The sequence below is a fragment of the Tachypleus tridentatus genome, chromosome 13 (genome assembly GCF_004210375.1).
Source record: "Tachypleus tridentatus isolate NWPU-2018 chromosome 13, ASM421037v1, whole genome shotgun sequence".
Lineage (NCBI taxonomy): Eukaryota > Metazoa > Arthropoda > Merostomata > Xiphosura > Limulidae > Tachypleus > Tachypleus tridentatus.
The window spans coordinates 51,016,212-51,088,300 of record NC_134837.1 but is presented as its reverse complement, the minus strand read 5'-3'; the positions used below and the strand labels follow the sequence as shown (position 1 = coordinate 51,088,300).

At 34.4% G+C, this 72,089-nt stretch overlaps 4 protein-coding genes across 6 annotated transcripts in view; 3 read left to right on the top strand and 1 right to left on the bottom strand.

The window, feature by feature from the left end:
• The window catches only part of LOC143237142 (ganglioside-induced differentiation-associated protein 1-like), an 11,746-nt gene extending 5,794 nt beyond the window's left edge, over positions 1-5,952 (bottom strand). Inside the window, exons 1-5 of one of the 3 annotated variants that reach the window (XM_076476062.1) lie at positions 5,797-5,952; positions 4,772-4,964; positions 3,336-3,509; positions 2,053-2,253; positions 1-1,774 (exon numbers count right to left, since the gene is read on the bottom strand). The exon at positions 1-1,774 is cut by the window's left edge and continues 5,794 nt beyond it. In XM_076476062.1, coding sequence (XP_076332177.1) covers positions 1,470-1,774; positions 2,053-2,253; positions 3,336-3,509; positions 4,772-4,964; positions 5,797-5,898 — 975 coding nt within the window. In that variant the 5' untranslated portion in view covers positions 5,899-5,952 and the 3' untranslated portion in view covers positions 1-1,469. Of the gene's footprint in view, positions 1,775-2,052; positions 2,254-3,335; positions 3,510-4,771; positions 4,965-5,458; positions 5,718-5,796 lie in introns of those variants that run through there. The other 2 variants (XM_076476063.1, XM_076476065.1) reach the window with 2 other exon arrangements.
• A 20,500-nt stretch (positions 5,953-26,452) lies between these two features.
• On the top strand, positions 26,453-69,784 carry LOC143236137 (uncharacterized). Its single transcript, XM_076474424.1, has 10 exons — positions 26,453-26,609; positions 27,181-27,279; positions 27,426-27,992; positions 40,842-40,886; positions 41,455-41,553; positions 41,700-42,177; positions 42,453-42,577; positions 67,663-67,698; positions 68,293-68,385; positions 68,761-69,784. Exons 1-10 carry the CDS (start codon positions 26,598-26,600, stop codon positions 69,310-69,312), a joined length of 2,106 nt encoding a protein of 701 aa, XP_076330539.1. The 5' UTR covers positions 26,453-26,597; the 3' UTR covers positions 69,313-69,784.
• Positions 33,607-35,495, top strand: LOC143236838 (uncharacterized). The gene is made up of 3 exons (XM_076475454.1): positions 33,607-33,750; positions 34,322-34,420; positions 34,566-35,495. Exons 1-3 carry the CDS (start codon positions 33,739-33,741, stop codon positions 35,136-35,138), a joined length of 684 nt encoding a protein of 227 aa, XP_076331569.1. The 5' UTR covers positions 33,607-33,738; the 3' UTR covers positions 35,139-35,495.
• Positions 50,912-53,055, top strand: LOC143236839 (pupal cuticle protein Edg-84A-like). The gene is made up of 3 exons (XM_076475456.1): positions 50,912-51,033; positions 51,877-51,975; positions 52,118-53,055. Exons 1-3 carry the CDS (start codon positions 51,022-51,024, stop codon positions 52,595-52,597), a joined length of 591 nt encoding a protein of 196 aa, XP_076331571.1. The 5' UTR covers positions 50,912-51,021; the 3' UTR covers positions 52,598-53,055.
• Positions 69,785-72,089: the final 2,305 nt, after the last annotated feature.

The following is a 72,089-nucleotide window of genomic DNA, read 5'->3' as shown; positions in this document are numbered from 1 at the left end:
TACTCTTATCAACAAAGTGGGATTGACTGAAACATTACAACACCCCCATGGCTGAAATGATGAGCATATTTGGTGTGATGGGATTCGAACCTAAGACCCTCAGATTACAAGTCAAACGCCTTAACCCACCTGGCCATGCTGGGCCTTGACAGGATTGATTTATTATCAAAACTAGAAATGCTGATTTAGAAATATCAACCACCACAATCAATGAATAAATGAAATGTGTTTTTTAATATGCAGTCATTTGGGTAATGCTCACAATTTAAAACTGCCAACCATAAAATGGTTTTTAATGAAATTACTATTTGTACACCTGGATGCTGGTTGAGTTGGTTATATCAAATTCAACAGCATGCCTTTTTACCATCTGTTTCAATAATACAGGTGCACTTTATTTAGCTAGAAAATTTTAATGTAAACTTCAGATTTTCTTCACATAACAAGTATGACTTTTAAAGTCACAATTTGAATTCATCTGTAGGCATTGTATTTTATATGCATTGACAAAAATTGCATAGTTTAATAAGCATTAATGTTGCGACACTGGGCAACAAGAAAAAGATTTTATACACTAAGTATAACAATGTTTCTTAATATACTTTTATTTATTTGCAACACTTGAAATGTTTAAAACCACATATACTCACAAATGTAAACCTAACATTTGCATTAAGTTCCAAAATATACTGAGCAATTATCAGAACAACAGATTTATTAATCAAAATGACATTAGATTTCAAACAAAGAACTATATTCTATAACTTGGTACTAAAATATTATTTTAGGTTGCAACAACACATTAAACAAAGCAAAATTTTATACATCTACAAATTCTTATTTCTAAAGCAAAATAGTGAATAAAATATTAAAAAAATAGCTCTTTACACATTGATTTACTTATGGTGATATTTACTCTTTCACCTGTGATGGCAGCTTTTTAAACAATTTGGTCAGGGTGTCTATTATAATGGATATTATCTTATAAAATTGGTATATATAACTTACATCTATTTGGTACCTTTGTTTGTCTTTCAAAAAATGTTTATATGTCATAACTATCTCGCCTTTTCTCTTTTATGATGATCAACCCTTAATACTGCATCATAAACAAAGTATACAACTTCAACATTGATAAAATAATTCAAGACTCGATGGGTTAAAATAGCTGCATTGTACATTATGACTGATTTAACATCAGTTTTCTCTTTTTAACCAGAGGCTGTTCAAAAATAGTATATTTCCAATATCATTTTAAAGCAGTTTAAGTAGTTTGTATTATAAATAAATGCCATATCACAGCAAGAATGATTAACATTGTTTCTAAAAATCATGTTCAAAACTCAATTTGAAAATCCCTAGAAGTTACATTTAAAAGGAAGCTGTACATTCTTTGAACATGCTATTTAAGCAGATGTTTACTTTAATTGGAACACTTACCAATAATCTCCATTCAATACTTTAAACATCTACTTCATTCGTCTATATGCTAAAGCTCCAAAAACTACGACACCAACTACAACCATTACTACTCCAATTGCAATGACACCTCTTTTCTTGTTGTAGTGGACTTTACACCTGAACCCTTCCTGAAATGTCTTCTTGTATGCATCTCTATCTTGAACCTTTTTGAAATACTGATACAGGTGGAGTCGTTTACCTTCAAGTAAATAACGATTATACAGTCCAAGTTCATTTAAACGCTGAAGAATCAATGCCAAGATAATATCAGGGATGGCAAAGTTCTTCCAACACAACCACCACGAGCTTTTATCTGGATAGATAAAAAAGAAGTTGAATATTAACAACACTAAGCTTCTTATCCTTTACAAAATTAATAAGCAACTGTATCACTCTAAATTAGTATGATATTCAATGGATAGAAATGTATTAAAAAGGAACTAAACTGAAACATTTCTTACAAATCTTGTGGAAAATCTTTAAGATAACATATATTTCTTTCTTTAGACACTTACAGTATTAGAAATAAAAAAATCAAAAATCTAATTTTATAAAATGTTCTTAAAAACAAATCAAAATGGCAGTTCTTACCCCCTGTATGGGAAGCTAGTTCTTGTTCTATGATGTCTAATGTCAAATCCAAGTTATCTAGAGCTGTCCTTACTTTATTTTCATTCTGGTACTCAGATAAAAAGGTCTGAAAACATTGTTTTTTCTCTTCATATACCTTTTTGAACTCTGGATATTTCTTCATCAACTGGTCCAAATTATTTGATATATTTGACATAAAGCCTTACAGGAATATTTAAAGAAATGTAATTAATTACAATTTTCAATGAAGTAATTTAAAATTGAAGATGCACAAAACTAACAAATGTAAGCTTTCAATATTCATTATAACTGCCCACGTCACCATTAAAAATATTCGAGATAAAATATTTACAAAGTTTTTTTCTTATGCATCTCAAGACAGTTGGTATGAGCATTAAAATAATGAAGAGAATAACATCTTGACCTTTTTAGGTCATCATCAAGTTAACAAAAGGGAGTCTGCAACTGACTGTACAGAGTTAAAAAAAATAATCAGCAGTTTCATACAGCAGTTGAAACTTAAATTACTATTGTAGTCATTTTCTTACCACAAACTGGAACAGAAAAGAAAATTAAGTCTTCCAGTTATGTAATAACAGATCAGTCATCAACCTTACATCATTGTAAAAACTTTTTTTAATGATTTATATGTACAGATTCTTGTGTTAAAAAGTGCATTTCTGGCAAGCTGCAGCTGCTAAAGATTATCCCTTTTGCTTCATTGGTTGAGCATGAATTTTCTACTTGAAAGGTCTCAGTCCAAACCCATTTACAGGTGATGCAAAAATGGGATTACAACACAAACCATTACATAGTACTAGAATCCAAAAGACAGAATCAACTAACATAATTACTCAAAGTGTAGTGGGTTAGTTAACTCATTAGCTGGAAATGGTTCTAGTTTAATATGCATATTGTTGTCATGATTAAAATCACTACAGATTTACATTGCCATACTAAATTAAGAATAGAGTCTTTGGTATCAAAAAAAGGCAAGAGAAGTGAGGCTGAGGTGGTTTGGTCATGTGAAGAATAGAAGAACATATAATAAGAACATCAAGGCTCCCAGCAGATGGCAAGAGAAGACAGGGAAAGACAGCAGATGTTGCAAAGATGGAACTGAAGAAGATACACGTGAAAAGAATTGCAAGCCTAGCAGTGAACAGAAATGATTGGAGAAGGGAAACATGTGCAAGGGACAGCAACCCTGCTAAAGGGAAAACTTGAAGAAGGTACTGAACTAAGAACAACAACGTGCAATTTGGACACAAGTAACAACTTACTTAAACGTTTTTTTCTTTCACAGTAAGAAATCTTCATATCAGTAGTCAAGTTTGGATAATAAAGACATCCAAACGTTATTAAAGGTATAGGAACCATAACCAGAAGATCTCTCATCTTTTTCACACATTGCATTTCTTTTGTTTCTTTTGCAGGCATCAGTGGTGGAGTATTTTCTTAAAATAATCATAGTTGAGAAAGTAAAATAAAATTACACATAATAAAATAACCTTTCATAATAATAATAAAAAAATTAACTTTTAATATATAACAAACATCATATTCATGACTATAATAATAAGATGCTATTCAGAAATATCACAGACAACTTGATATTCATGGCTAAAGTATTTTAACATGTTGCTATTTTCCATGATATACGTTTTTCATGCATAATATAGTGCTATTATACAACACAAAGGTTTTGATTGTCTAAAAGATAATATTATAGCAGCCAAAGTATATGAAGGATAAGAGCTAAGATTTGTTTTATTAAAATAAAAGTTTTAGTTTAGTTTAGAGGACTGAACAGCTGAGATGAACAAATGGGTCTCATGTTGTCCCAAAACATTGTTAAATGAGAAACATGCAAGTATATATTGGAATAGTGCAAGTGCACGTGTGAATGTTATATCTTGCTACTACATGAGAAACTTGCAGGCGCAAGTTTTGTTGCCATGTGTTCCTTTATGCAGCCTCAATATTTTGCTACTAGATCATAATTTTACAGGTATAAATAGGATTACTGTGTTTCCAACAAAGTTATATTTAGCTAGTTGGTGAAAATTGATAATTCAACCTGAATGACAACATATGCCAATGCAATACACGAGCTACATGGACACAGAGAGCTCGAGGTTAAGTCATCTCTAATTTGAAACTGTTGACCAGAAGTGACCTTTTGCATGTTCAGCTGTAGTTAACCAAGTAACAGAAATGACTACCACAGTTACACATATAATTCCAACAGCTGAAAGTGTGAACCATGATACAAGATTTATGGCATTTTGCCAATCATACCTATAATTTTCTGATTCTTACCATAGACCCTTAACCCCTAGATCATGTTTAGCCTTATAATCAAATAGGGAAGTGAATGTATAAATCAGATCATCATATTTGCAGGCGACTTAAATTCCTGAAGTCAAAAATTACTGTAAAGAAATCTAAATTGCATATAACTGTCAATACCTTCTTCTCAGAGTTAACTTCAAAGCACTTTATAATTGAATCTTTTGATTTAATGACTTGAAGTTACCAAGCTCCATATAACAATATTCTGTACACAAGTTTTAGGTATTTATCAATTATATCTGTTTAATATGAAATACAAATAAAATATTTTTCCCTCTTAATACATTATAAACTGAAAGGTATACAAGTTTATCTTAAAATATATATATTTTTTAATTTTATTTATGACATTAGCCAACCATACCATCACTGAAATTATCTTCTAGGTAGTCAAGAATTTGCCCTGAATGAGGGATGATTTTCACTCCATCTCTTAAAGTGGGTACTTCTCCTCGAGAGTTTAACCTCAGATACCATGGCTGATATTGATCACTTTTACTTAAATCAACAATACTTGACTTGAAGTTTAAACATTTCTCATGAAGTGCAAACAAAACCTAAAATACATTTGTTAACAAACAAGTCAGTAAAACTATGAAGTAGAACATCTAGACTATATATGACACCAGGAGTCTTAAATTATCAAACAAAAATTAAACTGATGAACTTATATTGCTATTAGTTACGTTTTATGTCACTGTTAGACCTGTTAGACATACAACATCTACAAAACAAATAGTAAACAGTAAATAAGAACCTTTCTTGCAGTAACTAATAAAAATCAAAATCTGGATTATAAAATATGAAAAACAGTATAGCATATATTCAATAAGAGCAATATTACTACCCATATAATATTTATATGAATCCAATCAAGAATTAAACTTCCTTATACATTTATATATACCATCGAGTTTCCATTTACTTAGCATTTAAGCTTTTTTTTCCTGGATAAAGAATGACCAATAAGGGGGCCAAAAGTTATCAGATGTTTACCCTATTGCATATAACTTTTTATAATCACATGTTCCAGTTTACAGAATTTCCTTACTATGAACTGTAGCACTAACATTAGCAGGTGATTTTCAATCTTACTCTTGGCATTCAGGAGGATTTATCCTTCCAACAGCTTACACTATACATTTAAGTTTATTTCAAATAAGAAGGTGCTGACATTACTGCTTGATTAGGGGGACATAAATCCGTGCACATTATATCAGATTAAATTTAATGATATATAAATGAAGACAAAAAATGTGCATGCCACAATCCAGTCACTCGACTTTAGATGTCTGGACAGATACTTATATACTCATAAATGTTACTAATACGAAATAACTAGTACAATTTATGAAAAAATTAAAACTATTACAAGCTTCAAAATAATACCTTTCGACTATAAAACGAGGAATACCAATAATATAATTCTAATGATCCTTTATCGTTATTACTTGATAATTCTTTATCAATATCAATTCCTGGAGATACCATGCTTGAAGTAGAAGACAATACTGTTTAGAACTTTGCCACTAGATGGCAATATAATAAACTTAGTGTTTTAGAATTGTTTAATCTCGAAGACTAAGTTCAAGGGAGGTCCAGTTCAATCTACATTTTAATGAACGTGTTATTGGGCTATATTAGGTGTCAATATATATATATATATATATATATATATCTTTACAGATCCAACACGGTAAAGAAAAATTATTGATAGTGATAACTTTAAAATTTTTATAGTGAGATTAATTGTTTTTCTTTATAGCACTATAACTGTTCATTATATCACAAACACACCTCAATGAGTAAATGCGTGACATAATGTTGTTCATTTCATGTAAGGTTATTTTTGATGTGTAAAAATCTAAAAAAACTAGAGTATAGAGACAATCCAATAAAAAATAAATCATAAAACTTTTTGTATACAGTTTTCATTTTGAAATAGTTTTGAAATGGTATAGGTTCCTTGAATAATCATAGCAAGAAGTTCAGTGTTGACGAGAAAACCCACTTGTAGAGAAAAATACATATGTAAAAACGGCTGGTTTGGGTTGAGAAAATATTTTTATCTAGAGGAGCGAACAACGTTTCGACCTTCTTCGGTCATCGTCAGGTTAACAAAGAAAGAAAGAGGTAACTGATCGATAGCTGACCACATATTTGAAAGGGGTTGTGTATCTGAGTGTACGAATGTAGAGGGCGTGCTTAGAAACCATAGAAAACACCCAAATACTAAATAAAGAAACGAACATAAACAAACGCAAAATTAAAGAAGCATTACTTATACAACAACTCAAGCCCAAAATAAACCAATACAAAGGAACACCTTTATACCAATATTAATAAATATAATCCAACATCTAAGCACGCCCTCTACATTCCTACACTCAGTTACACAACCCCCTTCAAACATATGGTCAGCTATCGGTCAGTTATCTCTTTCTTTCTTTGTAAACCTGACGATAATCGAAGAAGGTCGAAACGTTGTTCGCTCTTCTACGTAAAAAAAAAAAATGTTCTCAACCCAAACCAGCTGTTTTTACACATACATAGCAAGAAGTTATTTTTTATGCAGAATAATTCCTATGTTCGTGATATTTTACTGACAACTGCTTGTTTCAGCAAAATACAACTATAGTATCACAACTATTTTAAAGTAAAAAAGTAAATCATAAGAAAGGAAAATTATTAAAGAAATGAAATATCAGAGCAAAATATTAATCAATACTTAATTAACTTTTGCAGTTACATAAACTACTTTGAAAGATGAATTTTAAATATTAAAAAATAATGTGCCAGGGAGAGAAAAGATGTATAACATTCAAACGAAATATTTCAGTCTGTTTTTCGTTCTATTAATTTGTGACGACACGGATTTTCAACCCCAAAGTCAAATATACTATCCATATAACACACCAAAATAACAAATGAAATGATCTTGCAAAATATGTATATTAAAGAAACAAATAAACTGTGTATGAGTTGACTGTGAAATTGGTGTCAACTACCTATTAAAGAAACTTGAGGAAATATTTTGGTGACTATATTAGTATATGCATATACTAATATACTAGTATATAACAGTATATGCAACTCAAGTGTTGAGACAGACGTTATGAAAGTATTCCGCCTTTGGTCTTCAGGTGTTTTTGTTTATTTTATCAATTTCTGCTGCAATAATGTTATACGTTTTTAATTATACTGATACGTACTTTTGTTTTAGAAGTTGTAAAATGTTTCGTTTTGAACCTGTAGCACTAATTATACAAAATTAGTTTGACTAATAAGCCAAAACGTTTGAAATAATCTGACTTGTGGTTTTTACTTTATTTGTCATTATAAGCAGAATATGGGCTCCTGAACTACATGAATCGGCTCATAAGATTCAGACCCATTTCTTGGTTAATTATGATAGTACTGGCGTTCCAAGTACAGATAATAGTGCACTCTTCTGTAAAGTTGAAATTTTACTATAAATAAAGGAGATTGAGCAGATGTGAACCCACGAGAAGAATACATTCACTTTATATGTATGAAGACTTATAACGCTAAAAACCGTCTTTCGATACAATGCGGACACAGCACAGATTTCCCCCAGTGGCACAGTGGCATGTTTGCAGAATGACAACGCTAGAAACTGGGTTTCGACGCCTGTGGTGGACACAGCCCAAATAACTAATTATGTAGCTTTGTACCTAAAATAAAATAATTAATAACTTAAAATTTAGTAGCGTGAAGCTGTTATTTATTTACTTGATGCCCGTTGAAACATTTCAATGGTAGCTTTCCTAAAAATAATATTTAATGAATACAAAATGTGCAGTAAACCCAAGCCCTTAAATCATAGCACATGTAAAATATGATTGTCTACTGGAGCGTTTACAACTGTCTTTTGGCATTCCATGTGTTATTTCAACGACGAAAATTTCGCTGCGTTTCTTTTTAAGCGAAAGATATTGACTACAACTCAATGTTGACAAAAGAAATGTTTGAATTTTAAGGCAATAGGTGCATCCATCAGATTGGAGCGCTCAGTTTCTCTAAGTAACCGCAGGGATATTTTTAGTTAGGCCCCTCAGTTCCTTGTCACTTTACATTTACTGAGTGCAAGGAAAGACCGCTACCGAAAGTGAGCACTTTTTGGCAATTGTCATTTCCAAGGTCCGGCATGGCCGAGCGCGTAAGGCGTGCGACTCGTAATCCGAGGGTCGCGGGTTCGCGCCCACGTCGCGCTAAACATGCTCGCCCTCCCAACCGTGGGGGTGTATAATGTGACGGTCAATCCCACTATTCGTTGGTAAAAGAGTAGCCCAAGAGTTGGCGGTGGGTGGTGATGACTAGCTGCCTTCCCTCTAGTCTTACATTGCTAAATTAGGGACGGCTAGCACAGATAGCCCTCGAGTAGCTTTGTGCGAAATTCCAAAACAAACAAACAAACAAGTCATTTCCATAAGTAGTGTGAAAAGAAAGATAATCAATTGAATTCAGATCAGTTTATTCAACGTGGTACAATAAAATCATACATGTATATAATATCAACTTGGTACAGTTAAATAGTGCACGTATATAATACCGACATAAAAAAATGACAAAAGGAGCAACAACAAATATATGCTTATATGCATTCCTTTTTTATCTATTTTTTTCATTCAAGCGCTTATATTCTAAATATTTATTTCAATCAGTCGACGAAGGAGGCAACTTTTTCTTTTCCTTTTTTTTGTAAAATTCATTCATAAAAAGAAACATTTTATTTATAATTAGTTTTATCTCTCTCTCAAACTAACCGTTCAGCACATACGAATATTGATATTGATATAAAATTTTAAGCATCGCCATAAAAAAATTCGTGTAATGTATTTTTCAAAATAAGTAGTTTGATATACTTATATGTATATATCTATTTCTTTATTTCTGCGATTGACTATGCGGAAGATACAGAGCGTGACAGACGTTTAGCTATTTTATACATATTTTTTTTCATTAACTTGTAATATAGAAATAACTTGTCCCTAATTTCCTTAATTTTCAGTGCAAAATATTTTCGTGATTACTGGCTAAAATATTATAAACACTATTTTGTTGTTTTTCACTCTTTGTATTGTAAAACCAGATGCAAAAAAAGTTGAAGTCAAACAACTTTGGCGCAAGATACAAATATTTGTGTCATTCCTTTCTCCACAACCATCCGGGTCACGAGATAGTAATAACCGATAGCCGCGCCACATGGTGTTACGTGATAGAAATGTATGAGTGTTACAGTTTCCAACCCGCAATATAAAATAAGAACACGTTTTAACTATTGCTTTGGTCAAGGTTGTTGTGTGCGTGTAAAATTAATTTAGCACTATAAAACGTTCCGGTCAGTATAAATCCACGAGAAATTTGTTTTTCTTACTGATTTGTTTACAAAGAATATATAGCTGTGGTTAAAAGACAGACTCTCAAGGTTTTGTTTGTGTGATACAATCTGAAACTTATATTTTTCTTTATATCACGACAAAATAATATTTATAAAACCACCACCAGAGTGAGTGTTTGTTTGTTATTAGGCATAAAAAGGTACACCCTGCTATCTCTGTTTTGCTCACCGTAAGTATCAAAACCTAATTTTTAGCTTTGTGAATCCGCAGACATACCGCTGTGCCACTGAGAAGGATTAGAAAGCATTTAAATTTATCACTTTTCCTTTTTGTGAGTTTTTACCTGTAGTAAAAAAGTTACAAAAAGAGCCAGTGTGTTGTTTGTATGAAATTTTAGTAAAAAAAAAATGAAAGAAATTGTTTTGATAAATAATCTCTGAATTCTGGGAAATTTTTAAAAACTTTCAAAATATCAGTCTTAATTTATGGAAATTCACTGAAATTCTGGAAGACTTGGCATATTTGCAAACTGATACAGTAGAGGGATAATATTTAGTTAACAGTAGTTAACACCAACTGTGAGCCACTCTTGTTTGATCTAATAGTGGTATTAGGCCTGTCTTAAACCGGAATCAAATTACCGAAGTTTCGTAGCGGGTTGCGACCCATGAATTCACGGTCTGGACACGCTGGCGATTTACCATGTCTGACTCAATATGTGATTTTCATATACGTAATCAAAACGTCGGATGAGACCAGTCGATCGCAATGTAAGAAGGAATAGGGCTAATAATATCGCTACTTTGTAAAAAATACAAGGGCTTTACTTTTTCTAAGATAATGTTGTGTTTTTAACTCTTACCTTAAAATGTGATTTTTAACTGGCTTATTTAACAGCAATTGAAATTCATTTCTTTAACTTGATTCACACTTTAACAATCCTTGTTCTTAAAAACTGATTACATACATATATGTGTTGCTCCCCGCAAGCTAGCAGGCCTAATTATCTCTTGTATCGAGTAGAAAGCCTCATCAACGTGAATATGGCAGGAGTAACGTCGTTGACATATTACGATCTGTACTTCTTCGTTTTCAATCGTGGGTTCTAAAATTTGGGAAATGTTTCTTTAATTGCGAGCATTTGATCCTTCTAGCCGATAACTGTATCTTGTATAATAACAAATATATTGTGAACTAGAAAGAACCCAAAAATTCCCAATATTTTCTAAAAACATCGCCGTTGTAAGGTACCTCACAGTATTTTTTTGCTTTGTTTACCCAAGTTGTGCTGATGAGGCCTCTACGTCACAAATGATATTTTCTGCTTTATTTTTGGGTAACGCCCGGCATGGTCAGGTGGGTTAAGGCGTTCGATTCGTCATCTGATGGTCACGACTTTGAATACCTGTCGCACCAAACACGCTCGTCCTTTCAGCCGTGGGGGCGTTATAAGTTACGCTCAATCCCATTATTTGTTGTTAAAAGAGTAGCCCAAGAGTTGGCGGTGGATGGTGATGACTAGCTGCCTTCTCTCTAGTCTTACACGGTTAAATTAGGGACGGCTAGCGCAGGTAGCCCTCGAGTAGCTTTGTGCGAATTTAAAAAAAAACAAAAACTTTTGGTTAAAAATAAAATAAATCTGTAACATATACATAAATTATTAAACAGTTTGTCCGTTGTATAACATAATATAATAAATTCGGCGCAATGTCATAATATTATTCACATACCTAAATTATTTAAGTTACTAAGTGGTGAATTAAAAAAAAAAGTGTCAAAAACTCCATAAATATAAATTAATTCTCCAGAGAAACTTTCCAAATTATGAGATACCGATATTGTTGTTGCCTCAAAGTAGCTTGTATACCTTGTTCTTACAAAGCCCTAAGTTATTTTGTCTGTTGGTTATTAAGTGCAAGGTTACCAATGAGCTGTTTGTGACCTGCCCACCACGGGTAACGAAACCTGTTTTCTAGCTTTATAAGTCCGCATATATGCCACTGTGCCATTAGGGACATTTACAAACTGAAGTTGGATCAGAAATAATATCGTTATTTGCACCTGAATTGAAATGGCATTAGGCTAATTGAGATAAATTTGATAACATAAATAATAAGATGTTTTGTAACATCATATATAGTTTTCTTCTGTGATATTAAGATTAGCACTAGCGCAAATAAATGATGCTTAATTTTGATTTTTCAGCACATTCAAAATGATCTTTCCTGTGGGAAATCAACCCTGGTTGGTTGGTTTGGCGTTTTATGGCGCAAAGCAACTAGGCTATCTGCGCCAAACAAAGTAGTTTATGCCTAACTTTCGTCTTTCATACCAATCAGCCTCCCCCCTCCTTCCAGTGGCACAGCGATCTATCTGCGGACTTATACTGCTAGAAACCGGTTTTCGATATCTTTGGTGGGTAGAACACAGATAGCTTTTTGTGTATCTTTGCGCTTAGTAACAAAGAACAACATTATACCAATCAAAATAATCTTGTATGTGAGAAATGTCTTGACAGTTCGTTGAAAAATTCCTTTAGACGGTACATATTTTTAAAGTTATCTATTACACATTAGATCGGTGCAAGAATACATTTCTCTCTCGCCCTCCCAGCCGTGGGGTTGTATAATGTGACGGTCAATCCCACTATTCGTTGGTAAAGAGTACAAGACGGTGGGTGGTGATGACTAGCTGCCTTCCCTCTAGTCTTACACTGCTAAATTAGGGACGGCTAGCACAGATAGCCCTCGAGTAGCTTTGTGCGAAATTTCCAAACAAACAAACAAACAAACTCTTTTCTTCGTCACCAAAAACCTTTCATTCAATTCGATAATTCTTCAGCTGAGCTGAATGATAGCAAAAAATGTATCTAAAAGCTATTTACACGTTTGATTACAAACATTTTAAAGATGAACGTGAACACTATTTTTACGTAACTTTGATTTAAGATCCGTTATGCACAGCTGTGCGAAAAAATATTCACAGTCTGGTGGAGGTGTTGTCACTAACATTAAACTTGCTGAATATGTTTAGTTCATTCAAAATAATAACTTTAAGGGCCTGGCATGGGCAAGTGGTTATCTGAAGATCGCAGGTTCCAATCTCCATCACACCAAACACGCTCACCCTTTCAGCCGTGGGGGCTGTTATAATGTGCGGTAAGTTCCACTAATCGCTGGTAAAAGAGTAGCTCAAGAGTTGGCGGTGGGTAGTGATGACTAGCTGCCTTCCTTCTAGTCTTTCACTGCTAAATCAGGGACTGATAGCGCAGATAGCCCTCGTGTAGTTTTGCCCGAAATTCTAAAAATACCTGTACTCGGTGTTAAATTATTTTTCCATGATGTTTTTTTTCAATGTATTCTGTTGTATCTTGAAACAGGCTTTCTGTCGAAAACTTATGATTTCGTGAAAGGCGTTGCACGTTGACGTACTACTTTTCCCGTGTTGCATGCTTTTTGTTCAAGGATGTTTTCTGTCTGACCTCGTAGTATCGTTATGTGTAACAATGTATTGGTAAACAATATCTAAGCAAGCATGAATATAACATAACGTTCATGATCAGTACACATAGACACTCAATGGATCAGTTCGCCATTTTGTTTATAATTTAAAAGCTTTCAACAATAATTTTGGTGTGCCACCGTTGATTTGTTTAAACACGAATAACATATATTCAGATATTTTTAGGCGGTAAAGATAAAATATTAACAATATTCTTTATGTTTTTCGTACAGATCATCCCATCAGGACTTCAGTTAACTAATGGTATGACTTAATGCTTAAGGTGGTATGTGAGATCTCACAGATATCACAAGAACCAGAAAAAAATATATATAGCTTCTGTTTCTGCTACAATTAATAAGATCTCAAATTTACAGAACATTTTGTTCGAAAGAATTGTGACTGATTGGGTTGTTATAGAAGGCTATGGTAATAGATACATTGAATGAGTGGTTAGGAGATACTAAAATAATAACAACTGAATACTAAGTATGACAAAAACAACTACTTTAGTAGAGATTACATCCGAGAAATGCAAGCGTTATATTTTTATAACATTTTTATTGTTCGCAACAAAACTATTCTATATTGTACTGAAATCGTTAGTAAAATAAAAAAATCGCAAGAATTCCATACGTAAATCTTGAATATAACCTGAAGAATTTATCAATAATATCGAAATCTTTCTTAAGATATTTTATAGATTCTGATCAGTTTGTTTCATTTCTTCGTTTGTTCTGAGTTGCATACTTTTGCTCTCTCTCTTACTTGTTTTACATAGGTGCTATTCTTGGCTGGAGATATACGTGCAGACAGTTTGCTTCCCCAATAACAGGAGGGATGGTAGGATTTCACTGATTGAGCATGTAAGCTGGTTAAGAGATAAAAGTAAAGATCGTCCACGTTACTAGAGAGCCAAGTGAAAGGCTTATATAAAAATGAGAAACATTTTTTGTTATAAGGTTTACAATGTATAAAGTACATTGTGTTAAAGAACTTACATTTTATTGATGCTCTAGAGATACAAAGAAACAATGGGATCACATAGCAACAAGTTCTAACCATCATTCTAGTCCCTCACTTGGCTGAACAAAGACCTTAGACTAAACTTTAGTAAGTTAAAGCTCAGTTAAGTTATCTTGTTTAAATACACACAAAGACAAAATCATTTTCTTAATTTACATCAGTTAGACAAAGTCCTCAGCTTCGACCAAGCAGAAAGAAGTTGAAATGAACGCTCCAGTCTCGACTGAGCATGTCAAGCCAACAACTTAAAATGTCAAACGTCAACGTCCGATTTGCTATGACTTGAAGTAACCAATGAGAACACGGAGGTATAGTAACTAGCAAAAACTAGGGAACCAGAAAATGAAACATTACTACAATATCAATTTAAAACGTCTCAAATATACGTTTACAGACAGCCAAAGATAAAAAAGATAACTGGATGTTGAATATTATAGAATTAAAGCTATAAAAATGTATATAATATCAAGAACATCAAACACACGTATATATCTATGTGTGTGTGTATAACGAATGAGCGTTTTATGTGTAAATAATGTGATTAAATAAAAGCGATTATGAACGAGATTTTTCAATTTCATTTAAGATGAACTTAAGGTGAACATTTTGTTCTAATGTTCTCTCCAAACATTATAATTCATTGCTAGAAGCCAGATGACAAGAATGGAGATGTTTTTAGAACGAAAATGTAGCCACATTGGAGGAACAAAACTTCATTTAAAACCAGAAATCGACCATATTTGCTGAATGGAATTGTGTTCAGAGCGAGAAAGTGGCTGTGTGGCCATAATGGAAACTTGTTTGGAGTCAAAAGGTAGCCATAGTGACAGAACAGTAATGTGCTTCGAGTGAGAAGGTGTCATCTTAATTTGTAATACATTGTAAGAGACCACGTAAGCAAAATGAAAATCTATTTAAATGTAAGATTTGAAAGTTTATTTCATTATAAAATGGTTATGTCTACAATACTTTGTCTCTCTTCCTACATCTTAAGATCACTTAAAGTGATAGAAGTATTAAAGATGGCCTTGTTGGTGTTCTCATGCTATTGCATTAAGTGAACAACAGAGTTGAAGAAACTTAATAACTAGAGGGTTTTTTGTATGGTATGGTGTACCTTGTTGGAAAAGTTTTCATTTAAGCTTGTTTGTTTTATGAATTTTACGCAAAACTACATGAAGGCTATCTGCGCTAGTCGTCCTTAATTTAGGAGTGCAAGACTAGAGGGAAGGCAGCTAGTCATCACCAATCACCGACAATTCTCGGGCTACTCTTTTATAAACTAACAGGGACGAGCATGCTTGGTTTGATGGGGATTGAAACCCACGACGCTCAAATTACGAGTCAAGCGTACCCTAACTATCTGGCCACATCTGGGGACATCTTTGAATTTTAGTGTCTTTTCTGGTGGGATGTGTTACTTTAGTCTCTTCTCCTTGTTCATGTTTTTGTTTGATAGTTTCTCCTGATGATGTTTCAATTTTAGTGCATTCTCCTGATTGCGAGTTTAAGTTTTAATGCTTTTTACTGCTAACGTATTTCTCTTGGTGGTATGTGTCAGTTTTAAAGCCCACTTCTGGAGATGTGTTCAACTTTTAGTTCCTTCTTTTGGTGGCGTATTTCAATTTTAATATCTTGTTGTAGCATGTGTCAATTTTAATATCTACTTATGTGGCTTATTGCAGTTTTAGTTCCTTCTGCTAGTCTGCAGTAAAGATTGTGTTGTTACATGTCGACACAGTAAACACGTAAGCCATTATCAGAAGTCTTGTGTGATTCCCAGCATGATTAAGCAACATTGTGCAAAGCCAGAAAACATTTGTTAAATTTTCAAATGGATTTTATTAAAAAAAAAACAATTTGTAAATTGTTTCACAAGCAGCAAGTCCTCAACGTCTACAAGATCAATCACTATTTGTCAGACACTTACATGTCTCATAGTGATCCGAAAATGTTTTTACCTTAGTAAGTTTATCTGACTCACCAAATATTGTAAGTAGTTTAAACTTATAAAATGAAAATGTAGACATTTTCTATTTAAAACCAATGCACTAACTCGACTGTTAAATAATTCATGTAGATTATGGAAATGAAAACCTCGAAACGTTTTACAGAGTGGGTGTGCTTATAATACCCACCCAAACTCAACTTTTCCTTTTCTCACCTCAAGAGTCTCAGACGGCGAGCGCCCTTCAAATAATCACGTGGCTAAAATATCCTTGTCGCTTTTCGGCAGCGTTAACCAATTAGCAAAACCTGCAGAATGTTGTTTGGAACGACCTAAATAACTCACTGAACTTTACTGGGTACGTGTGTGCAGAAAACGCCGATAAATGCTATATTTTTTAATTTTTTTAAACATTAATGCCAGTCCTTTAATACAAAAGTATAACTTTCACACATCAAGTATCATACAAGAGCAGAAGCTAAAACTCCAATTTGTTCGGCAAGAATAAGTTTTAAAATAATTAAACTCATTCAAAAATTAATTCTGAACAAAAGCAGTAAATTTTCATGGTGTTAAAATAGTGTAAATGGTTAAATATATCTAGAAATATTATTACATATTATAATTTATCTTGGAAGAATCTCCAATGTATTATATTACGTATTATGATCTAAAAGGGCCTAAAACTAAGTTAAATTGTAATTTGGATTTAGAAGTTAATTGAATAGCGATATTTATCAAATTTATGATATTTGTCAACAAGATTGATACACACACTTTTCTTTCTTCACACAAATATAATATACAAAGAATACAATTTATAATAAGGACCATTAAAAATAATGATTTATATACAAAAGGTTCACAAACTTACAAACAATACTAAGTTTTCTATTTGGTCTGGAAATGGATTCGACGGTTCACGATGAGAGAATTAATTTCAAATTGATATCGGTACAATTCACTTAACGAGGAAGCTAGCTAGCTCTATATTCTCTGTTGGTCTTACGCCGTTATGAAGCTGATTTTTCCCTGCTGAAATAATATGATTTTTCTTTCCAAAAGGTGGTAATCGGCTGAAGTTAAACGGTTTGTAACGTTCGAAATCTATAAGCGCTCCTACTCAAATATCTGTAGTTTCCACATTAATAAGCGTTAATCACAGTTATAGCTTCCGGAGTTTACAGAATACCAACTGTAGCAAACCAACAATATATACTGTCTCTTGGAGTGCCGCAAAGTCAATATGTAACATAGATACAATATTTATAAGTAGCATAGCTATAATGTTTCTACATAACGTAGACGTAATTTCGGTACAAAACACAGCTGCAATTATAGTACGTAACATAGCTGTAGTGTCAGAATGTAATATCTGTAAGTAACATAGCTGCAAGATCGGTAGGTAACATAGCTACAATATCAGTATGGAACACCGATACAATGTTGGTATGCGGTTACCGATAGAACATAGGTATGTAACACAGATACAAAGTTTGTATGTAAAACAGATACAAATGTTGGTATGTAATCTAATTACAAAGTAACCATCAATAGAATAGCTGACCCTCTCACTCAGACAATTTTGTTTTCTGTTCCTTTCGGGTTTGATAAGTTTCAAAATGCGGTGTGTTTTATATATTTGTATGTCGTGGTTATGTTTCTATATGCACAAAAACCGAATTTAATTTCTTTGAAACGTTACCTTGACCTTTAAATTTCTTATTAAAATATAAACAGGGTTCGCCACTAAACCAGAAGATGACCTGTGAATTTCATTACACGAATACATATCGTGCAGAAAGAAAATGACAAGACTGAGAGAAAATAATGGCTCGTGAGAAATTTATATTTGGTGTCTTCCTCTTGTATCATTGCCAAAATCTGCTGAAAGCAATGTTTATATTGTTGCCTCGTGGAATGGGTACCCTGTATGGAGGCACTCAAACCAGCGGTTAGTTCTGAATCTTGAATGAATACCTCTAATATCTAATAAGCACCTGTAATTATTAGAAATGATCCAAATATCTTGACAAATGTTACTTTTCCCGAAATACTTATAGTAAACCGTAATATCAAAATTAGGAATAAACAAGTTTCTCTGAGCATATATGACACAAAAATATATATGCATATATATATATGTATAATTTTCCATACAACACTTATTCTGATTTTTGAAGTTATTGAAAGGCTAACTTGCACGTAATATAAGTCATTCACTTTGTCTACATCTTGGAATTTTTGGTTCTCTTGTTGACCTAATGTCTTTTTAGGCAAACCACCAGTACTGTATGAGTTGACTTCGCATGATGTAAGGACACCATATTAAATCTATAACAACAAAGGTGACAAACTGACCTCAGAGATGAAATATTAAAGTGGTGTAGGAACGAAAGGTTAGCAGCTGATCTGATGTTATCTTCACATCGGACAATAAAGCAGCACCATAATCCTCAAGGTGAGTTTAGAAACTTTGTTCCTTTTCAGTTTCTGTTTCTTGACTTAAACGTTAAAACCATTATAAAAATGTGATTACATCTAAGTTAAAAAATACACGTTATTAGTATCGGTAATGACAGATGAAGTTATCAGTTTATACACTGAACAGAATAACACGTATCACGAAATATGTGTAATAAACTTACTCCGTGAAACCTATTAGCCTGAAAATACAAAATAAGAAATTTGATTGGGATAATCTCAGAGGGTGTGTTTGAGTGTGTGTTTGCTTATAGCAAAGCCACATCGGGATATCTGCTCAGCCCACCGAGGGGAATCGAACCTCTGATTTTAGCGTTGTAAGTTTTTAAACTTACCACTCTACTAACGGGGGGCTAATCTCAGAGGAATTTCCTTTTTTCACGTATTTAAAGAGGTAAAATGTTTTCACAAGAGTATTAAAACGTCAGCTAGACAAATATGTTTCAGTCTTTGTAGTGAAATTAATTTATTAACTGTACTTTGAATTTCATTGACCTTTGTTGTTTTTTACAGGTAATTCTCATCTTCACTTTCATAACTTTAGCTCATTGTGGACTGACTCTCCACGGTCTGACAGGTAGTCGAAGTTTCAGTTCTTTCCGCCAGGACTTAGAAATGTGAACATTTTGATTTGAAATATAATTTTCTAAATATTATGTATCAAAGTTGACACAACTAGTATTTGACTCTAAGTTCGGTATTATTGAATAATTTATTATTGTGAACAAAATTCATTTATTTTGTTCCTTCTGCAAATGTTTGAAACATTCTGAAACCGATTATTGGTGCTTTGCTTCAGTAGGTTTATCAGAATTTAAAATATTCTATTTATTTAGAAGTTATATAACTGTTTAATTCCAACTGTTAAATTGCAGGACTTTGGTAACTACGACTTCAACTACAACATTATTGATTCAGCTGGGACCACCAATGGCCGTTGGGAGGTTGGAGATGGATACGGAAACAAACGTGGAGCCTACAGTCTGACTGACATCGACGGTCGTGACCGCAGAATTGAGTACGTTGCTACTGGTGCCGGTTTCCGTGCTGTGGTAATGATTATCGGACCAGGTACCGCTGCCAGTGCTCCTGCAAGTGCTATGTAGTAGCTTCTAGCCAACCTGGTATCGTTGCTCATGGTCCATATGTCTTCAGAACAGCTCCTGCTGATGCAGCTGTTCTTGCCCCATATTATGCATTTGATAACGGATTCTTTAAGGTCCACTAAAGTAATTGAAATATGCTCCTCTGTATAAACTGTGCTTTCCATGTAAATGAGCCAATCTCTCTTTCATGACAACTGTATTTACTGCACTCATCGTCCCTATCTCTTTTTCATGACAACTGCATTTACTCTATTTATCGTCCCTATTTCTCTTTCATGATAATTGCATTTACTGTGCTCATCGTCCCGATCTCTCTTCATGACATCTGTATTTACTGCACTCATCGTCCCTATTTCTCTTTCATGACAACTGTATTTACTGTATTCATTGTCCCTGTCTCTCTTTCATGACAACTCTATTTACTGTATTCATATCTCTTTCATAAAAATGAATCAAGGTGCCTCACTCTTCCGAAATGGTGCTTACTGTTTCATGAAAACTGTTTATTTAAATTTGTTTGTTGTATCACGCTGTTCAAAAGAAGAAACTGTTCTCAATTACACTATCTGGCTTACGTTGTTATTTAGCTTGTATTAAATAATAAAGACGTGAACTTTTTTATATCTTATTTTGTTTCATATGTAGAGCTTTGTACTTTAAGAGATTTTCTTACTGTTTGTTTGAATTTGTTCAATGTAAGTCTTTAAGTGTTGTGAAAACGAATAAAAATTTTACAAGGTGTCCTTGACTATTGGTGAATCCATATATTCAAAATATTTGTATATGTATATTTTCTGTGTGCCATAACACTCCGTATAAAGAAAATATCAAACGTTCGGATTTCACAATATTTCAATGGTATGTCTATGAACTCACGTCACTAAGACGTGGATTTTAAATAATGTGGTGAACACAGTATATATAGCAAATTGTGTGCCTCTGGGCTATATTTAATACTTTATCAGAAAAAGTGTTATTTGATTTTCTGGAAAAGGTGACCCCTCTTAACGTTTTAAGGTATGTTGTAACAAACTTTAATAGTAGTTTTTTTATGTGAACCTTTTAAACGTACAGACTTCATTGAAGACGGACAAATCACAACTGACACCTATTATATCATGTAAGATAGCCCTCCCTAATTTAGCAATGTAAGACTAGATGGAAGGCAACTAGTCATCACTACCCACCGCCAGCTCTTGGGCTACTCTTTTACCAATAAATAGTGGGATTGACCGTCAAATTATAACGCTCCCAAGGCTGAAAGGGCGAGTATGTTTGTTGTGATGGGTATTCGAACCCGCGACCTTCAGATTATGAGCCGAGTGTCTTAACTACCTGGCCATGCTGGGCCTACATGTAATAAGGGTCAGTTAATCCCAAATATTACTTTGTTCACAGCTAGTTTGTAGTATACCAAGTTGTCAGTTATGTTGAAGCAATCTTTAGTGTAGTGTTAATTTAAATTTTGATTATGCTAGTCCAAATGGTCAAAGTAAACATTGTGTCAGGAATGGAGTTGCTTACATCTATATTTGGTTGATTTTACTTAGGAGTATGACCCACTGGTGTAAAATGATAGTATATAAAATTTGTTGATTCTCGGTATGAAAAGTTAGTTTAAACATTTTATACTATAAAAACTATTTCGATGTCTATTACATAATTATTGTAAATCTCACAATATTTCTGTATCTACAGAAGTCTCCTGTTTCTGAGAAAACGTTTTGAGATTAACGTTGATTTTGCTTATAATGTTTTTATTTACAACTTCTGACTATTTAACAGAATACTTCCAGATTGGTTCCAGACTAGGGAGCGAAGCACTACATACAAGGCTTTATGTTACCATCTATCTAAATACCCGTGAACTTACCACCCCATTTACGATCATTCTTCCAGAAAAGAATAGAGAATAAACCCTCATGGTCCAACTGTTTCAAGAACAGTTTTAGTTGTTGTTGCAGCTGTGTTCGTGACTCATGTAGCACCTCGTGTTGTTGCCGCAGCACCTGCCGTTGATCCCGTTGTCTCAGCACCTACCTTCATTGTTCTTGTTGTCCCAACACCGATTTTTACTGCTCTTGCTGTTGGACCTCCTGTTGTTCCAACACCTATCTTTACCGCTCCTGCTGTTGCACCTATTTTTGCTACAAATTCTGCTTTCTACACTGGTTATTTTTTAAAGAGAATCCTTAAGGCACTATAGTGTTTTTCTGTATAAAATTTCACTGTATTCAAGATGTTTCACTTTATTTCTTACTGTTGTTTATTCATTGTGAAATCTTGTTTCGAAATACAAAGTTAGTCTTTATTTCTTTAACACGTTTGACTTTACTATTAGTTTACGTTATAGTCTAATACTGAAATAAAGTCTGCAAGAAAACCTGTGCATGTATTTCGTATGAACATTATTATATGCAGTTAATCTTATAGAGATACTGATCGAACCGAGCGGGAATATTATTGTTTAATCTAAAATTAGTTTTATGAACATCAGAGTCGACGCTAGGGGGGATATGGTAAGAAAAGTCAACAAACTCCCTCCCTCTTCGGAGGAGAAGCAGTGAAGTAAGGTCTGAAAGGCAATGGTCAAATCAGTTGTTAATCTTATAGTGCACGAACTTAATGTTCGATTTTTGTACTTTGTTTGACATAACAACGTAAAGAAATGTGAACACATTTGTATGAAACCACTTATTTTCTGTGTATTTTAAACAGAATGATCCAGCAGTAATAAGTGGGATAAATTGCAATACTAAAAATGTTTTGTTTAATCTTTTTGTAATTTTTATATAGGTAGTTTACTCTGATCATAATTTAATATTAATTCATCCTATACAAGATACAATTATTTTGCACCTAAACTATGAGAGGCTTTCTCCAGTTTTTCTGTGATAACGTAATGAAATAACAAAACCTGAACGTGAAGTAGATATTCATAAAACAGGGGGTAGTTTTTATTTAATCTGTTGATTAATAAAACATTAATAAAAATAAAGGTACTTTAAGAAATATTGTGTCACGAAATATTTATAAAACAAGTGGTTATTTTACCTCAATGAAGGTAAGGCTAATGATAAAAGACCTAAACCCATATTTTGGTTTAGAAAAGATAAACTATTGTGTAGCTTTGCACTTAAACAGAGAAAAAGCCCTCAAACATTGTACCAATAACATATTTTTGAAAGAGGTTGTTATTTCACTTTTAAAACACGCGGGTATATCTGTAATTCATACTAACTCAGTCTCCTGGAGAACTAAAAACTAGCGCCACCATATATCATAAGAAACGGTTAACACTTGCAAGAACAGATCACGTTTAATATGGGGTCAATATTTCCCCAAATGTGTTGTTCAGTTTACTTACCTTTATATTACATCTTTACAAGCTTTGCCCTGGATATACCTGAACCCCTTGATAGCTGACTCGTTCATTCTAAATCGAATCATTTTTGATCATGTGAGATTTTTTAACCATTATCACTAATTTCTCTTCATTAATTACAAATTTTGATAACATAAATTAAATTTAATGAAAATGTATATATAGGTAAATTTCTCCGTTTGCCTCCGAAGAAGAAAGGGCCATCTTCTAAAAGCGCTTGGTTATAGGTTTCATCAATTTGTACCAAGAATTTACGAACTTAAAAGTAAGATAGAAAGTAGATCTTTTTTAAGACGATACATTTCTTGAGTTTGAGTGTTGTTTTGCCGATAAGGCTGAATACATTGTATTCAAAAGACGAGGTAAAATAGTTCATATCTGATTTAAAACACTTTCAATTTAATCTAACTTCTGCATAATAATCTGCATTTAAATCTCTCAAATGGTAACTTTCATGCTTCCAGCAAATTTTGCAACGTTTATAAAAACAATGAAAAAAAGACAACCTGGCTTCTACTTTTAATCTCAGCCACTCATTGTAAAGCAAATGCTCATTAGAAAACAAACTAGTGTAGTTGAAATTTCTCTCTTTCACAACAAATTCAGCTATCAATTAGAGCGATCGGTTCGATTCTGCGGGTCTCCGGATCGAATCTCAATTTCAAGTATGTCGTTTTGTCATTTGATAGTCAATGACACTAGTCGTTGGTGAAAAGATTAGCATAAGAATTATCGACGAGAGTTCATCCAGGTGGATGAATGGTAAGAATATGAACTTACAACACTAAAATCTGGAATTCTTTTCCTCGTGGTGGAAAAAATGCAGATAATTCAATGTGTAGATTTGCACTAAGAAGAAAACAATAATTTGACAATGGGTACTGCCGACCGATTGTCTTCGCCCTAGTTTGTTAAATAAATGAAATATTGTTTCGTATTCGTTTTCTTTGTTTACCAGATATATGTACGGAATTTTAGTTAACTTTTACTTACCATATTGAAGTAAATTCAAGTATTTAGAATATGGAGTTATTCTATGAAATCATTCAACATACAAACTATTTAAATTATTAAAAAAAAAAACGAGGTCTACTATATCATTCACTCGCCACATATGACTTAATTATACCGATAAGAGAAGGTTAATCGTGATGATTCGATTTATCCTAGTCCAAGATTATTCTAAGGGATAGAATCCCCCAAAACCAGTATGATTTAGTGAAAGTATTTAATCGAATGATAGTTAGTTTTTCGTGTTTTTTGTAGTTTGTTTACACAGTGTGGTGCAAATTTATTTTCCCTATTTTATAATTTAATGCTTAAAGAAATTCACCGATGTAGTTTTCAGTATCTTGTAGCCTCACTATAGAGTATTACTGTTTGAGGTAAAGCACAGATCTACACAGAGCATTATAAGTTCACGGACAAACTGCTACGTCACATGAAAGTCAGTTTTATTGGCACGTCAATAAATTTGCACGTATGTGCAATTAGTGGCTCTTAGCCTGTCTAAATGATATTCGATTTTAGTCCAAATTCGCTGTAACATGTCCACAAATACAGTGGCAATGTGATCCCTTATCTTAGTCCTTTAACTCAATGATGTTTACTAGAGGTGTGCGATACACGATGTCCTTAACATACCCCCATAGAAAGAATTCTAACTAGTTATTTATCTAGTAAATTTTAAAATAGGAAAGATAAATTTGGAAAAACCGATAAATTTTGTCTCGTTTACAAGGGAAAGAAAAAATAATAACGTTATCATTTATTAATCTTAAAATCCCCTCCGCTAGTACAGTGGTAAGTCTACGGATCTAAATGGCTAAAACAAGGGATTCGATTACCCTCGAGGGACTCAGCAGATAGCCCGATGTGGTTTTGCTATAAGAAAACACAAACACGTTAATCTTAAAATAAAATAGATATAAAACTACTGCTTTTTATGCAGAGTTTTATATCTTCTCTGAAATATAGAAATAGTAACATTCCGGCATTTGGAACAGAATCGTCAGTGTTTCAGACTTGAACAAAAGATCGATCCTGCATAACATCCTCTAATATTTATCATTAATGGATAGATTACGGATATTATCACATAAATTGTGTCACGTGGAAAGTTCAAGTAAAAAAAAATTACTTCATTTTAACATGCATGAAGTACTTTAAAATAACAAGAAATAACATCCTTATCAGCTATGTGGTAAAGTTTCATTCAAATTCCAGTCTCATAACTAAACAATCACACCTTATCCTGTAGTATGAACTATACATCGGTGCTTTTTGTGACATTATTTCAGTATCTTGCATTAAGAGCATCAGTCTGTAGTTAGACTTCATTTAATTCTATGTTGTTCGTTTGGTTTTATTTTCTTTATAACTAAAACACACGATTAAGCTCAACTACAACCGTTAAATGATTTTCTCAGAATGTCTTTGAATATAGGGACCTCAAACCTGGTACTCTCTTTATTCGAACATCACACTCTAAAGGTGTGGGTGTGGCTATTGCATTAACAAAACAATAAGACAGAATATGTTTCGGTTTCATTGCTGCAGTTTAACAGTATGAAAAACCCAAACGATCGATAAGATTTTTAACATCAATGTCACTGCTTAACTAAACAAATGGAGAACAGCACGCATTTTTCAAACAGTCTTTATTAACTAAATTTCCCGTATGATTAAGTTAAAACCATGTATATGTGTATGTTTCCTCATCGGGCTATATGCTGAGGCCACCGAGGAATATCGAGCCCCTAATTTTAGCGTTGTAAATCCGGAGACATACCGCTGTACTAGCGAAGAGCTAGATTAAAACTATAAACCCACATAAGTTTTCATTGTTACCGTTATCGATTTTCTTACGCTCAGGGTGAGTTTCAATATTTGAATCTTAACAGTGTGGAATATTACCTGTTTGTTTGTACTAACATCACTCGGTCAGACATAACTTTAGTATCACCAAAACAACTAGGACTGAGAGGCTGAAAAATTACATGTGACTACATCCACCTAGTGAGCATTCTACGAGAGCTTTTTTAATTGCGAAAACGTGCACACTCAACGACCGACAGCCAAATAGACAGAGTTCTGTTGTTAAGTCAGGTAAAGTTAACGTTAACTTACAAACTATTATTCTGGTACACAGAATTCTGGGAAATTCAGGCAATGTTGTCATCCTTGAAGGTTTATATGCGCCTTATCGATAGAAGTTCGGGAATAAAACATAGTTTTGCCTTGTACGTTCTTTTGTCCAGTATGTGGAGTTATGTTTACTGGGTCATGGTGACGTTTTTAGTCACTATAAAAGTGGATGGAATTGGAGTGAAAATCAGTGTTAACTCAAGTTGTCCAGAGACACAAACAGCAAGAAAATGATCGCTAAGGTGAGTTAATAAGATTTAACGTAGTCGAAGGGATACATATAGAGTTAGCTATAGTGTTTCCATGAACGCAGTAATTATAGAGAACATTAATACTTGATACGTATAAATAGTCTAGTCATGTAACACATAATTAGAATGGTTTAATATAAACGCGGTTATCTCTTCAGTTTTTGTCTACCTCCACACAGAACGTATTCACTGTATTATTTAACATTGACTTAGGTGTTTTGTCAGTCACCATATAGAGAAAGGAAAATACACATTACGTTCGTCTTTCATTATGGATAGGTTTAGTTCATTAGTTGCACGTGCGTGAATTCAGTTAAGAATGTTACAGGAACATGCGTAGGAAAACATTCAGTTCTTGTTATGTTTTTTTCTTTATGAGGTGTTAAAGTAAAGATTAGTTGCATTTCATATACAAGATTTTAATTTCTAAACACTCTCGTGAAATGTCCTATTTAATGTTTAGTTAAATAAGTAGCAATTTGTGATTTTCTAAATTTAAATGTTGTATAAAAGTATTTTTCTCTAAACAAAAACAAATAACTAAAAAAATGTTCGTTTATAGATTGCCATCCTCTGTGCCCTGGTAGCCGTCGCCCATGGCGGATTGATTGCTGGACACGGTCTGGCAGGTGGCTCTAGTATCAGTTCTCGTCGTCAGGACGTAAGTATCGCCAAAAGACGTTCGTTTGTTTAAATCGTATGTAAACGTAACACAATAAAAACACTTCATGATAATTAATAAATAACACAAAATAAAAGCTGTAAATTACTTTTAGCGAAGTATTTATAAAGGAATATTTTTCATAGGACTTTGGTAACTACGCCTTCAACTACGACATTGTTGACCCACTCGGGGCCACCAATGGCCGTTGGGAGGCTGGAGACGGATACGGAAACAAACGTGGAGCCTACAGTCTGACTGACATCGACGGTCGTGCCCGCAGAGTTGAGTACGTTGCTGATGGTGCTGGTTTCCGTGCTGTGGTCAAGACCAACGAACCAGGAACCGCCGCTAGTGCTCCTGCTGCAGCTGTTGTTGCCTCCAGCCAACCTGGAGTTGTTGCTCACGGACCTGCTGTAGTGAAAACTGCCGTTGCTGCTCCTGCCATTGCCGCCCCTATTGCTGCTCCCGCCTTTGCTGCCACTCCCGCCATTGCCGCCCCTGTTGCTGCTCCTGCCTTTGCTGCTGCTCCCGCCATTGCCGCCCCTGTTGCTGCTCCTGCCTTTGCTGCTGCCCCTGCTGCTGTCGCCGCTGGTATTTACGGAGCTCCTGTTTTGGCGGCTGGAGCCTATAAAGCCCCTGCCTTTGCTGCTGGTGCCTACGGATTCCCTGCCTATGCCGGTGGTCTATACGGAGCTGGACTTTTGAAATACCACTAAATGATTATTTTTTACGTCTGATGTAAATCTGATATGCACTTATTGTCTTTCGATTATTTCCAAACTGATTTAGCTTTCGTGCTTTTTGATTCTAGCCTTAAAGCTCTTGTTATGGTTTCTATTGTCTTCTTTCTTTCTTTTTTGTATATTTTAAATATTTCGTTAAATATGCTCCATAGTAAGAAATCACACTGACAGTATTCCTTTCAGATCTGCTATGTTCAGAAAGTTTGCCTCAGGATTGCCTCTTCAATCTTCTCTAAAACCTGGACTTTTCCCAAAAAGGCATGATGTTAAATGTTACGTGTGATGTTGTATATTTGTACAGGTTATATTATAGTAATAAACTTATATAGAGAAACACAAATTTGGAGTTGTTTCTTTCTTGATGTTCAAAATTACTGTTTTTAACGCAAGTAAATTAATTATTTTTTGTACACAACAAGACAGCGAAAAGTTCAAACACCACAAAGGAAGGAAAAGTACAAAATAAGCACTAATACAAGTACCATTTTTTAGTTGCGATAGTAGAAGTTATAACTATCCATAAACCTTTGAAGTTGTTTATGGATAGGTCGAATGTGAAATTTAACCTTCAAAGATCTTGTAAATTCTGTGAGAAAATATTCATTGGTTTAACATATTATGTCATTGTGGTCTCATCTCATCAGTATACCCGTATATACAACTTTTTGTTGAAAAATTACTTCAAAATAAATCGTCAATTTAACTACTAACTTAAACTTTATCTTTGCTTTAACAATAACAATATTATAAACAATCTAAACTTTGTAACATAACACTTCGAGTTACAAATATTATGAGTGAAGGTTTTATTATTATTGATTAAGTAAAATTGTCAGATCCTCGTAACTTCAGAAGTAAAGAGAGAAAGTATAACATTTCTATGATGAATATTCCTCTAAAACAACCAAGACATTTTCTAAATATAATGTTATAATTGTCTGGTAATCTATATACATATTTAGGAAAGTGATTTTACAGTTTTTATTTATTGGAAATAATGTCGCACAGGCTTATTTTGTTGTTGTTGTTTTCATATTAGCACAAGTTTTGAAGACGATTTGGCAAGATGGCTTCAGGGCGAGTATGTAATGTCCAGCAGTATAGATGCTTATTCTTGTTCGCGGAAAGCTACTCAAAAGCTACTTGTACTAGTTATCCGTAGTTTTATAATTAAAAGGCAGAGGGAAAGCAGCTAGTCAATATTTCGCATAAGAAGCTCGGGGGATATACAAACTGGATTATAGAATTTGACCAGAAAGAAAGTGACAACGCGCACGGATCATAAAAAAACAACATAGAGTAATATTTATAACATCTTAGATTAAAAACTCCCGTGTGATAAGAAAACAGATACACGATGCTTTAAAAAGGTTTGTGTATTTGCTTTTAAACATAAAGGCCTACAATGTGTTATCTGTACTGTGTCTTCGCTGAGCCACTGGTTGTATTTAAGAAAGTAAATTAAAGTGAAAATAAAAATTCACATTTAAATAGCATGTAATAATACTTGAAAACGTATACACGACGAACTCACAAAATATACAAAAGACAGTTACTTCATGAGCTCACTTGTTTCTTTGATCTCTAAATGAGAACTCCTGGAAACTACCAACAATTACTAAAACCATTCTGAAAGTGGCTTCTCCTATGCAGTTGAAGCAACACACGCAGATAAACTTTGTTTGTGATATCCCTATCTTACCACTAAAAGTTAATTATAATGTTTATTTAACACTCATGTTGACCAACACACGAATGAGAATGCTAAGACAATCTTAACGAGAAAATAAGTGCACTACTCCTACATTTTCAACTGTGATAATGTCAGGAAATAACAGAACCAGAAAGCGAAGTATATATTCACAAAAGAGGGCGTAGTTTTTACTTAATCTGTTGATTAATAAAACATTAATAAAAATAAAGTTACTTTAGGCAACATTGTGTCACGAAATATTTATAAAACAAGTGGTTATTTTACCTCAATGAAGGTAAGGCTAATGATAAAAGACCTAAACCCATATTTTGGTTTAGAAAAGATAAACTATTGTGTAGCTTTGCACTTAAACAGAGAAAAAGCCCTCAAACATTGTACCAATAACATATTTTTGAAAGAGGTTGTTATTTCACTTTTAAACACGCGGGTATATCTGTCATTCATGGTAACTCAGTCTCCTAGAGAACTAAAAACTAGCGCCACCATATATCATAAGAAACGATTAACACTTGCAAGAACAGATCACGTTTAATATGGGGTCAATATTTCCCCAAATGTGTTGTTCAGTTTACTTACCTTTATATTACATCTTTACAAGCTTTGCCCTGGATATACCTGAACCCCTTGATAGCTGACTCGTTCATTCTAAATCGAATCATTTTTGATCATGTGAGATTTTTAACCATTATCACTAATTTCTCTTCATTAATTACAAATTTTGATAACATAAATTAAATTTAATGAAAATGTATATATAGGTAAATTTCTCCGTTTGCCTCCGAAGAAGAAAGGCCCATCTTCTAAAAGCGCTTGGTTATAGGTTTCATCAATTTGTACCAAGAATTTACGAACTTAAAAGTAAGATAGAAAGTAGATCTTTTTTAGACGATACATTTCTTGAGTTTGAGTGTTGTTTTGCCGATAAGGCTGAATACATTGTATTCAAAAGACGAGGTAAAATAGTTCATATCTAATTTAAAACACTTTCAATTTAATCTAACTTCTGCATAATAATCTGCATTTAAATCTCTCAAATGGTAACTTTCATGCTTCCAGCAAATTTTGCAACGTTTATAAAACAATGAAAAAAAGACAACCTGGCTTCTACTTTTAATCTCAGCCACTCATTGTAAAGCAAATGCTCATTAGAAAACAAACCAGTGTAGTTGAAATTTCTCTCTTTCACAACAAATTCAGCTCTCAATTAGAGCGATCGGTTCGATTCTGCGGGTCTCCGGATCGAATCTCAATTTCAAGTATGCTCGTTTTGTCAACCTTGGGATCGTTGTAATTTGATAGTCAGTGACACTAGTCGTTGGTGAAAAGATTAGCATAAGAATTGTCGACGAGAGTTCATCCAGGTGGATGAATGGTAAGAATATGAACTTACAACACTAAAATCTGGAATTCTTTTCCTCGTGGTGGAAAAAATGCAGATAATTCAATGTGTAGATTTGCACTAAGAAGAAAACAATAATTTGACAATGGGTACTGCCGACCGATTGTCTTCGCCCTAGTGTGTTAAATAAATGAAATATTGTTTCGTATTCGTTTTCTTTGTTTACCAGATATATGTACGGAATTTTAGTTAACTTTTACTTACCATATTGAAGTAAATTCAAGTATTCAGAATATGGAGTTTTTCTATGAAATCATTCAACATACAAACTATTTAAATTATTAAAAAAAAATACGAGGACTACTATATCATTCACTCGCCACATATCACTGAATTATACCGATAAGAGAAGGTTAATCGTGATGATTCGATTTATCCTAGTCCAAGATTATTCTGAGGGATAGAATCCCCCAAAACCAGTATGATTTAGTGAAAGTATTTAATCGAATGATAGTTAGATTTTCGTGTTTTTTGTAGTTTGTTTAAACAGTGTGGTGCAAATTTATTTTCCCTATTTTATAATTTAATACTTAAAGAAATTCACCGATGTAGTTTTCAGTATCTTGTAGCCCCACTCTAGAGTATTACTGTTTGAGGTAAAGCACAGATCTACACAGAGCATTATAAGTTCACGGACAAACTGCTATGTCACATGAAAGTCAGTTTTATTGGCATGTCAATAAATTTGCACGTATGTGCAATTAGTGGCTCTTAGCCTGTCTAAATGATATTCGATTTTAGTCCAAATTCGCTGTAACATGTCCACAAATACAGTGGCAATGTGATCCCTTATCCTAGTCCTTTAACTCAATGATGTATACTAGAGGTGTACGATACACGATGTCCTTAACATACCCCCAGAGAAAGAATTCTAACTAGTTATTTAACTAGTAAATTTTAGAATAGGAAAGATAATTTTGGAACAACCGGTAAATTTTGTTTCCTTAACAAGGGAAAGAAAAAATAATAACGTTATCATTTATTATATCTTAAAATCCCCTCCGCTAGTACAGTGGTAAGTCTACGGATCTAAATGGCTAAAACAAGGGGTTCGATTACCCTCGAGGGGCTCAGCAGATAGTCCGATGTGGCTTTGCTATAAGAAAACACACACACGTTAATCTTAAAATAAAATAGATATAAAACTACTGCTTTTTATGCAGATATTTATATCTTCTCTGAAATATAGAAATAGTGACATTCCGGCATTTGGAACAGAATCGTCAGTGTTTCAGACTTGAACAAAAGATCGATCCTGCATAACATCCTCTAATATTTATCATTAATGGATAGATTACGGATATTATCACATAAATTGTGTCACGTGGAAAGTTCAAGTAAAAAAAATTACTTCATTTTAACATGCATGAAGTACTTTAAAATAACAAGAAATAACATCCTTATCAGCTATGTGGTAAAGTTTCATTCAAATTCCAGTCTCATAACTAAACAATCACACCTTATCCTGTAGTATGAACTATACATCGGTGCTTTTTGTGACATTATTTCAGTATCTTGCATTAAGAGCATCAGTCTGTAGTTAGACTTCATTTAATTCTATGTTGTTCGTTTGGTTTTATTTTCTTTATAACTAAAACACACGATTAAGCTCAACTACAACCGTTAAATGATTTTCTCAGAATGTCTTTGAATATAGGGACCTCAAACCTGGTACTCTCTTTATTCGAACATCACACTCTAAAGGTGTAGGTGTGGCTATTGCATTAACAAAACAATAAGACAGAATATGTTTCGGTTTCATTGCTGCAGTTTAACAGTATGAAAAACCCAAACGATCGATAAGATTTTTAACATCAATGTCACTGCTTAACTAAACAAATGGAGAACAGCACGCATTTTTCAAACAGTCTTTATTAACTAAATTTCCCGTATGATTAAGTTAAAACCATGTATATGTGTATGTTTCCTCATTACAAAGCCACATCGGGCTATATGCTAAGCCCACCGAGGAATATCGAGCCCCTAATTTTAGCGTTGTAAATCCGGAGACATACCGCTGTACTAGCGAGGAGCTAGATTAAAACTATAAACCCACATAAGTTTTCATTGTTACCGTTATCGATTTTCTTACGCTCAGGGTGAGTTTCAATATTTGAATCTTAACAGTGTGGAAAGTTACCTGTTTGTTTGTACTAACATCACTCGGTCAGACATAACTTTAGTATCACCAAAACAACTAGGACTGAGAGGCTGAAAAATTACATGTCACTACATCCACCTAGTGAGCATTCTACGAGAGCTTTTTTAATTGCGAAAACGTGCACACGCAACGACCGACAGCCAAATAGACAGAGTTCTGTTGTTAAGTCAGGTAAAGTTAACGTTAACTTACAAACTATTATTCTGGTACACAGAATTCTGGGAAATTCAGGCAATGTTGTCATCCTTGAAGGTTTATATGCGCCTTATCGATAGAAGTTCGGGAATAAAACATAGTTTTGCCTTGTACGTTCTTTTGTCCAGTATGTGGAGTTATGTTTACTGGGTCATGGTGACGTTTTAGTCACTATAAAAGTGGATGGAATTGGAGTGAAAATCAGTGTTAACTCAAGTTGTCCAGAGACACAAACAGCAAGAAAATGATCGCTAAGGTGAGTTAATAAGATTTAACGTAGTCGAAGGGATACATATAGAGTTAGCTATAGTGTTTCCATGAACGCAGTAATTATAGAGAACATTAATACTTGATACGTATAAATAGTCTAGTCATGTAACACATAATTAGAATGGTTTAATATAAACGTGGTTCTCTCTTCAGTTTTTGTCTACCTCCACACAGAACGTATGCACTGTATTATTTAACATTGACTTTGGTGTTTTGTCAGTCACCATGTAGAGAAAGGAAAATACACATTACGTTCGTCTTTCATTATGGATAGGTTTAGTTCATTAGTTGCACGTGCGTGAATTCAGTTAAGAATGTTACAGGAACATGCGTAGGAAAACATTCAGTTCTTGTTATGTTTTTTTCTTTATGAGGTGTTAAAGTAAAGATTAGTTGCATTTCATATACAAGATTTTAATTTCTAAACACTCTCGTGAAATGTCCTATTTAATGTTTAGTTAAAGAAGTAGCAATCTGTGATTTTCTAAATTTAAATGTTGTATAAAAGGAATTTTCTCTAAACAAAAACAAATAACTAAAAAAATGTTCGTTTATAGATTGCCATCCTCTGTGCCCTGGTAGCCGTCGCCCATGGCGGATTGATTGCTGGACACGGTCTGGCAGGTGGCTCTAGTATCAGTTCTCGTCGTCAGGACGTAAGTATCACCAAAAGACGTTCGTTTGTTTAAATCGTATGTAAACGTAACACAATAAAAACACTTCATGATAATTAATAAATAACACAAAATAAAAGCTGTAAATTACTTTCATCGAAGTATTTATAAAGGAATATTTTCATAGGACTTTGGTAACTACGCCTTCAACTACGACATTGTTGACCCACTCGGGGCCACCAATGGCCGTTGGGAGGCTGGAGACGGATACGGAAACAAACGTGGAGCCTACAGTCTGACTGACATCGACGGTCGTGCCCGCAGAGTTGAGTACGTTGCTGATGGTGCCGGTTTCCGTGCTGTGGTCAAGACCAACGAACCAGGAACCGCCGCTAGTGCTCCTGCTGCAGCTGTTGTTGCCTCCAGCCAACCTGGAGTTGTTGCTCACGGACCTGCTGTAGTGAAAACTGCCGTTGCTGCTCCTGCCATTGCCGCCCCTATTGCTGCTCCCGCCTTTGCTGCCACTCCCGCCATTGCCGCCCCTGTTGCTGCTCCTGCCTTTGCTGCTGCTCCCGCCATTGCCGCCCCTGTTGCTGCTCCTGCCTTTGCTGCTGCCCCTGCTGCTGTCGCCGCTGGTATTTACGGAGCTCCTGTTTTGGCGGCTGGAGCCTATAAAGCCCCTGCCTTTGCTGCTGGTGCCTACGGATTCCCCGCCTATGCCGGTGGTCTATACGGAGCTGGACTTTTGAAATACCACTAAATGATTATTTTTTACGTCTGATGTAAATCTGATATGCACTTATTATATTTCGATTATTTCCAAACTGATTTAGCTTTCGTGCTTTTGATTCTAGCCTTAAAGCTCTTGTTATGGTTTCTATTGTCTTCTTTCTTTCTTTTTTGTATATTTTAAATATTTCGTTAAATATGCTCCATAGTAAGAAATCACACTAACAGTATTCCTTTCAGATCTGCTATGTTCAGAAAGTTTGCCTCAGGATTGCCTCTTCAATCTTCTCTAAAGCCTGGACTTTTCCCAAAAAGGCATGGTGTTGAATGTTACGTGTGATGATGTATATTTGTACAGGTTATATTATTGTAATAAACGTATATCGAGAAACACAAATTTGGAGTTGTTTCTTTCTTCATGTTCAAAATTACTGTTTTTAACGCAAGTAAATTAATTATTTTTTGTACACAACAAGACAGCGAAAAGTTCAAACACCACAAAGGAAGGAAAAGTACAAAATAAGCACTAATACAAGTACCATTTTTTAGTTGCGATAGTAGAAGTTATAACTATCCATAAACCTTTGAAGTTGTTTATGGATAGGTCGAATGTGAAATTTAACCTTCAAAGATCTTGTAAATTCTGTGAGAAAATATTCATTGGTTTAACATATTATGTCATTGTGGTCTCATCTCATCAGTATACCCGTATATACAACTTTTTTGTTGAAAAATTACTTCAAAATAAATCGTCAATTTAACTACTAACTTAAACTTTATCTTTGCTTTAACAATAACAATATTATAAACAATCTAAACTTTGTAACATAACACTTCGAGTTACAAATATTATGAGTGAAGGTTTTATTATTATTGATTAAGTAAAATTGTCAGATCCTCGTAACTTCAGAAGTAAAGAGAGAAAGTATAACATTTCTATGATGAATATTCCTCTAAAACAACCAAGACATTTTCTAAATATAATGTTATAATTGTCTGGTAATCTATATACATATTTAGGAAAGTGATTTTACAGTTTTTATTTATTGGAAATAATGTCGCACAGGCTTATTTTGTTGTTGTTGTTTTCATATTAGCACAAGTTTTGAAGACGATTTGGCAAGATGGCTTCAGGGCGAGTATGTAATGTCCAGCAGTATAGATGCTTATTCTTGTTCGCGGAAAGCTACTCAAAAGCTACTTGTACTAGTTATCCGTAGTTTTATAATTAAAGGCAGAGGGAAAGCAGCTAGTCAATATTTCGCATAAGAAGCTCGGGGATATACAAACTGGATTATAGAATTTGACCAGAAAGAAAGTGACAACGCGCACGGATCATAAAAAACAACATAGAGTAATATTTATAACATCTTAGATTAAAACTCCGTGTGATAAGAAAACAGATACACGATGCTTTAAAAAGGTTTGTGTATTTGCTTTTAAACATAAAGGCCTACAATGTGTTATCTGTACTGTGTCTTCGCTGAGCCACTGGTTGTATTTAAGAAAGTAAATTAAAGTGAAAATAAAAATTCACATTTAAATAGCATGTAATAATACTTGAAAACGTATACACGACGAACTCACAAAATATACAAAAGACAGTTACTTCATGAGCTCACTTGTTTCTTTGATCTCTAAATGAGAACTCCTGGAAACTACCAACAATTACTAAAACCATTCTGAAAGTGGCTTCTCCTATGCAGTTGAAGCAACACACGCAGATAAACTTTGTTTGTGATATCCCTATCTTACCACTAAAAGTTAATTATAATGTTTATTTAACACTCATGTTGACCAACACACGAATGAGAATGCTAAGACAATCTTAACGAGAAAATAAGTGCACTACTCCTACATTTTAAACTGTGATAATGTCAGGAAATAACAGAACCTGAAAGCGATGTATATATTCACAAAAGAGGGCGTAGTTTTTACTTAATCTGTTGATTAATAAAACATTAATAAAAATAAAGTTACTTTAGGCAACATTGTGTCACGAAATATTTATAAAACAAGTGGTTATTTTACCTCAATGAAGGTAAGGCTAATGATAAAAGACCTAAACCCATATTTTGGTTTAGAAAAGATAAACTATTGTGTAGCTTTGCACTTAAACAGAGAAAAAGCCCTCAAACATTGTACCAATAACATATTTTTGAAAGAGGTTGTTATTTCACTTTTAAACACGCGGGTATATCTGTCATTCATGGTAACTCAGTCTCCTAGAGAACTAAAAACTAGCGCCACCATATATCATAAGAAACGATTAACACTTGCAAGAACAGATCACGTTTAATATGGGGTCAATATTTCCCCAAATGTGTTGTTCAGTTTACTTACCTTTATATTACATCTTTACAAGCTTTGCCCTGGATATACCTGAACCCCTTGATAGCTGACTCGTTCATTCTAAATCGAATCATTTTTGATCATGTGAGATTTTTTAACCATTATCACTAATTTCTCTTCATTAATTACAAATTTTGATAACATAAATTAAATTTAATGAAAATGTATATATAGGTAAATTTCTCCGTTTGCCTCCGAAGAAGAAAGGGCCATCTTCTAAAAGCGCTTGGTTATAGGTTTCATCAATTTGTACCAAGAATTTACGAACTTAAAAGTAAGATAGAAAGTAGATCTTTTTTAGACGATACATTTCTTGAGTTTGAGTGTTGTTTTGCCGATAAGGCTGAATACATTGTATTCAAAAGACGAGGTAAAATAGTTCATATCTAATTTAAAACACTTTCAATTTAATCTAACTTCTGCATAATAATCTGCATTTAAATCTCTCAAATGGTAACTTTCATGCTTCCAGCAAATTTTGCAACGTTTATAAAAACAATGAAAAAAAGACAACCTGGCTTCTACTTTTAATCTCAGCCACTCATTGTAAAGCAAATGCTCATTAGAAAACAAACCAGTGTAGTTGAAATTTCTCTCTTTCACAACAAATTCAGCTCTCAATTAGAGCGATCGGTTCGATTCTGCGGGTCTCCGGATCGAATCTCAATTTCAAGTATGCTCGTTTTGTCAACCTTGGGATCGTTGTAATTTGATAGTCAGTGACACTAGTCGTTGGTGAAAAGATTAGCATAAGAATTGTCGACGAGAGTTCATCCAGGTGGATGAATGGTAAGAATATGAACTTACAACACTAAAATCTGGAATTCTTTTCCTCGTGGTGGAAAAAATGCAGATAATTCAATGTGTAGATTTGCACTAAGAAGAAAACAATAATTTGACAATGGGTACTGCCGACTGATTGTCTTCGCCCTAGTGTGTTAAATAAATGAAATATTGTTTCGTATTCGTTTTCTTTGTTTACCAGATATATGTACGGAATTTTAGTTAACTTTTACTTACCATATTGAAGTAAATTCAAGTATTTAGAATATGGAGTTATTCTATGAAATCATTCAACATACAAACTATTTAAATTATTAAAAAAAAATACGAGGTCTACTATATCATTCACTCGCCACATATGACTTAATTATACCGATAAGAGAAGGTTAATCGTGATGATTCGATTTATCCTAGTCCAAGATTATTCTGAGGGATAGAATCCCCCAAAACCAGTATGAGTTAGTGAAAGTATTTAATCGAATGATAGTTAGTTTTTCGTGTTTTTTGTAGTTTGTTTAAACAGTGTGGTGCAAATTTATTTTCCCTATTTTATAATTTAATCCTTAAAGAAATTCACCGATGTTGTTTTCAGTATCTTGTAGCCCCACTCTAGAGTATTACTGTTTGAGGTAAAGCACAGATCTACACAGAGCATTATAAGTTCACGGACAAACTGCTATGTCACATGAAAGTCAGTTTTATTGGCACGTCAATAAATTTGCACGTATGTGCAATTAGTGGCTTTTAGCCTGTCTAAATGATATTCGATTTTAGTCCAAATTCGCTGTAACATGTCCACAAATACAGTGGCAATGTGATCCCTTATCCTAGTCCTTTAACTCAATGATGTTTACTAGAGGTGTGCGATACACGATGTCCTTAACATACCCCCAGAGAAAGAATTCTAACTAGTTATTTAACTAGTAAATTTTAGAATAAGAAAGATAATTTTGGAACAACCGGTAAATTTTGTCTCGTTAACAAGGGAAAGAAAAAATAATAACGTTATCATTTATTAATCTTAAAATCCCCTCCGCTAGTACAGTGGTAACTCTACGGATCTAAATGGCTAAAACAAGGGGTTCGATTACCCTCGAGGGGCTCAGCAGATAGTCCGATGTGGTTTTGCTATAAGAAAACACACACACGTTAATCTTAAAATAAAATAGATATAAAACTACTGCTTTTTATGCAGATATTTATAACTTCTCTGAAATATACAAATAGTGACATTCCGGCATTTGGAACAGAATCGTCAGAGTTTCAGACTTGACCAAAAGATCGATCCTACATAACATTCTCTAATATTTATCATTAATGAATAGATTACGGATATTATCACATAAATTGTGTCACGTGGAAAGTTCAAGTGAAAAAAATTTTTTCATTTTAACATGCATGAAGTACTTTAAAATAACAAGAAATAACATCCTTATCAGCTATGTGGTAAAGTTTCATTCAAATTCCAGTCTCATAACTAAACAATCACACCTTATCCTGTAGTATGAACTATACATCGGTGCTTTTTGTGACATTATTTCAGTATCTTGCATTAAGAGCATCAGTCTGTAGTTAGACTTCATTTAATTCTATGTTGTTCGTTTGGTTTTATTTTCTTTATAACTAAAACACACGATTAAGCTCAACTACAACCGTTAAATGATTTTCTCAGAATGTCTTTGAATATAGGGACCTCAAACCTGGTACTCTCTTTATTCGAACATCACACTCTAAAGGTGTAGGTGTGGCTATTGCATTAACAAAACAATAAGACAGAATATGTTTCGGTTTCATTGCTGCAGTTTAACAGTATGAAAAACCCAAACGATCGATAAGATTTTTAACATCAATGTCACTGCTTAACTAAACAAATGGAGAACAGCACGCATTTTTCAAACAGTCTTTATTAACTAAATTTCCCGTATGATTAAGTTAAAACCATGTATATGTGTATGTTTCCTCATAACAAAGCCACATCGGGCTATATGCTAAGCCCACCGAGGAATATCGAGCCCTAATTTTAGCGTTGTAAATCCGGAGACATACCGCTGTACTAGCGAGGAGCTAGATTAAAACTATAAACCCACATAAGTTTTCATTGTTACCGTTATCGATTTTCTTACGCTCAGGGTGAGTTTCAATATTTGAATCTTAACAGTGTGGAAAGTTACCTGTTTGTTTGTACTAACATCACTCGGTCAGACATAACTTTAGTATCACCAAAACAACTAGGACTGAGAGGCTGAAAAATTACATGTCACTACATCCACCTAGTGAGCATTCTACGAGAGCTTTTTTAATTGCGAAAACGTGCACACGCAACGACCGACAGCCAAATAGACAGAGTTCTGTTGTTAAGTCAGGTAAAGTTAACGTTAACTTACAAACTATTATTCTGGTACACAGAATTCTGGGAAATTCAGGCAATGTTGTCATCCTTGAAGGTTTATATGCGCCTTATCGATAGAAGTTCGGGAATAAAACATAGTTTTGCCTTGTACGTTCTTTTGTCCAGTATGTGGAGTTATGTTTACTGGGTCATGGTGACGTTTTTAGTCACTATAAAAGTGGATGGAATTGGAGTGAAAATCAGTGTTAACTCAAGTTGTCCAGAGACACAAACAGCAAGAAAATGATCGCTAAGGTGAGTTAATAAGATTTAACGTAGTCGAAGGGATACATATAGAGTTAGCTATAGTGTTTCCATGAACGCAGTAATTATAGAGAACATTAATACTTGATACGTATAAATAGTCTAGTCATGTAACACATAATTAGAATGGTTTAATATAAACGTGGTTCTCTCTTCAGTTTTTGTCTACCTCCACACAGAACGTATGCACTGTATTATTTAACATTGACTTTGGTGTTTTGTCAGTCACCATGTAGAGAAAGGAAAATACACATTACGTTCGTCTTTCATTATGGATAGGTTTAGTTCATTAGTTGCACGTGCGTGAATTCAGTTAAGAATGTTACAGGAACATGCGTAGGAAAACATTCAGTTCTTGTTATGTTTTTTTCTTTATGAGGTGTTAAAGTAAAGATTAGTTGCATTTCATATACAAGATTTTAATTTCTAAACACTCTCGTGAAATGTCCTATTTAATGTTTAGTTAAAGAAGTAGCAATCTGTGATTTTCTAAATTTAAATGTTGTATAAAGGAATTTTCTCTAAACAAAACAAATAACTAAAAAATGTTCGTTTATAGATTGCCATCCTCTGTGCCCTGGTAGCCGTCGCCCATGGCGGATTGATTGCTGGACACGGTCTGGCAGGTGGCTCTAGTATCAGTTCTCGTCGTCAGGACGTAAGTATCACCAAAAGACGTTCGTTTGTTTAAATCGTATGTAAACGTAACACAATAAAAACACTTCTTGATAATTAATAAATAACACAAAATAAAAGCTGTAAATTACTTTCATCGAAGTATTTATAAAGGAATATTTTTCATAGGACTTTGGTAACTACGCCTTCAACTACGACATTGTTGACCCACTCGGGGCCACCAATGGCCGTTGGGAGGCTGGAGACGGATACGGAAACAAACGTGGAGCCTACAGTCTGACTGACATCGACGGTCGTGCCCGCAGAGTTGAGTACGTTGCTGATGGTGCCGGTTTCCGTGCTGTGGTCAAGACCAACGAACCAGGAACCGCCGCTAGTGCTCCTGCTGCAGCTGTTGTTGCCTCCAGCCAACCTGGAGTTGTTGCTCACGGACCTGCTGTAGTGAAAACTGCCGTTGCTGCTCCTGCCATTGCCGCCCCTATTGCTGCTCCCGCCTTTGCTGCCACTCCCGCCATTGCCGCCCCTGTTGCTGCTCCTGCATTTGCTGCTGCTCCGCCATTGCCGCCCCTGTTGCTGCTCCTGCTTTGCTGCTGCCCCTGCTGCTGTCGCCGCTGGTATTTACAGAGCTCCTGTTTTGGCGGCTGGAGCCTATAAAGCCCCTGCCTTTGCTGCTGGTGCCTACGGATTCCCCGCCTATGCCGGTGGTCTATACGGAGCTGGACTTTTGAAATACCACTAAATGATTATTTTTTACGTCTGATGTAAATCTGATATGCACTTATTATATTTCGATTATTTCCAAACTGATTTAGCTTTCGTGCTTTTTGATTCTAGCCTTAAAGCTCTTGTTATGGTTTCTATTGTCTTCTTTCTTTCTTTCTTTTTGTATATTTTAAATATTTCGTTAAATATGCTCCATAGTAAGAAATCACACTAACAGTATTCCTTTCAGATCTGCTATGTTCAGAAAGTTTGCCTCAGGATTGCCTCTTCAATCTTCTCTAAAGCCTGGACTTTTCCCAAAAAGGCATGGTGTTGAATGTTACGTGTGATGATGTATATTTGTACAGGTTATATTATAGTAATAAACGTATATCGAGAAACACAAATTTGGAGTTGTTTCTTTCTTCATGTTCAAAATTACTGTTTTTAACGCAAGTAAATTAATTATTTTTTGTACACAACAAGACAGCGAAAAGTTCAAACACCACAAAGGAAGGAAAAGTACAAAATAAGCACTAATACAAGTACCATTTTTTAGTTGCGATAGTAGAAGTTATAACTATCCATAAACCTTTGAAGTTGTTTATGGATAGGTCGAATGTGAAATTTAACCTTCAAAGATCTTGTAAATTCTGTGAGAAAATATTCATTGGTTTAACATATTATGTCATTGTGGTCTCATCTCATCAGTATACCCGTATATACAACTTTTTGTTGAAAAATTACTTCAAAATAAATCGTCAATTTAACTACTAACTTAAACTTTATCTTTGCTTTAACAATAACAATATTATAAACAATCTAAACTTTGTAACATAACACTTCGAGTTACAAATATTATGAGTGAAGGTTTTATTATTATTGATTAAGTAAAATTGTCAGATCCTCGTAACTTCAGAAGTAAAGAGAAAGTATAACATGTCTATGATGAATATTCCTCTAAAACAACCAAGACATTTTCTAAATATAATGTTATAATTGTCTGGTAATCTATATACATATTTAGGAAAGTGATTTTACAGTTTTTATTTATTGGAAATAATGTCGCACAGGCTTATTTTGTTGTTGTTGTTTTCATATTAGCACAAGTTTTGAAGACGATTTGGCAAGATGGCTTCAGGGCGAGTATGTAATGTCCAGCAGTATAGATGCTTATTCTTGTTCGCGGAAAGCTACTCAAAAGCTACTTGTACTAGTTATCCGTAGTTTTATAATTAAAAGGCAGAGGGAAAGCAGCTAGTCAATATTTCGCATAAGAAGCTCGGGGGATATACAAACTGGATTATAGAATTTGACCAGAAAGAAAGTGACAACGCGCACGGATCATAAAAAAACAACATAGAGTAATATTTATAACATCTTAGATTAAAAACTCCCGTGTGATAAAAAAACAGATACACGATGCTTTAAAAAGGTTTGTGTATTTGCTTTTAAACATAAAGGCCTACAATGTGTTATCTGTACTGTGTCTTCGCTGAGCCACTGGTTGTATTTAAGAAAGTAAATTAAAGTGAAAATAAAAATTCACATTTAAATAGCATGTAATAATACTTGAAAACGTATACACGACGAACTCACAAAATATACAAAAGACAGTTACTTCATGAGCTCACTTGTTTCTTTGATCTCTAAATGAGAACTCCTGGAAACTACCAACAATTACTAAAACCATTCTGAAAGTGGCTTCTCCTATGCAGTTGAAGCAACACACGCAGATAAACTTTGTTTGTGATATCCCTATCTTACCACTAAAGTTAATTATAATGTTTATTTAACACTCATGTTGACCAACACACGAATGAGAATGCTAAGACAATCTTAACGAGAAAATAATTGCACTACTCCTACATTTTAAACTGTGATAATGTCAGGAAATAACAGAACCTGAAAGCGAAGTATATATTCACAAAAGAGGGCGTAGTTTTTACTTAATCTGTTGATTAATAAAACATTAATGAAAATAAAGTTACTTTAGGCAACATTGTGTCACGAAGTATTTATAAACCAAGTGGTTATTTTACCTCAATGAAGGTAAGGCTAATGATAAAAGACCTAAACCCATATTTTGGTTTAGAAAAGATAAACTATTGTGTAGCTTTGCACTTAAACAGAGAAAAAGCCCTCAAACATTGTACCAATAACATATTTTTGAAAGAGGTTGTTATTTCACTTTTAAACACGCGGGTATATCTGTCATTCATGCTAACTCAGTCTCCTAGAGAACTAAAAACTAGCGCCACCATATATCATAAGAAACGATTAACACTTGCAAGAACAGATCACGTTTAATATGGGGTCAATATTTCCCCAAATGTGTTGTTCAGTTTACTTACCTTTATATTACATCTTTACAAGCTTTGCCCTGGATATACCTGAACCCCTTGATAGCTGACTCGTTCATTCTAAATCGAATCATTTTTGATCATGTGAGATTTTTTAACCATTATCACTAATTTCTCTTCATTAATTACAAATTTTGATAACATAAATTAAATTTAATGAAAATGTATATATAGGTAAATTTCTCCGTTTGCCTCCGAAGAAGAAAGGGCCATCTTCTAAAAGCGCTTGGTTATAGGTTTCATCAATTTGTACCAAGAATTTACGAACTTAAAAGTAAGATAGAAAGTAGATCTTTTTTAAGATGATACATTTCTTGAGTTTGAGTGTTGTTTTGCCGATAAGGCTGAATACATTGTATTCAAAAGACGAGGTAAAATAGTTCATATCTAATTTAAAACACTTTCAATTTAATCTAACTTCTGCATAATAATCTGCATTTAAATCTCTCAAATCGTAACTTTCATGCTTCCAGCAAATTTTGCAACGTTTATAAAAAACAATGAAAAAAAGACAACCTGGCTTCTACTTTTAATCTCAGCCACTCATTGTAAAGCAAATGCTCATTAGAAAACAAACCAGTGTAGTTGAAATTTCTCTCTTTCACAACAAATTCAGCTCTCAATTAGAGCGATCGGTTCGATTCTGCGGGTCTCCGGATCGAATCTCAATTTCAAGTATGCTCGTTTTGTCAACCTTGGGATCGTTGTAATTTGATAGTCAGTGACACTAGTCGTTGGTGAAAAGATTAGCATAAGAAGTGTCGACGAGAGTTCATCCAGGTGGATGAATGGTAAGAATATGAACTTACAACACTAAAATCTGGAATTCTTTTCCTCGTGGTGGAAAAAATGCAGATAATTCAATGTGTAGATTTGCACTAAGAAGAAAACAATAATTTGACAATGTCTTCGCCCTAGTGTGTTAAATAAATGAAATATTGTTTCGTATTCGTTTCCTTTGTTTACCAGATATATGTACGGAATTTTAGTTAACTTTTACTTACCATATTGAAGTAAATTCAAGTATTTAGAATATGGAGTTATTCTATGAAATCATTCAACATACAAACTATTTAAATTATTAAAAAAAAATACGAGGTCTACTATATCATTCACTCGCCACATATGACTGAATTATACCGATAAGGAAAGGTTAATCGTGATGATTCGATTTATCCCTAATCCAAGATTATTCTGAGGGATAGAATCCCCCAAAACCAGTATGATTTAGTGAAAGTATTTAATCGAATGATAATTAGTTTTTCGTGTTTATTTGTAGTTTGTTTAAACAGTGTGGTGCAAATTTATTTTCCTTATTTTATAATTTAATGCTTAGAGAAATTCACCGATGTAGTTTTCAGTATCTTGTAGCCCCACTAAAGAGTATTACTGTTTGAGGTAAAGCACAGATCTACACAGAGCATTATAAGTTCACGGACAAACTGCTATGTCACATGAAAGTCAGTTTTATTGGCACGTCAATAAATTTGCACGTACGTGCAATTAGTGGCTCTTAACCTGTCTAAATGATATTCGATTTTAGTCCAAATTCGCTGTAACATGTCCACAACTACAGTGGCAATGTGATCCCTTATCCTAGTCATTTAACTCAATGATGTTTACTAGAGGTGTGCGATACACGATGTACGGAATTTTAGTTAACTTTTTGTATAGCCATAAATACAACTTATTGTTGAAAAATTGCTTCAATATAAATCGTCATTTTAACTACTAATTGTGCCAAATTTTCATGTCAAAATTATTTTTGTTTTCTTTTAATGTACATGTTAAACCTTATCTTAGCTTTAACAATAACAATATTATAAACAATAAAAAACTTTGTAACATAACACTTCGAGTTAAAAAATATTATGAGTGAAGGTTTTATTATTATTGATTAAGTAAAACTGTCAGATTGTCGTAACTTCAGAAGTAAAGATAGAAAGTATAACATGTCTATGATGAATATTCCTCTAAAACAACCAAGACATTTTCGAAATATAATGTTATAATTGTCTGGTAATCTATATACATATTTAGGAAAGTGATTTTACAGTTTTTATTTATTGGAAATAATGTCGCACAGGCTTATTTTATTGTTGTTGTTTTCATATTAGCACAAGTTTTGAAGACGATTTTGCAATATGGCTTCAGGGCGAGTGTGTAATGTCCAGCAGTATAGATGTTTATTCTTGTTCGCGGAAAGCTACACATGGGTTAATTGTACTAGTTATCCGTAATTTTGTAATTAGAAGGCAGAGGGAAAACATCTAACCAACATTTAGCACGAGGGACTCGTGGGATACATTTTTAGGTAAATAATTTGATGAGAAAGAAAGATACAACACGCATGGCTCATAAAAAACACAAGAAAGAGTAATATTTATTCACTTTGGATAAAAACTCGCGTGAGATATGAAAACAGAAAATGATGCTTTAGAAATAAATGAGAAGACCAAGACAGTTCAGACCGGATTCAACTATAGAGGTGAGAATCCTCTCTGTCGTGCTTGCCAAATATTTATATCCAGCTTTCATGTTTATACTCTTTGGAAACTACATGTTGTATTAATATGTCGTAGTGTGAATGTTTTTGTGAATATTGAAGATTTTTCATTCATTAAGTTTTAGCTTAAAACCGAAAAAGTCGTTGAATATTTATCTCTAGTTACGACGCCTGTGACTTTGTCGTGTTCTAACACTTTTGCATTATTTTGTGAACGTTAATTCACGTCTAAATTTACGTTTTTTTTTCAGATATCCAGGAACTTCCTCAGATATCCAGTAATCCGTCTGATATATCAGATAATTTATAAGATGACTCACCTCTTCTGTCAGTAACGTTTTGTTTGTTAGGATAGCTCCTCTTTTATGAATCAAGTGGGAGTAACATTTTATATATCGGTTTTTAACATTTTTTTATTTCTTAGAACCGCCACGGTCAGGTATTTGGGGCACTCGACACGCTATCTGAGGGTGATTGGTTAGAATTCCCGTCACACCAAACATGCTTGCCCTTTAATCTGTGGGGGTGTTATAATGTTACCATCAATCCCACTATTCGTCGGTAAAAGAATAGCCCAAGAGTTGGCGGCGGGTAATATTGTCTAGCTACCTACTTTCTGATTTTACACTGCTGAATTTGAGACGACTAGCACAGATACCCCTCGTGTAACTTTGTGCAAAAGTCAAAACAAACAAACATTTTTTTCCATTTAACATTATGTTGTTTTATCGTAATAAGACTTGTCTGCTTTTTTACGTGTTCATTCGATCACGTGCAAAATATTTCGGGCGGATGAATCATATAGACTTTGTTTGGTTGATTTTGTCTTTTGTGAATTTTCGCACAAAGCTACACAAGGGTTATCTTCACTAGCCGTCCCAAATCTATCAGTGGAAGACTAGAGAGAAGGCAGCTCGTCATCGCCACCAACTGCCAACTCTTGGGCGACTCTCTTTCCAACGAATAGTGGAATTTACTGAAACTTTCTAACGCCCCCATGGCTGGAAGGGCGAGAATGTTTGCTTTGACGGGACACAAACCTGCGACCCTCGAGCGCTCCAACTATCTGGCTATGCCGGGTCGGACGAATCAAGAAAGACATTTCCGTTGTCTTACTCAAGGGCGTAATTTTGCATTATTTGTTTCATTGTTTATTGCACTTCGCGCAAATCTACGCAAAGGCTGTCTACGCTAGACTCCCCAATTTTTGAAGTAATGGACTAGCGGGAAGGGAACTGTATAACACCACTAACTGTTAATTCATGAGCTACTCTTTACCAATGATGACTTCTTGGATAACTAGTTACAATATAACACTCTCAGGGCTGAAAAGACACATACGCTCGGAAATAGGTTTCATTCCCGCGTCATAGAAGTTATGAGTCGAGTGTCCTAACAACAAAGCTAGTTTTGTAATAATTAAATTTTTTATGTGTCTTAAGTAAAAAAGTAAGTACAATTTCTCTGGTGGGGTAGTGTGAACCCTAAGAGCTTGACTTATGAATTGCAGATAATGGGAATAAATGTAGGTGACCCAAATACTTTTTATGCAGGTTGTCCCATCTTTTGTAGTTATGTCACCGTATCGTATTAAATTAAACTCAACGAATATGCTGTTGTCGTTGTTTTTTTAAGCATACTGAACGTTTGAACAACTTACCACAGATTTTGTAAATGCAGTAAATATCTTGAACATGAGTATCGTGCGTGAAAACAAAAACGAATTCGTTACGTAAGACAAATTACTTGGTTTTTAAAGTTGCATATTTTTCAGCGCTATATTATATTGTCTTCATCAAAACGAACTCTTTAGTAGTACTTTTCCAGGGCTCTGAATTACTTAATTTACCGAATTTCGTCATCACTATTCTATTTTTACACTGCCATGAACATTTCATCCATTAAGAAATACTCTGGAAATATATTCTTTGATTATTACCGTATCTCATTTCTGCGAGCTTTTGGCTCCATAGTTAGAGTTGTCAAAGGTTAAGTCGAGATAGTTACATAAAGAAGAAAAAATTGTCACCTAGCAACAACGTTATAATGACATTTCGCTAAGTTAGAAACAATTAAGTACCCTTGAAAAAAGTCACTTTCTAAAATACACATTTTCTTTCAAATTTAAATAATAGAATGATATTGAACAAACAACTAGTTTGTCCTCAAAGTGTCAGATTCTGTAAGATACATATATTTAATGTGGGTAACAATTAGGTAAACTTGTTATTTTACTAAATATTACTTGAGATATGCATTACTTATTTAGAAAATACTTCTCTTTAACTTACACAGTTGCTGTAGTTAACGATTTTGAAAATATCCCAGAATGCACTTTTGAAAGTTACTAAAGCGTACTAAGTGGCGTAAAATGTTAACAACTAATCGAAATATTTTTGCAAAGTTCAGTAGTTTCTTCTTAGGTTAAATTCACAGGCTTGGAGTTTTAAACGTATTTAACACTTGATACACCTTGCTGGTGTGTCCTTGTCTACATGTTGATTGCATGTAGGGATTATGTCCCTGACAAAGTCGTCAAACGAGATATTGAACAGCTTCAATCAAACTTCCAAGTTGTCTTGTAATTTTCAGAGAGAATTACATCACCTTTACTACTACTGACATTCAGGAGTGTTTTATTCGTCAAATTAGCTCTTCTTTCGTTTACAAAAATACTTTTTCCTTTTGAAGATATTTAGTTTAAAGTCGTTTCAGAACGTGTGTTTCATGTTTCTCTGTTATAGAAAAAGGGCCAAACCAACGACTATAAGATGTCAGACTTTGTCATAATTTGACACGAGAGTGAAAGAGCTGGTCTCACTCTATAACTTATGTTGTTAAGTGGCATGAGTTTATGATAAAACTTACTGTGTGTTGAAAAAAGGTTTCACGCCATATAATTCATGCTAATAAGTGAATTAAGATTATAAAACAACTGTATGAACACAGAGGAAGACTTGGAAACTGAAAAATTTGAAACATCTAAAAAATAAAAGTTTGAACATTCATTGTAAATGGATATTATAGAAACACTACACATTTTTTTCGGTTTCATCGCTGGAGTTTAACAGGAAAACCCATATGAATCGGTAAGCAGTGGGGGATGTAAGGTCATGTGAGTCTAGGGTCTAATACCTTTTGTGACCCTACACCTCATGTAATTTTACATAGAATAAAATTATCAATGGACCCTAGGGTTAAGCCTCCTTCTAGTTCCTACCTGAATACGCCACTGTCGGTAAGATCTTCAACGTCATTATTCTCAGTTAACTAAACAACTAGAGAACAACGTATATTTTTTAAATAGTCTTAATTAAATAAACTTACACTATAAATAAAACACAAATATAAACACACAGTAGCTTCAGTTGTTACTGCTAACATATTTTTTTCAAACTGTGAGTGAATGTCGATATTTACATATTAGCTAAGTGTGTTTTTATTATAATGTGTTTTTTTGATCTAAGATCAGTCAGTCAAGTGTGGTTATTGTATAGCTACAACCATTATGATTGTAAGGCTGATGAAATAATGTGTCACTCACTACAGCCATCGAGTGAGAATTTTATAATAAGCCATAATAAACGTGTGCACGGAAGTGTGCACGCACCAAGACCAACAACCCAAACTACTTAGAACTTTGATATAGTTATGTGAAGTTCAAAAAAGTTCGAACGTATATCCTAGTCTGGTAGATAGAATTCTGGGAAATTCGGGTAACGTTGTCGTCCTTGAGGGTATATGTGCACATTATCAAAGGGAGGAGTTCTGTACAACAATGGGTTTACTTTCTGGGGTGAAATATCTGGAGTTACTTTTACTGGGTCATGGTAACACTATTAGCCACTATAAAAGTGGATGAAATTGAAATGGAAATCAGTGTTAACTCAAGTTGTCCAGAGACCCAAACAGCAAGAAAATGATCGCTAAGGTGAGTTAATAAGATCTGACGTAGTCGAAGGCATATATCTAGTTAGCTATACCGTTTCTATCTACCCAGTAATTATAGAGAAAATGAATACAAGATTCGTTTAACTAGTGTTAATCTACAGTCTAGTCATGTAATACATAATTAGAATGGTGTAATATAAACGTAGTTATCTCTTCGTATATGTTCACACAGAACGTATACACTGTATTATTTAATTGACTTAGATGATCTGTTAGTCACTTTAAGGACCGGCATGGCCAGGTGGGTTAAGGCGTTCGACTTGTAATCTGAGGGCCGCGAGTTCAAATTCCCATCACACCAAACATGCTCGTCCTTTCAGCTGTTGAGGCGTTATATTGTGACGATCAATTCCACTATTTGTTGGTAGAAGAGTAGCCCAAGAGTTGGCGGTGGGAGGTGATGACGAGCTGTCTTCCCTATAGTCTTACACTAATGAATTAGGAACGGCTAGGGCAAATAGCCCATGTGTAACTTTGCGCGAAATTAAAAAAAACGAAACAAATAATCACCTTAAAAAGAAAGGAAAATACACATCACGTTCATCTTTCATTTCACTAGACAAACTTTCGTGAATTCAGTCAAGAATGTTACAAGAATTTACCTAATAAAACATTCAGTCCTTTTTATATTTTTGTTTTTTTTCTGAGGTTTTAAAGTAAAGCCTGGTTGCATTTCATATACAAAAATTTAATTTAATTGCGTGAAATACCCAACTTAACGCTTAGTTAAATAAGTAGCAATCTGTGATTTTCTCAATTTAAATGTTGTATAAAAGGATTTTTCTCTAAACAAAAACAAATAACTAAATATTTTCGTTTATAGATTGCCATCCTCTGTGCCCTGGTAGCCGTCGTCCATGGCGGATTGATTGCTGGACACGGTCTGGCAGGTGGATCTAGTATCAGTTCTCGTCGTCAGGACGTAAGTATCGGCAAAAGACGTTTGTTCGAATCATATGTAAACGTAACACAACGAAAGCACTTCATGATAATTAATTAATAACACAAAATAAAAGCTGTAAATTACTTTTAATGAAGTATTTATGAAGGAATATTTTTCATAGGACTTTGGTAACTACGCCTTCAACTACGACATTGTTGACCCACTCGGGGCCACCAATGGCCGTTGGGAGGCTGGAGACGGATACGGAAACAAACGTGGAGCCTACAGTTTGACTGACATCGACGGTCGTGCCCGCAGAGTTGAGTACGTTGCTGATGGTGCCGGTTTCCGTGCTGTGGTTAAGACTAACGAACCAGGAACCGCCGCTAGTGCTCCTGCTGCAGCCGTTGTGGCCTCCAGTCAGCCAGGTGTTGTCGCTCACGGACCTGCTGTAGTGAAAACTGCCGTTGCTGCTCCTGCCATTGCCGCTCCTGTTGTTGCTCCCGCCGTTGCCGCCCCTATTGCTGCTCCTGCCTTTGCTGCTGCTCCCGCCATTGCCGCCCCTGTTGCTGCTCCTGCCTTTGCTGCTGCTCCCGCCATTGCCGCACCTGTTGCTGCCCCTGCTGCTGTCGCCTCTGGTTTTACGGAGCTCCTGTTTTAGCGGCTGGAGCCTATAAAGCCCCTGCCTTTGCTGCTGGCGCCTTCGGATTCCCCGCCTATGCCGGAGGTCTATACGGAGCTGGACTTTTGAAATACCACTAAGTACTTATTTCTGATGTCTGATGTAAATCTGTTAGGTAGTTATTATGTAGTTATGTTGTTATCAAAGTGATTTGGCTTCCATGCTATAATGCTTTTATTTTCATTGCTAATGTTTTTCATTGCTAATGTTTTTCTAATGTTTTGAATAAGTGAAATTATATTGTGTCAAAGGTATTTTACGAAACACTGATTATTCCTTTCTGATGTATTGTATTTGCGAAGCTTGCTTCTAAAAATTTATTTTAGTCTTTTGGAAAACCTGGACCTTTACCTTAAAGCAGGATATTAAGCCTTGCGTGTGGTGATGTATATTTGTACAGATTGTATTTTATTAATAAACCTATATTGAAAATAATATAATTTGAGCTTGATTTCTTTCTTGAATGTCCAAATTGCGGTTAAAATCATAACTAAACAAGTAACTTTATTTCGTATGCAATAAGACAAAGAAAAGTTCAACCATTAAGAAGGATGGAAACATAACAAATGGGTACTGATACAGATACTGTTTTATAATATAGAGTCTGTGAATTAAAATTATCTGAGAATTTAGCAAAAATTCTTTATTTCTCCTTCTTTCAAGTTGAACTCTAATACCTGAAAGCAAAATGAACTTAAAACATTTGGAGGCGCAGGTCCCTCTAACGGTTTGTCTAACCACAATGATTTGGTTAGCAAAGCTACACGAGAGCTATCTGCGCTAGCAGTCCCTAATTTAGCTATGTAAGACTAGAGGAAAGGTAGCTAGTCATCACCACCCACCACCAACTGTTGGGCTACTCTTTTATCAACAAATTGTGGGATTAACTACATTGTAACGCTCCCAAGGTTGAAAGGTCAAGTATGTTCGGTGTGACTGGGATTCGAACCTGCGACCCTCAGATTACGATTCGAGTGCCTTAACCACCTGGCAACGCTGGACCTAATCACAATGAAATAATCCAATATGATTATGTTTTTGAGGAATACAACAAGTGTGAGCTGTCACAGTGTAAATCCGAAATAACATAGTTATTCCTTAACTTAAAAATTTGTCAAGTGTACAATCTATTTAATAAAAAACTAACCAGAGAAGCAAAACGATGTTATGGATTCTCTTCATCCCCACATTATGTTTTTTAAACCAATACCAAAAGGTCTCGTATAAAAGTAAAAAACAATCTATTGAGGAAAAGGAAAGTACAGTCCATAGAATCAATTTTGTGTTCTAAACACCATAAAATAAAGATAGTGTTATCGCTACTTTCCCTTCTGATAGAATAGATACATCAATAAATGATAGAACTGATACATCAGTCAATGACAGAATAGATACATCAGTAAATGATAGAATAGATACATCAGTAAATGATCTGATATATTATGTAAATTTGTTAAGTAGCTGCAGTACTTGATAGATATTCTGAAACAAAGACAAGAAAATATGGTATGGGTTGCATTTCACAAAAAATACTTAAATCTGTTTAATCTCAAATAAGTGAGAATGTTCGTGAAGTTCAGATATTCAACAATTTGTTGTTTTTTAAAGCTAGAATTTGGTGAATGAAGCAAATTTTTGATATTACTAAAAACCTTGTGCTATGTTAATGTAATACATAGAATACATAACAGCTAGAATTTGGTGAATGAAGCAAATTTTTTGATATTACTAAAAACCTTGTACTATGTTAATGTAATGTACAATTCCTTAAACGTTTAAACCAGAAATCCCAATATTGGTTTTGGATTGCCACCTCCATAGTTGTCGCCACTCTTGACTGTATCGGTATTCTCATTCTATGTTGGTCAAAGTGAATATTAAACCAATCCTGTGATATAATTTCTAATAGTAAAATAGAAACATCACAAAGTTTGTTTGCATGTGTTGACTTAGTTGCAGAATTAAAACCCTTTTCAGAACGATTTTCGGTAGTTTCTAGAAGTCCTCATCTAGAGAACGAAGAAACAAACCAGCTTGGGAAGCAGCTGTGTTTTATATATTTTATGAGTTCGATTGTTTGTAAGTATTTTACTATTATCTTATTTTGTGGTTTATTGCTGTCTTTGCTTTAATATAACTATTTCTTTTGACCAGGTGGTTAAAGTGTTCGACTCGTAATTCGAAGGTTGCGGGTTCGAATCACCGTCATACCAAATATCCTCGTCCTTTCAGCCGTGAGGGCGTTATAATGTGACGGTCAATCACACTATTCGTTGATAAAAGAGTAGCCCAAGAGTTGGCGGTGATGACTCGCTTCCTCCCCCTGATCTTACATCGCTAAATTAGGGACGGCTAGCGCAGACAGACCTCGTGTAGATTTGCGCTAAATTAAAAAACAAACAAATGTATTTCTTAAAATCATTTTTATTTTTGTCTTGGTTTTACGTAACTTTTGGTCTAAGAATTGATAAATATTTCTCTTTGTTTGCTGTAAGACACTTGTGTTGTCTCTTTCCTGATGGTTAAATCCCATTATTCAATTAGATTGGCTCATGAGTTGACGACTCTATAATTTCAAAATTAGGGACTGTTAAACCAGATAACCCTCGAGTAGTTTTCGTGTGAAATTCGACAAAGAAGAATAAACGACATCTTATTTAGGCAAACTGTTAAAGAGAATTACTAGCAATAGGATCTCCTCACTTTTCAATATACTAAAATTACCAAAAGTTCAATATGGTTTCAGAATATTTCGTCAAATAATTGGGAGTTTAGTTAATTTAAATAAAGCCATAGCACAGATAGCTTTAATGAAAATATTCGTAATGTAGCCTACTATATAGAGAAAGCATTAGACGATGTACGGCTCAGTGGATTGAGATTTAAGTTGATGATCACTGGTTATCTAGTTTCCTAGAATACAGAAAATGTGGAATAAATGTAGAGAGCACTTACTCGAGTATTTTACTCCTGAGATAGTTAGGCCTATCCTTTTTCATCATGTATGTAAACAACATGCCTTTGAAGGACCCAGATTTTAGTTTATATTGTCAAGTTGCAGAGCTCAGTATATTCCTCAATTGCAATCGATATTGAATCGAACTGTACATATTGTAAAAAACATATAATTAAAAATAATGTTCCTAGAGTAAAATTAATTCTATTTTTAAAACCATATAAAACACACAGATTGATTGTTTGTTTGGAATTAAGCACAAAGCTACACAATGGGCTATCTGTGCTCTGCTCACCACGGTTATTGAGACTCGATGTGAGTCCCCAGACATAATGCTGTGCCACTGGGGAGCAAAACACATAGAAATCCTCCAGAGTTGTATATCAACGTAACTCTTCTGAATGTCATCTCATAAACTAAATTCCTCATAGTTATTTATTATTGTGAATTAACCACATTACAGAAATAAAGAACAAAGTTTGACAATGAGCAATGTGTGTTAAAGTCACAGGAACTAGACCCAAGAACATGATCAAAATATATCAGTTATAGAACACGCACATCCCTCTTAAACAAACGTTGCACCAACACACATGAACAAACTTCAAACAATTCAAAACTGAGCAGTAACCATAGCTTATAGAGATTAAGATACAAAAATATAACATTCATGACAAATATGTAAATATTAAACCCGTAAAAGACAGACATATATAACAAAATCTGTATAAAAATTACTTATTAACTGAAACAGTTCACTGTACCATACATGAAGATAATAGAGCTAACCGTCTCTCATCGCATTAATTTTCTACTTCAAAAACAAAACTAGATTCTAGAAGTATTGCTTTGATTTAGACACTACAAATGTATAAGGGTATTTCATATGAAATACGCGTTGGTAATTTTGTAGTGAACAAGTAACACTTTACTACTGAACCGTTTATAAACATATACAACTAAATGAAGTGAACTACTTTAGTATGAACTGATTCTGAGTATATGTGACCAAATTAAGAGAAGTAATACAACAGCAACAAATGTTCTAAGTGTGCTATTTATGGACTAGACTTTGAAGAGGTAAAAAGAATCATTGTTTTTACTCAATGTGTTACATCGCTTATACTCGCGAATGATAGCTGTAGTATTTGAGAGTTTATTTAAGATAGTCAGGGGAAGGAAGAGATCTGCCTCGAACCTGACTCTACCAGACGGCACACAGTTACTGAACAACATCCCAGAACGTTTATTCTGTCCTTCATCAGTACCACACAGTGAAGCCAGCTTACCAAAGCCCTTTTCAAACTCCTATTAATATAGGGGAAATTCACTTGTATATCAATTTTCCCAATACGGAGAGACTACGATATCACTTTTCTGTACGTCTACACAGATTAACAGATAGGTGTGATACGTATTACATTAAATCATGTTATTGGTTATTTTAGCAGTAAATTCATCATGAATATTGCATGCTTTCTCTTTACTTATGCAGTAATGAAAAAAATCTCACGATTTTAGCCAACCAAAAATACTCTACCAAACTTCATATATAATTTTCTATTGAAAGTACCATCTTATAAAATTTATATTGTTATTAATGAAAATTTTAAAACGAGGCTCAACATATGCTTTAAAAGTAAAGATTGATATATTTGACGTGAGGATTTATTATGCCGTTAGAGATAAAAACTGACGATTTATGTTAAAGTAACCTTTCAAAAGTATGATGTATTCATTTGTATATTTGTACGCTGTTGCTAAAAATAAAATAATATTTTAGATCTATGGAAAATTCCTACAGACGTTAAAAGATTTTCTGAATATGTGTGAAAGTATAAATATATAATAATAATAAGGTGAAAACAAACACGTCGACTATTTGAAATGTAATTCCGTATTTTTAAGAAAACTAACCCTTCTTGCTTTATCTTATTCTGTTAAAATTGTCATAAATGGTCATTGACAGAAAAATGTCACGACAAAGTTCCCTCATTTATTTGACACTTCCACAACGTTTTGTTGTCAGTTGTTTTCTGTACTGGAGTGGTTTCAATTCTCAGTTTTAGTATGACAACTCCTGTACTTTGGATTCATATTTTAAAACAAATGTCATGTTAACTGGCAAAGATCTTTACTGGGTCACATTATTTCAAGGTTTGATGCTGAATGCTCTAAAAACTCAATCTTCTTAAAAATCTGTTTCTGTTCTTGATTTCCATTGATTTAATGTATCAAGATGCAGATGTTGCTTTTGAGTACACAATGTTTGCTCAATCAATAAAACTAAAAGGATTCACCAGAAGGAGTTCTCGGACACGAATCCAGAATGAGTTCGGACTTGGTTCTAGCTCTGTCCGCCACACCTTGATCTTGCGAATACATCTTCTCTGTGTTGAAGATTGTCAAGAGTAATTACATTTACATCATGATAGAACATATCTCAGTGACTTGATATCACTGTTGAATGAGTCAGAACCAGTGAAACTGATCAAATTAGATGTAGTTACAATCGATTCTAGAATCGTTTTGCTATTGATCATCGATTAATACACTTGTTCACTCGTATAACTAAAATGGTTCCGTTGCACCCATTGAGTGCACTTGTGATATGTTATAGGTATTATTTCTAGGCATATTGTGTTAAATATTATATATAAGTGGAGAAAAATATTTTTAAAAACTAAAGGTTTGTAGGAATGGAATCAACAAAAAGTGAAAAACAAGTTAAAATCGACATGATTTAACAAAACTTCCTTTGTACATTCTCGTAACGGGGAGTGCCCCATGTTCACTTCGTTTATTATTTTTATCCTGTAAAAGGCCCGGCATGGCCAGGTGGGTTAAGGAGTTCGACTCGTAATCTTAGGGTCTCGAGTTCGAATCCCCGTCGCATTAAACATGCTTGCCCTTTCAGTCATGTAGGCGTTATAATGTGACGGGCAATCCCACTATTCGTTGGTAAAAAGTAGCCCAAGAGTTGGCGGTGGGTGGTGATGACTAGCTGTCCTCCCTCTAGTCTTACACTGCTAAATTAGGGATGGCTAACGCAGATAGCCCTTGTGTAGCCTTGTGCGAAATTCAAAACAAACAAACTATCCTGTAAACAACAAGTCAGGTAGACTAAACTATTAAAGCTAGTAATTTTTATTATGCAATGACTAGAGGTTTATGTGACTCATTATTTGAGACAATATATGCACTGTAAAGTCTGTTTTTAACATACTAGAAGAATCAGATATTCAAGTGGAACTATAATTCGTGTTTTTCTCTTCTTTATAACCTATCCCTTATTTTGTAATTACATGAAAATACAATAGGATTTCGTACAATGATGGATTAAAATACAGATCTACAAAATTCTAAAAGGTTCCTTGTATCGACGTCATGTGTTCGTCATTGTCCATACAAAAGCAGTATAATCATACACACGCTTTTGTATGTAGCAATAAATCGTATAATATCATGAACAAAGAATAACGAAGTAGGTATGAACTGGATGTTGGACAAGTTCCTTTGTGAGGCTTTACAGAGGAAGTTTTATTGTACCATGCCCATTCCTACCTAGTTTCCTCACTTTTTGGTGCACCTATTCCTACGTTTTTAATTTCTCTTAAATATTTTTGCACTTGTTCATACAAAGTGACATGATTTTATGTACCGTTTATCCATTTGTGCTAATATCCTATATGTATATCGTTAGTGTGGACGTGCACCATAATATTATGATATGTGCAAATAATAGTGCACCTTCTCTTCACTAATGTTATGTGTACACATTGTTAGTGTACATGTGTGCTATACAAATGATGACATATTTTATAGTTTGCAGTATCGCTTGAGTGATGTAATGTGAGTTGTGGTCGTGTGCATATACTAAAGGTTGATAAATTAGTTAATTTATGTAAGCGACTACTTCACACGAGTGCTAGCACGTGGTTCTTGTGTTATTGTTCAATTTGGTGCATTTATAACAATGGGATGTCTGTTACACAGACGAAACTTTCAACAATATCAGTCACTCACTAAGACTGGGAAATTTGTGTTTGTTAGTTTGTTTTTTGTTGTTGTCTTTTGTTTCTGCTCTGATGATTTTCTCAAGTTGTTCTATGACTTCTAATTTTATGCAGTTTGTTTATCACCTCTCAAATACTTTTGACGATTTACCATTTAGTTATTAAACGTGTAGTAGTAAATAGTTTCGTATTTACTTTTATTTTACGTATTTATTTATTTACGTAAATAAATAGGCCTATTTATTTACGTGCTACATTTGGGGAATCCTCGCAAAAGTGTTTTAACGAAATACCCGGATTCCCAAAGAAGGTTAAGTCAAAAGTTCTATTTTTGTGCAAACCATGAGGCCGTGACGATTTATTTGGTTCTACTTAGAAGTCGGCGAGTCCAGCAATTTAGGAAAAGTTAGTTTAGATAGTTATCACCATTAGATTCCATCAAGGAATATAGGGCCGCAATCGCTTGCGGATTCTTCAACAGGTATTTAAGTGAGTAGGTTGTTAGCCCACTGTACCGAGCCGTCCCTAATTTAGTAGTGTAAGAGTAGAGGGAAGGCAGCTAGTCATCACCACCCACCGCCAACTCTTGGGCTACTCTTTTACCAACGAATAGTGGGATTGACCGTCACATTATAACGCCCCCACGGCTGGGAGGACGAGCATGTTTAGCGCCACGCGGGCGCGAATCCGCGACCCTCGGATTACGAGTCGCACGCCTTTCGCGCTTGGCCATGCCAGGCCATTTAGGAGAAGGATTTTCGTGAAATAATTGGGTTCCTCAATGGGGCACGTGAAAAATTTTACCTTTGTGCAAACCTTGGGACCAAGAGGATTCATTTGATATCATTTAGATGTCGGTGCAATCAGCGGTTTAGGAAAAGTTACGTAACACACAGACACTGACTCTAACTCTTATTATACAAATTGTTTTGAATAATACACATGAATAAGGAATAATATTTTATACTACACAGGGATGGTGTTGTTTATTGTGCGACCTTTCAATTTGTACAGACAACAAGCAAGTTTTATATGAGTACTGTTGGACGTTAACTGGACATGCAAGCACAGTTACACACGTATTGGCGTATCAGTATCAGCCATAAACATCATTTGTTAATTGGACTTCCCTGTTGCACCTGAAATCATATCTCCCTATTAAACATAACCTGATGAACATCATATTATAATGGGACTCTTAATCCGTGATGACGAGAAAACCCACTTGTAGAGAAAAATATATATGTAAAAACGGCTGGTATGAAAACAGAAAGCTTTATGTACAGGATTTTTTTTTAAGTAAGGCTTCTTAAATTTTGCTCATTCATCAAAGACTCTTTTAATTTCAAATCTAACCTTAGTTAACTTAATCATAAAGCCTTAATGGCCAGTTTCGATGTTATATCCCTCTTTACAAAAGTTCCAATCGCTGAAGCTTGAAGATAGACTTAGAACTTTATATCCGAGACCCTAACCCATCAATAGACATTCTAAGCAACCAATTAGCAACCCTCACAGAATTCACCACGATGAAGACAAACTTCATGTTCAACAACCACAACTATATACAAACAAATGGCCTAATCATGGGCAATCCAGTATCAGCAGTTCTAGCCAATATTTTTATGACACAAGTTAAAACACAAGCAATTAACACAGCATTACATCCACCACTATACTGGTAGACGACATTATTGCGGGATTCACATCTACAGAACACACACTTAATTTTTTCAATCACATTAACTCTATACATCCCAACATTAACTTCACATGTGAACAGGAAGAAAGCAATCAAATATCATTTCTTAACCTCAAAATTACAAGAACCGATACACAATTTAAAACGGAAATCCATCGAAAAATCCCCCATACTGGACTGTATATTCTTTGGAACTCAGCACATGAAACAAAACAAAAACTCAACATAATAAGAAACCAAATAAACACAGCCATAAAACTATGCTAACCAGATAAAATTAACGATGAATTAGACAAAATAAAACAATACTTCATCAACATCAATAAGTTTCCTCCACAAACCGTAGAAAACATTATACGCACACACATAGACAGAAAGCAAAATCAACTAACAAAAGTAAATATACCCCACGAAATAAAAAATCACGAAACCATATACTGCTGCATACCATATATTCCCAACATCAGCAGAAAATAACCAACATTTGGCAAAAACTAATAACAAAATATGATATTCCAGTTAATACCAAATTTATCCAAAAACCAGGCACAAAATTGAGGTCTATACTATGTAAAAACTACACTGACAAACACAACACCAACATTATTTATAAAATATAATGTGATATCTGCCACGGCTTCTATATTGGAAAAACAAGCAGAAAAATGGAAACCAGATTTACAGAACACAAAAAGTCACCTTCACGCGTTTTCGAACGCTGCAAATCAAATAAACACAACATAACCATAGAAAACACCCAAACACTAAATAAAGAAACAAACATAAACAAATGCAAGATTAAAAAACCTTACTTATACAACAACTTAAACCCAAAATAAACCAATACAAAGAAACATTTTTATACGTATATTAATAAATATAATCCAACATCTAAGCATGCCCTCTACATTGCTGTATTCAGTTACACAATCGTCTTCAAACATGTGGTCAGCTATCGGTCAGTTACCTCCTTCTTTCTTTGTGAACCTGACGATGACCGAAGAAGGTCGAAACGTTGTTCGCTCCTCTACATAGTGCTTTTTCTATCCACACCAGCCGTTTTCACATATATATAATGAAACTCTTGTTTATAATGTACTAAAAAACTTTTTTATAACGCGATTTGCAACCCCCAACATCGAGAAAGTTTTATACTGTGAGCACGTAGATTTGCACTGGGGGTCACGATTTTACCGCCACGGAGAACTATATTTTTTCTATTCTCAGGGTGCAGATATGATATCATGAATACATCACACGCGGATCTAATCTTTCTACTTACGAAATAGTAGAACTGATCTTCAAAAAATATAACTTTTGGACTAAATAGGTAAATCTAGAATCATTACGATTACTTGAAACTCGTCGTGACAAATAATATGAAGATTTTGAATCCAAAACAAACGTTATCTACTTTTGTTACGTAAATAGAAACATGTGAACCTTCTTATTTCATTATAAATATCAACACTTAAATCAACTTCTACGAATAGTTATTTTTCTGAGCAACTAGCTTGTTTTTATGGTAGTCAATGTTTAAAATATGACAAAAAATCGTCGTTGTACATGTCTTGTCCTCCCCTCACATGTGAACATGATTAATTACATTAAACTACTACTCTTAACTTTAACTATTCTCAAAACTAAGGTAGACTTCGTATTGATTTAAAGATAACGATATTTTAAAGAAGTACAGTGCCTTACAAAAGAATTTACCCTCTATACTGGAAATAATGTTTAGGTATTTTTTTGCGAAAGACGTGATTCAAATGGCCTATAGTATTTATTATATTACTCTCAGACCAGTTTCTAAAGATTACAAAGAACAAAAGGTGCGTTGATACCAAATTTAGTGGCGTAACACAAACAGACCTTGAAAACACATTGTTGATAAAACTTCATCATTACCCTAATAAAATAAATACCAGTTGCTCGGTACAACTCTATCAGATGCTAAGGCATATTATAATGTTGCTAGTATTGATGTAGACAAGGTAATTTATAAGTTAAACTTTGGTTTACTGTTGAATATTGAGAACGATAAGAAAATGGCCCTCTACAGGCCTGTGGGAGAAAATGGTTAAAAAACACGATTCCGGTAGAATTATAAATCAGTTTCAAAGGTCCTCAATTTGCCATTAAGTGCAGTAAACTATGATGTGAAAAAATATAGTATGTGACAATATCTTAACCTTGTCAACATCGCCCAAGAAAGTCTGCACTCAAACGAGCAGAAACATTATCAGAAAAGCGACTATCAAGTCGACAGTGACACTAAAGGGACTACAAACTTCGATAGCAGAAACTGGAGTTACTGTACATACCTCAACAATATCACTACTGTACACAGTAAAGGTTTGTGTAGTAAGAAACAAGCAATTATTGACGAAGATGTGTCTTAGATAAAGAATGGTCTATACTCGTAAACATCTCTAAAACTCTACAACAGTGTGGTAGAAAGTTCTATGGACAGGTGAGACCAAAATATAACTTCCTGGGATAAATGACAAACGACATATATATAGCGGGGACACAACACTGCTCATAACCCGGCAGATACAGTCCCAGCTGTCAACCATTATGGTGGGTCCACAAAATTATGAGAATGTTTTTCTACAACTGGCATTGGAGAACTAGTACACATTCAAGAGGTAAACCTGAAAACGTCGAATGAAAAACTAAAACTTTGTCGAAGGTTTACATTGCAACAGAACAATAATTCCAAACATAGATCAAATATGATTTACACAAAAACAGTTTATTGTACTGACACTTTACAAGTCAGTGGTAGAGTGATAATTAGTTAATCATATTTAATGGGCATATTTAATGCCCATGAGAGGATAGTAGCTTGATCAATTATCAAAGCTTTATGTTTGTTTTGTTTTTGAATTTCATGCAAAGCTACTCGAGGGCTATCTGCGCTAGCCGTCCATAATTTAGCAGTGTAAGACTAGAGGGAAGGCAGCTAGTCATCAACACCCTCCGCTAACTCTTGGGCTACTCTTTTATCAACGAATAGTTCAAAACAAACCAAACCAAGATCACTTACCAGCTGACTAAAAACTTCGGCGAGAGATGTAAGTATTTTTTGCCGTCTGTAGAATTAAGATGGCTTAGATGTTAGTTTATCGGCAAAGAAATAATCGTCACGCTTAGTTTGTTTAAGTTAACATTAAGTGTGCTCCCCACGTTTGTTCTGTTTAACATTTAAACAAAAATAATACCATCACGTTCTGAGTTTACAATATACTTAATTGTCACTTATTTGTTGATGTTAAACGTATTCATTGTTGAATAAAATCGACTTCGGATATAATCCACATGATCAAAGTTATTGTTTGTTTGTTTTTAACCGTTGCGGGTTATACGCGCTCTCTCAGTTGCAAGAAATCTAACCCTAAATAATAACGTTGTAAGTCCGTATACTTTCTGCTAACCAACCGGAGGACCCAAATGTTAGACTACGTCAAAGGCATAATATCTTTAGGTATCATTTGTTTAACTAGTTATACTTCATATATGGCAATTATGTACCAAATTTTAAACATATGTGACTATAACGCATCATCATCACCATCATAGAATGTTGATATTAATGTTCTATATAGGAAGATATTCTAAGCTTCAAGATGTTAGAAGGGTCACAATAAATAAATAAAAAGTAAGAGAATCATAATTTACATTATTTCTTACTCTGATTTTAAATGTTTTATTTACCAAAATAAAGACATACTCGTTATAAATTTACACTGTCAATCTTGGATCAAGGTTTTGTTGAAGTCCATATTTAGCCTAATCAGCCGGTGAGTCAAACTGTGCAGGCGGTTTTGTGAAGTAACTTAAACCCACCATTTCTGACAGACTGCATTCAGTCACGTTCGTTAAGCCTACATTTTCAGTTTTTTATAAGCTCTCATTTCAGTGAAGTGATATCAAGCGATTTTCACATGCATCTAGTCGTTTCTAGTCCACCAGTAAAGAAACCAAAAATTGATTGCAGCAGCTTCTATAGAAGGTCGTCGACTTAGTCACCCTAGAAACCAGCCTTCAGCATAGGCCACCACCTGCATATATTGTATTACTACGTGCACTACTTTCGGTAACATATGACCTTGACTTAATTCTCACCAGGAAACATACCGTAAAATGGGTGTGTCCGCTTTTAGACAAGAGTTGGAAGGTGGAAACACTCAAGCTTTCTAAGATTGAGGCTAGGTATAAAGGTTAGATGGTAAAAAAATACCTAACACTGGTACAACTTCTGGCTGAATGTGTTTTAAAATAGCTAGGTAGTAATAAAGTAATGTAACGTGGTCAGAGTCACACTGCAACAATGTCAGTCACAATTTAATATTTCCACTCTCAATGTAATGTTCTCAGTGACAAATACATCAAAGTCACAATGCAATAATTTCGATATTACAATGCCTCGACGTTCAAAATCACAATATAATATCCTCAAAATAAAATTTATCGACGAAGTCAACTGTATCGTTCTCAAAGGCATAATGTGAAGTTATCAAAGTTATAATGTAATATTATCAAAATTTCGATGTAATCCATTATACTTTATTCAAACTCACAATGTACTGTTGTCAAATTCACAATGTAATCACAATACAATAATACTAAAGTCACAATGTAATGTTCATCAAGTGCGGTTCTCACATGAAGCAAATCAAGTGCAAAACGTACAGATAAAAATAAAAAATAAATTTCTGTGGAGGACTTAGTTTAGAAATATTTTTCTTTGCCTATTTTTTTGCATAATATAAACGATTTTCTGAAGAAAAGCTGTATGGAATATATTAATTAATAACTGGGCGCCTTTACTGGAAGACCAGGATTAGAAATGTGAAACAGTTACAGTACCTCAGCGTTCTTTTTAGTGCTACAAACTAAATTTTAGGATAATATTTAGGTAGCTACGAGAACAGCAAATTAAATTACGCACAAAATTCTAAACAATACCATTACACTTCGAAGCTGTTTAGATGATCAATCAGTTCAATTACATACAATATAGTTCATTTAACATTTCTGTTCAATGACTAGTATCCCAAGAGTATAATATACTAATAGGGGAAGATCAAGTACTGGTTTTATGAAACAAAATCCACCAAACACGGACGTTGAAAACTGGTAATGATTGTACATCATTAGGTTTGTTAGCTTTTTGTAATTTCGCGCAAAGCTACACGAGGGCGATCTGCGTTAGCCGTCCCTAATTTAGCAGTGTAAGACAAGAGGGAAGCCAGCTAGTCATCTCCACCCACCGCAAACGCTTGGGCTGCTCTTTTACCATGAATAGTGGGATCGACCGTCACATCATAACGTTCCCATAGCTGAGAGGGCGAGCATGTTTGGTGTGACGGGATTCGAACCCGCAATCCTTAGATTGCGAGTTAAGCGCTCTAAACACCTGACCATACCAGGCCACATTACAGAAATTTGGTGGAAATTTGTACTTGCACGAACTGGATTACTTCGTAATATATAAAAGAAAAGACGAAGCTTCATGCTCGGATCACTCATTGAAGATATATACGGTTGTACGAGTAACAGTTTGGAAGTCAAGTGCTAATGTGAACAAGCAACTCTTTATTATAGTACTGTACAACTCGAATACTTCTGTGACATATCTTACTGCATATGAGCTTTACACAAACGTTAGGTAGTTTTCACTGGATAATTTTATTTAGGAACCATGTCTTTATTTTAGGTTAAGAAAATGCATATCTTTCTTCCAGTGAGAGGAGGGATAACTACTGAGGACCATTTCTTTATTTCGAGACAGCTATTATGAACTAAGGGCTGAGTCTTTATTTTGAGACAGTTATTATGAACTAAGGGCTGCATCTTTATTTCGAGACAGTTATTATGAATTAAGGGCTGCGTCTTTATTTCGGACAGTGGTTGAGAGCTAAACAACCTTTATTATTTTCGATTTGTCCGAAGGAAGAGACTTAATGATATCATTAAACGATTGGATTAAACATGTTGAACAGATATAAAATACAATCTCTTAGACGCAGGCCCAGTCGTTAAAAATTGATAGTATAAGTCCAATATTTGTTAATTGTAGATAAACCAAGAACCAATCTGGTTTGTCCTTATGGAACCATAAACTTCCCTAGAAGCGGCGGTGCGTACATGCATAATTACTAAGGTGATGAAAAAAAACGGCCTTGATATATTGAAAGGTATCATAGCCACGTTAGAAGAACAAGTGGGTGAGCAGACAGCCCTGAATTTAATCCTTTAACACTGTTAAGATACTTTTCCAATATTTATTAGGTCATGATGACGTCATTAGACACTATAAAAACGGTGGAAACTAACAGACATCATCACTTGTTCTAAGTAGTCCACAAAATTCTGTAGCAGCAACATGATCGCTAAGGTAAGGTACAAAACTCTCGACCTCATAAATTTATATCTAAAATTTCTAAACTCGGAATAACGATTTGACAAATATGGTATCGCATTTTGCAACGTGTGCTCATTGTGTGAGAAACGATTTACTTTAATTTTAGAAGAAAAGAAAACAGGTATGTTTCACTGACACAACTTTAAATTGTAACGTTAAATATCAAATCCTTCTGATTAAAAGAAGCTATGTACAACGATCAGAATTAAACTTAACTTGGTGATTAATATGCCTGTCTTTTCTATGAGTATGCGATGTCATTAAACAAAAAATAGGTGGAACTTTTATTTTGGCGATATTTTTATCTATAAATATTTAATTTTTAATTTTTCCATTTCGGATTTCACAATCAGAAACTCACAAAAATAGTTAAGATTTAACATTTGCATAGTGTGAGATTTCGAAATAAAAAATAAAAGAATGTGAAAAAGAAATCATTTGCGGTATAAGTGATTTTTATTACAAATATTAAGCCTATAAAGTTCTCAACGTTTCGTTGCATCTGATGGATACATGAGCAAAAACTGTCGACAAAGTAATTCACGAGCTTATTTAAATTGGTTCCAGATTGCTATTCTCTGCGCTCTCATGGCCGTCGCCCATGGTGGACTGCTTCATGGCCTGGCAGGTGGCAGCAGTGTCAGCTCCCGCCGACAAGACGTATGTAATGAGATTTTATGCTATTTTCGTCTCTCTTTGCGTTTGTTTGTTTATCAGCAGACTTTAACATGTGTAACTAAGATATGAATATTGGATTTTTTAAAATATAGAACAGTTAGTACAGGAATCGTAGTTCTCTGTTACTTTTTCAGGAGATTATGACCTTAAGCCTAAATACCTTTTGGTCTGATAATCTTTGTTAGATTTTAAATAAGTAGTCCAATAACCGATGTGTGAGAACTAAAATATGCATTAAGAAATGTCTCCCTTGCTTTTCTTTATCGTCTACCAATATAGAGACAAACGTTAAACTTAAATTGATAATTAATAATCAAAAATATTTTTATTTAAATTAATGTTTCACTTAATATATAGGACTTTGGTAACTACGCATTCAACTACGACATTGTTGACCCACTCGGGGCCACCAATGGCCGTTGGGAGGCTGGAGACGGATATGGAAACAAACGTGGAGCCTACAGTCTGACTGACATCGACGGTCGTGCCCGCAGAGTTGAGTACGTTGCTGATGGTGCCGGTTTCCGTGCTGTGGTCAAGACCAACGAACCAGGAACAGCCGCTAGTGCTCCAGCTGCAGCCGTTGTGGCCTCCAGCCAACCAGGTGTTGTCGCTCACGGACCTGCTGTAGTGAAAACTGCCGTTGCTGCTCCTGCCATTGCCGCCCCTGTTGCTATTCCTGCCATTGCCGCCCCTGTTGCTGCTCCTGCTATTGCCGCCCCTGTTGCAGCTCCTGCTTTTGCTGCTGCCCCTGCTGCTGTCGGGGCTGGTATTTACGGAGCTCCTGTTTTGGCGGCTGGAGCTTATAAAGCCCCTGCCTTTGCTGCTGGGGTTTATGGCGCCCCTGCCTACGCCGCTGGACTTTATGGAGGTTTTGCTTCCAGGGCTGGATTTCTCAAATACCACTAAATAATTGTTTGTATTTTGTGGAAACATTTCTATGAAACTTTGCACAGTAAATAATTATCCTGACAACCATCTTACGGATTCAAGAATTACCAACTAGCTTGAACTTAATGTCTAGATCTGTTTCCCTTCCCTTCTTTTTTAATCAGTCTTCTTTTGTTCTTAAGGCTGATGTTCAGTTATTTATCTACAGTCTTATCCTCTCTGCTTTTGCATCCTCATTTCTTTCTTAAGATGTTCGTGTATGACTGTGTACAGTATGTATTTATATAATAAAAACATGCGATATTTAAATACGTGAAAATGGTTACATTTGTTTCTTTATCTCAGAAAAATACAACTTTTGTATTGTTACAAGTTAAACTACCTAATTTGCCTTTGTTATAGTATGCTAACAGCCTCTGATAACTTTACTGTATATTGATTACACAACAAATTAAAATACGAAATAAAACATGATTTTTGACAGTATAAACTTTTTTCTCAATTATGTTTCAAACATTTCGAGTCGTTCAAATCGTTTACACTACCATGTTTAGTATCTGAAGTCTAAACATCAACGGTTTAACTTGAAACACCAAGATTTTATTTCCAACCACTTTAATGTTTCAAATTCACTCATTGCAGGTGTCTTAAAAACTGCTGTAAATTTTCAGATAAAAGTGTAGTTTTCTCATCCTTAGGTGTAAAATTGAGACGTGTGTAAAGAATATATAAAGGAACTTGCAAGTTTAAAGCTTATATTTATCGGTTATTAGGTTTCAAACATTTACACTTTAGTCACGTGTAAGATAATCTAAGACATATTCACGTGGACATGAATTATTCAAAAATCATTATAATCAGAAACAAGAGCAAAATTCGAAATTGAAAGTTTTCTCTGGGGTCATTAAAATTGTGAATTTCAATAAGTAACAACTCTGAAACAAGAACATTCGATTTGCCACTTGTCACCAAATTCAATCGGTTTTAAGGAATTTATTATCTCTCACTGGTAACCCTGTAGAGAGAAGAACCGAGAAACAAATTCATGGTTACTGATGTGAGATGATATTCCCAAAAAAACAGCCTGTTTCGGTGACAAATATCGAATCAAATGATATATTTCTTTTTCTCTGAATTTACTATTTCGATGAAGAGAGAAAATATTGCATTATCTTAAACAGTGTGTTCACAAAATAATCCAGAATAACAAATCCGTATCATTAATGAGATATGTTTTTCAAATACCTTTGTAAACAAAGATTCGCGAAAGTGGGTAAAACAGACTTGAAATTATGCACGCACATTCAAACAATTCATGTAGTTAAACCACTAGTTACTCACCACGTATATTCACATTTCATAACTTATGTACTTTATCAGAATACTCTCTTGTATTTTTGTCTCTAAATATCAAATAAATATATTTGTTAACAAAACTTAACGCATTCATTTAATACGATATTTGCAATAATGCCGGCCGGGCATGGCTAGATGGGTTAAGGCGTTCGACTCGTAATCTGAGGGTCGCGGGTTCGAATCGCGATGGCAGCAAACGTTCTCGCCCCTTTAGGCAGTGGGGGCGTTATAATTTGGTAGTCAATTTCACTATCATTAGTAAAAGAGCAGCCCAAGAGTTGGCGGTGGGTGGTGATGAGTAGCTGCCTTCCCTCTAGTCTTACACTGCTAAATTAGGGACGGCTAGTGCAGATTGCCCTCGAGTGGCTTTGAGCGAAATTCAATTCAAACAAGCAATAATGCAATTTTGTCTTCAGTTGAGACTTATTGCTTGAGTTGGCAGCTCAGATGAAAACACCAAAATTGATAAAAGTTACAAAGAAAAAAACATTTAACAGTAAAAAAAACAAGAAACGTGAGATATCTTCATTGTTTATTGTACCTTATCAGAGGTGTTAACGTTTCACGCTTCAGTCAAGCCTCACATTTTATAATGTTTTTAATACAACTGAAAATTAGGCTAAACATGGTGAATTGTTCTTTCTAGACTGAAAAAAACGTTAAGCAAGCTTCTCAGTGGTAAATCTAAAGGTATATAACGCTAAAAACTTTGTAATGGGGTGGGCACAGCACAGATACCTCATTGCGTGACTTTGCACTTCACCACAAGCAAACACTCTAATAGTTGTATATTTTAGTTGAAAATTTCTAATAGTTTAGTTTCAGAGCTCTTGATTTTTATTTGGTATTTTGTTTTTTCAAGTATGAGCCCACACAATAAAGTATCTTCGCTGCGTCTGTTACAAGGATCGGTTTCTGATTTTTATCTTTATAAGCTCATCAGTTAATTCTGTACATATTCTCTCTCTATAGAGGGTGTAAAAAACCAAATAAAGATAACAGCAATTGTAAATTATATAATTAATGCAATTACACATGTAGAATAAAAATATATTTAAACATGCTATCAAAGAACACAAGCCGGAGCTTGAAAATGTAGGCCTGGCATGATCGGATGGTTGAGGTGCTCGATATTCAAAGTGCGGATCGTGAGTTCGAATACCATTATCCAAAAATATTACCGTTGCATCTATTTGTTATTGTTCTCTTAGATTTCCGCATTTTAGGGTTATAAGTCGGTCAAGTTACTAGTAAAACTCGTCTTCGTTGCACAATAAAGTAGCCTAAAAAATGGTGGTGGAATGTGTCGTCTGGCTGCCTTCCTTCTAGTTTATCACTTCTAATCTAGGAACAACTACTGCAAATAACCGTCGAATAACATTACCAAAATTCAACAAATAAATAAATCTTGAAAAAGCATAACTAATACAAAATTACTC

Excerpts from the sequence above, each read along its gene's own strand:
- LOC143236839 (XM_076475456.1), top strand. Across the intron at positions 51,976-52,117 it reads TCAGTTCTCGTCGTCAGGAC|GACTTTGGTAACTACGCCTT; the intron begins GTAAGTATCGGC and ends TATTTTTCATAG.
- LOC143236838 (XM_076475454.1), top strand. Across the intron at positions 34,421-34,565 it reads TCAGTTCTCGTCGTCAGGAC|GACTTTGGTAACTACGCCTT; the intron begins GTAAGTATCACC and ends ATATTTTCATAG.
- LOC143236137 (XM_076474424.1), top strand. Across the intron at positions 27,280-27,425 it reads TCAGTTCTCGTCGTCAGGAC|GACTTTGGTAACTACGCCTT; the intron begins GTAAGTATCGCC and ends TATTTTTCATAG. Across the intron at positions 42,178-42,452 it reads CTCCTGTTTTGGCGGCTGGA|TAAGAAATCACACTAACAGT; the intron begins GCCTATAAAGCC and ends TATGCTCCATAG.